General features: G+C 34.4%; 1 protein-coding gene across 1 annotated transcript; it reads right to left on the bottom strand.

The window, feature by feature from the left end:
* Positions 35,179-39,339, bottom strand: LOC109349900 (ferritin-3, chloroplastic-like). The gene is made up of 8 exons (XM_019590955.1): positions 38,908-39,339; positions 37,988-38,071; positions 37,829-37,889; positions 37,126-37,213; positions 36,893-36,954; positions 36,518-36,583; positions 35,771-35,834; positions 35,179-35,408 (listed from the first exon to the last, which is right to left on the bottom strand). Exons 1-8 carry the CDS (start codon positions 39,231-39,233, stop codon positions 35,368-35,370), a joined length of 792 nt encoding a protein of 263 aa, XP_019446500.1. The 5' UTR covers positions 39,234-39,339; the 3' UTR covers positions 35,179-35,367.

Here is a 72,089-nt window from a genome sequence, read left to right as displayed (position 1 = left end):
GCTTGTGTCTGACCGAGCCAAGTTGGGGCCAGGTCTGCTAGGCGGTGCAATATGTCCACGCCAGGCTGCTTAGTGAGCAGCTTCATGTGTGAATAAATGGCCTATGTGGACACCTCATTGTTTGATTATATATATTTTTTGATTATTTTTCTTCTTCATCATTTTTCCTAGAAACGTTTCACAAAGATTTGGAAACGAGGTGATAAAAAACTAGGATCAAAATGCGACAATTTATTTAAAAAATATTGAATTAAGCTGGTTTTGCATGATTTGCATAGGAAAAGTGCCATGAAAAGTGTATGAAAATTAGGTATTTTTGGCACTTATCAATCCACTAAGGAAGGATTTGTATGGAAAGGCTTGAGGTGATGTCCATTAATCTTGAAGCTCTTACCTATGGATTCACTTTTGATTTCTAAAGCACCATAAGCAAACACATTAGTAACAATAAAAGGACCAATCCACCTAGAACGAAGCTTACCACTCATGAGTCAAAGCCTAGAGTTATACAACAACACTTTTTGGCCAACCAAAAATTCATTTCTAGAAATCATGTTATCATGGAACCTTTTGGTCTTCTCCTTGTATAACGTAGAGTTCTCATAGGCTTCTTAGAAGATCTCATCAAGTTCATTAAGTTGGAGCTTTCTTTCTTCACTAGCTTGATCAAGAGCCAAGTTACAAGTTTTCACAGGCTAGTAAGCCCAATGCTCTATATCTAGAGGAAGATGACATGCTTTACCAAAGACAACTCGATAAGGGGACATCCCTACGAGTGCCTTATAAGCAGTCTTATGTGCCCAAAGAACATCCTCAATTTTGTTGCTCTAATCCATTCTCTTAGGTTGCACTAACTTCTCAAAAATCTTTTTTATCTCTCTGTCTGAAATCTCAGCTTGCCCATTACATTGGGGGTGATAAGGTGTGGCAATTCTATGAGAAACCCCATATATTTTGAGCATATCTTGCATGTATCTATTGCAGAAGTGGGTGCCTTGGTCACTAAGAATGGCTCTGGGTATGCCAAACCTGAAAAATGTGAGACCTAAAAAAATCTGTAACAACCTTAGCATCATTAGTCATGGTGGCCTAAGCTTCCACCCACTTTGAAACATAATTAACAGCATGCAAAATATATTAAAATCCAAAAGAAACAAGAAAGAGACCCATGAAATCAATACCCCGAACATCAAACACCTCGCAAAACAACATATGGTGTTAAAGTATCTATTGTCCCCAAGAAAGGGTACCACCTGCTCTCTGACACTGCTCACAACTGCTACAAATCCTCCACGAATCTTTGAAGATGGTGGGCCAATAAAATCCAGAGTCAAGCACATTTCGTGATGTACTTTGGGTACGAAGATGCCACCCACTGCAGAAGCATGTCAAAACTGAAGGACTGACTCAATCTCATGATTTGGAATGCATATTCTAATAACTTAGCCAGTACAAAATCTCCACAAATAGGGATCACCCAAACATAATATTTAGCATCACTCTTAAGTTTGTCATTTTGAGCTCTAGATGCAAGTGGAGGAAAAACATATGTCACCAAATAATTAACAATGTTAGCCAACCAAGGGGTGGAAAAAAGAAATAGAAATATTCAAATGTTGTTCATCAGGAAAGTCATCCCTGATAGACATTATATCAAGAACTCTCTCAATCCTCCTCAAGTAATCAACCACCAAATTTTGTGTTCCACTCCTATCACGAATCTCCAAATCAAAATCTTGGAGCAAGAGCATCAATCTAATCAAATTTGGCTTGGAATGAACTTTCTTCAACAGGAACTTCAAAGCTGCATGGTCAATGAAAACAACAATTCTAGAACCAAGCAAATAAGGTCTAAATTTATCCAAAACAGATACAATAACTAAAAGCTCTTTTTCAATGGTGGTCTAATTTGCTTGTGCAGCATCTAAAGTCTTGGAAGCATAATAAATTACCCTTGGCAGTTTGTCAAATTTTTGAGCAAGGACAGCTCCCAATGCATAATTGGAAGTATCACACATTAGCTCAAAAGGGACTGTCCAATCAGGTACTTGGATAATAGGAGTAGTGGTCAATACTCTCTTGAGGCAATCAAATGCCTCCTTACATTTATCATCAAAATCAAACACCACCTCCTCATGCAACAAATTGGATAATGGAAGGGTCTTCTTGCTAAAATCATTAATGAACCTACAATAGAAACCTGCAGGACAAAGAAAAGAACGAACCTCTCACACGAAAGAGGTGTAAGGAAATTGTGAAATAACATCCATCTTGGCAGGATCTACCCTAATGCCCTTATTAGAGATCACATGCCCTAAAACTATGCCCTTCTCTACTATGAAATGACACCTATCATAATTACTAACAAGGCTAGTGTCAATGTATTTATGCAAGACTCTATCCAGACTATCCAAACAAACATCAAATGAAGATCCATACACAATGAAATCATCAATAAACACCTCTATGCAACTCACTAAAAAGTCACTAAAAATGCTCACCATACACCGTTGGAATGTACTAGGGGCGTTTCATAGGCCAAAGGCATCGTCCTATAGGCAAAAGTGCTAAAAAGGCAAGTGAATGTGGTCTTCTCCTGATCTTCAAGAGCAATATGAATATGAAAGTACCCATAAAAACCATCCAGAAAACAATAGAGAGATTTACCTACTAAGCGTTCAAGCTTCTGATCAATATATGGAAAAGGAAAATGATTCTTTTTTGTTGCTTGATTGAACCTCCTATAATCAATGCAGACTCTCCAATTGTTCTGCACTCTATTAGGAATCAAATCACCCCTCTCATTTCTCACCACTATAATTCATGTCTTCTTTAGAACTACCTAAATTGGGCTCACCCTATGACTATTAGAAATGGGATATATAATCCTAACTTATAGAAGCTTGGTGACCTCTTTCTTCACAATATCAAGGATCACTAGATTGAGTCTCCTTTGCGGCCATCTCACTGATTTAGCTCCATCCTCCAAGAGTATCTTATGCATGTACATGGATGGACTAGTACCAAGTATATCAGCTAAGGTCCAGCCAATGGCCTTCTTGTGCTTCTTAAGCACTTGCAGCAACTTCTCCTCTTGATCTGTATCAAGGGAGGTAGAAAAAAATAACAAGGAGCTTCTCATCATCCTCTAAGTAAGCATACTTGGGGTTATTAGGTAAAGGTTTAAGCTCCAATATATGTGCTTGCAAAACAGACGAAACCAAACTAGTAGACATAGATTTTGTAGCCTACACTTGAACAAGTAAATCAAATTGAAGTATGATTTCTGCAGTAATTGGGTTAGTTCAATTTGATTCTATTGCAATTGGATCATAAAAATATCCAGAACCTCATCAATACAAGAATTACACATTTCAGAATCAGTGCATGTATGACAAGTGTATGAGTCTATCAATGACATAGAATCAAAATCATTAAAAAAATCATAGATATGCTCTTTAGTTAACTCATCAAGCAAATCAATATGAAACACAAAATTATCCTTAGATGGATGCTTCATAGCATCAAAAATATTAAATTGGATCACAATATTACCAAATTCCGTAGAAAGTATTCCAGCATGAACATCTATCTTAGTTCGGGTTGTTCTTAAAAATGACCTACCAAAATAATAGGAATTTTGTTACGACAGGATTTCTCTTCCATATCAATAATTTAAAAATCACCAGTAAAATAAGTTCACCAACGCGAGCCAAGACATCCTCTATCAAACCAGCTAGGTATGCAATACTCCTGTTTTCTAATTGAATCACAATCACGATAGATTACATAGGTCCAAGTGAAAGAGACATAAAAACAGACATATGCATAACATTAATTGAAGCTCCTAGATCTAGCATGGCATTCTCAAATATTTTATTACCTATGATGCAAGGTACAGTAAATGTACCTAGGTCCTTACACTTTTTTGAAATGTGAGGAACATGTGTACATATAAGTTCGGAAACATTTCTGCCCATGCTGATCCTCACATTACATTTCAGCCTCCTTTTATGAGTGTACAACTCCTTTAGAAATTTTACATATATTGGAATCTGCTTTGATGGCATCAAATAAAGGTATGTTTACCTCTACCTTTCTAAATGTGTCCAAGATATCCTTGTCTACCTCTTCCATCTTCTTACCTGGAATGGTTCTTGGGGGAATGAAGGAGGAATGGAAAATGGTTGTTGTGCAACACTTGAAGAAGGTTCACTTGCATGAATTTTTCTACTAGTGTTCTTAGTCTCTTCTAGCATGGGATGTTTAATCTTTGGTGCAACTAGATCATCTTATTTTCCAAGGTCAGGATCTGGTGCAGGTACTTCAATCTTCTTTCCTGACCTTAGGATAATGACACTCACATTCTTCGGTTCACCACAGTCTGGGAAGGCAACTTGTCAGAATTCTGAGATTGCAATGTGTTCAATGAAGTTGCCATATGTGCCATTTGGGTGGTTAAGTTGTGAATGGAGGAATCTTGTCTCTAAATTGAAGCTCTAGTCTCTTGTTGAAATTGCATAATTTGCATTGTCATCTGCCTCACCAATTCTTCCAATGAAGGTTCACTAGCTTCAGGTGGAGGAGCAGGATTACTAATCACTTGCAACTGCCTCTGTTGTTGGATTGGAGGAGGCACATAAGGTCTATTTTGTCCATCATTATTCTAACATGGTGGTCCTGGAGGAGGTTGTGAAGGATCAAACCACCTGAGATTCAGATGATTTCTCCGACTAGGGTTGTATATCTTTGATGAATGGTCATAATTTTGCTGTTGTTGTTGAGGTACGTTATTGTAAATATATGCATCATATTCCTCAGGATGGTCACCATTTTTGGGCTCCAACAGAGAAGGGAAAACATCAACATAATGATCATTTGAGATGCAAATGCCACAAACTCGTGCATGTGGAGGATTATGCTGATTCACAGCTAATTCATTGACCAAGGTTGCAAGGGAATCAAATTTTTTCTCAAGCTTGTCTTGCCTTACTGAATATCTCCCAATATCATGGACACCTCTAACTACTATAGCATCACTACTCCTTGCACTGAACTGTTGAGAGTTGGAAGACATCTTCTCAATCAAACCTCTAGTCTCAAAAGGGGTCATATCTCCAAGTACATTGCCACTAGCAACATCAATGTTACTCCTCTCCATATTGTTCAGACCCTTATAGAAATATTGAAGGAGGAGTTTCTCAGAGATCTAGTAATGTGGGCAGCTCGCATATAGCCTCTTGAATCACTCCCAATAGCCATATATACCTTTTACATGTAGTTGTCTTATTCCTTTACAATGGTCCTGGAGGCAGGGGAGAATTTTTCAAGGAAAATTCTCTTCAGGGCATCCCAACTTGTAATGGATCCAAAAGCCAAGTAATACAACCAATCTTTTGCATGGCCTTCAAAAGAATGAGGGAAGGCCTTCAGACATATGTGATCCTCTTGGACATCACGAGGTTTCATGGTGCAACATACATTGTGGAACTCATATAATGCTTATGAGTCCAGTTTTAAGCACATTTGGCATATCCTCATTGGGATACTAAATACACAAGCTTTCATCGGTGAAATTAGGTACAACAAGCTCCCTGAATGTCCTCTTACGTGGAACTGGAGGTGTATCAACCACATTTTTAGAATGCGCAGAATCAGAGTATGCAACAAAATGCATAGAATCAGAGTATGCAACAGAATGCACAGAAAAAGAATCACTATCATTATCAGATAGATTAACAGTAAGAAAAGACTCACTATCTAAAGTTAGATTCCTAATTTTTCTAATTAACCTACGAAATGTTCAATCACTTTTAGAATTTGCTGGATGCAAAGAGCAGGCATTTTACCTAGTCACGCACTAAATGCAACAATAACAACCACACATTGCAGTAAGGAAAATGCATGTTAAATTTTAGTGACCAATAAAAACTTTGCATCAATAAAATCCTAATATCATAGAAAATATCCACAAAAAGTTTGAAGACAAATTTCAAAGCCTAACTAAGTTAACTAAATAAAACAAACTCAAAAGAGTTTGAAAATAAAACTTGTAAAATAAGAAAGAAATAGTAAAATGGGTCTTTTTTGATTTTCAGGATCGGTTCTACAAACGTAGTGTGTAGAGAATGAATCTTGAATTTTTCTACCCCAAATGTATATATAATTTGTTCAATTCTGATTAACGCTTCAAAAGTTATGCCAAAAACAGAAAATCAATAGAATACTATTCACTACTTGTTTGTATCTCACAACCATCAGCAAGGTGTGTAACTATGATGCATCCAACATTCAATGTGATAAAATAAGTGTGGAAACAAAATGGCTAAACAAGATAGCACACACAGAATCAACGAACAAGCAAAATGGCTAAACAAGATAGCACACATTGAACAGAACACACAGTTGTTGAAAACAATCAGAATGGTTATTCTAAGACACAACACTAAACTAATAACTAAAATAAGAATCTTTGGCAAGAACCAATAATCCCAAACAATGTCGCCAAATTTGATCAATACTGTACTCGATGCAAATAATATAACTATTAAAAATTGTAGTACTAGAAGTGACTCCTAGGTCGCTTACTAAGGATTATCTATCATGCAAAGATTCAAATACTATATACTCACACACACAGGGTTTTTTGTTGTTGAATGGTATGAACATAAAGTAATGTAGAAACACTAAGTAAGTAGTGTAATAAAACGGATAAATCCCTTTGGTTCATTTGTTCACAACTCAATCCTCAGTTTCAAAAGATCAATTTCAGATTCTAACTATTATCTTCCTAATTTGCATAGTTTCAAAACCTAAGCCTTTAACTAAGCAAAATTAGCATAAGCATGGAACATTAAAAAATTTATACAAACTAAGCGTTCATGCAGTAAATCAACTAAGTGAAGATAAACTCACAAAACCTATTTCTAAACAATGGGATTAAGCAAATCACATTCAGAAATAGTATAGAAGAAATCAATATAAAAGAAACCGAAAATGCATTAATAACAAAACCTTAAGAGTTGTGATACATTCCCAAAGAAATTTAGTCTAGAAGTTTATTCTTCCATGAAAATGGAAGCAAAACCGAAATGGAGAAGAAGAGAAAATGAAAGGAAACCCTAGTAGAGCAACAATGAGGGAAAAATAAAATGTAATGTTTCAAAAGTGATGGAATGTAAAAGTGTGAGTGAATGGAATGGAGAATTCGGATTCCCTTCACTAAAAATGAGTAAAACTGAAAATGGGCCCAAAGGTCAAAATAAAGTTACAAATATAAGATATGAAAATGATAATAGATTTAATTAGGCTAAATAATCCCAAATTAACTCATTTAGGAATATTAGTCGAGTAAAGTCTAAAACACTAAACCATGTGAAACAAAGTCAATTAGGCACCAAGAATTATCAATCATGGTAAATTAAGGTTATGAATGTGTACAATATATTGCTCATCAGTCGTCCCTATAAATTTTGAGTCTCAAGCTTTGGTACTCTAGAGGGAAGATATTGGAAAGGCCAAAGGTAAGCTAGAACCTAATTGGGAAAGGCCTTACCGGGTAATAGCTAAGACTAGTATAGGTGCTTACAAGTTGGAAGATCTGGCTGCGAAAGAAGCCCCTTGGACGTGGGCTGCTTCAAACCTTTGTGTATTGTATGCTTAATTGCTACGTCGCCCCTTTCAAGGTTGGATAACCTTTTACAACACCATAAAAATACATATATAGTAACCAATTATTATTTAATTTGTGTCTTTATCACATTTTACAGGAACCTCGTTCACTAAGGCGCGAACCATGTCTCCATTGGTCGGTTGTCTAGTATGCCCCCAAATGTTCCCCTTTTTGTGGCAGTCAGCAAAATCACCCAAGGCGCGGACCATGCCCCCCTTGGCCATTGGTCTAGTACACCCCACCCCCAAATGCAATGACCATGTCATCCTTTAGCATCGGTCAACAAAATCACCCAAGGTGTGGACCATGTCCCCCTTGACCGGTGGTCTAGTACACCCCACAAATACGTGGACTATGTCCCCCTTTGGCGGCAGTTAGCAATATCACCCAAGGCGTGGACCATATCCTCATTGACCAATGGTCTAGTACACCCCCAAATGCAGGGACCATGTCCCCCTTTGGTGGCGGTCAACAACGTCACCCAATGTGCAGACCATCTCGAGGATGAATACCCACCAACAATCTAATTGAAATACAGATCCAAACAAGGTTATCTTGTCAAATTTCAGTTAGTGAAGTCTAGATCCAAGCAAGTTTATGTGACCAAATTCAAGTTAGTGAAGTCTGGATCCGACCATGTTTATCTCATCAAATTCTAGTTAGTGAACTCCGGATCCGACCAAGGTTATCTTACCAAATCCTAGTAAGTGAAGTCTAGATCCGACAAAGGTTATCTTATCAAATTTCAGTTAGTAAAGTCTAGATCTGACCAAGTTTATCATTATTCCAAATTCGGTTAATTAAAATACAGATCTGGTCAATTGTATCATAACATAATGTATAAAAGAGAAAAGGGAATGACAAATAAAGAGATTATTCAGATAAACAAAAAGGACAATGAATTGAAGTGAAGGTTATAAGTCCTACATTTATTATACGACATCAAGGGTTAGATTCCTTAATCTACCCACCATTACCCAGAATCGGCAGCTTAACAATAGGGCCATCCGACTCCTCTAAAAAAAACTCCCTCCCACAACATAATGGCTGACATTCATCCACGACCACTCCTCATCTGGATGTGCCAAGCGAACCTGCCCCACGATATTATGCCAAGCGGTTTGATCGGCTTCCCCAACAAAGGCAGTCATGCCATCTATTTTAGTGGCCTGCGCAACCTTCTCCTCGCTCAAGGCCACATTCTCCTTCTCCAAGGCGTCCACCTGAGCCTTCAAGGTTTTCACCTCCTCGGTGAGCCGGGTAATCTCACCTTAGCTACAAGCAAGAAAATCTTGAGCATCCCGCTCCCTCTCCTCAGACAACTTTAACTTGTTATTAACTGCCAAAACTTGGCATCAGCCTCTTCTACATGAACAGTCAAGGAAGCCTATTCCTTCTCAGTAGCTAGGGCTGCTCAGCGGGCATCATCATGGCGGAGAGACATGCCCAAAAGCTGCTCCCTGGCCGCTATGACTTGAGACTCCAACTCCTTTACCTCTGCAGCATGAGCATCCTTGGGTTTCTAGAGGTCGGTAGAGTGCTACTCTTGAAAGGGCACCAAGGCCTCACCTTCTACTCGGCTCGCCAGCACGCCATCCCCTTCTAAATACTTGACCATTGAAGCCTCTAGCATAGAGGACACCTAGAGTTCTTCGGTAAGGTAATCCCCTCCAATACCTTCTTTTCCCTGGAGGTCACATGTTTTGGTTCACTAGTCGGGGGACGCTAAATGCTGAAAATGATAGGATGCTGGACCGAGAGCCTGATGCTTTTCCATTTCTAGGAGCAGGACAACCATTATGAGGAGGGGCCGGCATAGCTACGCCAACATGAGCCCCTTACATAAATTGGGGGTAGGTAAAACTTCGGTCAAATCAACCATCGGTTCCTCTATCGAAGGAACACGAGCAAGCTAGGAAACCTTACTTAGATCCTCTTGAAGGGGAGGAAAGGGAGGAAGGTCAAACTCCCAATGAGAAGTGGAGTGGGTTCCACTCACATGCCCTAACGACGAGGTCAGAGTAGCCGTCTAAGGATGTTAGTTCGATGGGGTCACATCGGTGCCCTGCCTCGTCACCTTGGCCAACCTCCGATGTTTATGTTGCCTACTGCTCATATCAGCTACAAAAATAAGGAAGTGTTAGCCACATAGCAAATAAACCAACTAGGAATTTATGATCTGATAATCGACCAAATACCTATCAACAATCTATTCAAAGGCTAAATCACCCGCATACATGGTTGAGTAGGGCAGCACCCGACACCCATTCGATCCGTCCCATCATCTCGTTGGCTACATCCAACTCCCAGCCAATGAGACATCCATCACCGAACGAGTACTTCTTGTAAGGCTTCTGATGGTGATCACTACATCCTCTTCGACTAGAGACATGTCTGCCACGACAAATTTCATTTTCCTCATTCCGGTTGGTGATGTGAGCACCCGAAACATCCAAAAAAAGTATTCACAATGCAGGGGAAACCTCTAACTTTGCAGTAAAGAGCAAATGCTCGGATGGATACCCAAGCGTTCAGGTGGAGCTGAGAAAGGGGCACCCGAAGATGATCTAGTACGACCATGCACCAGCCATCGAGGAGATGACCCATCACGACCACGCACCAGTCATCCAACATAGCCACACACATATAGAAGTTGGGGCGATCCCCTTTCTCAGCCAAAAGATCACTACAGATCGCCTCATCTTTCCATGGAGACACTAGGACAATATTATTCATAAGCCGCTCGAGGCCTTGGACATTAGGCTTTTTCTCATATGGGAAAACGTTATATGTGCCCAACACCTCTCGGTCGACCCACTAGTACTGGGAGTCAGGCCTATCAGGTCAGCAGGAATGATGAAGTGGTCGGCCCTAGCAGCATAGGTTAATGCCATTAATGACCTATTACCATAAGAGGCATCAGAACTCGAACAGAACTCCTCGTCCATGACCGGTAGTCACTTCTCAAGTAGAGCTGCTCGGTCGACCAACTTCCCCTACCCTAGCCACTCTTCTTTTCCAATTGGCCAATAGGGTAGGAAGTGAGAAATCGCTCGGCCTTTTCTTAGTGTCCCAACCTCTTCCGAGAAACGAGGTGAACCCTATATACCGACGAAATTGAGAAGACGAAGCGGTGAAGATGGGCGAATGCCTATACAAGACCTCTAGACGATCCAAACTAGACACATGCTCAACATCAAATATCATGCTTGTATGAAAGAAAAGGAAGAGAATATACCTAAAGTAAGGAGGTTGAAAGAAGAAGAGGAAAATGATCGGTTGGAGAGCAATTATGACAACAAGGAGGCTTAAGCAAACAACAAAGTAGACGAAATGAAGAGGAAGTCCCTCCTATTTATAGGAAAGGATGGGGAGGCCTTCCTAGAAGCCCAAATGTCATATCCATCAGACTATTGGCATGGAGCATCCTGGTCGTCAAAAATACACTCATGTGCGATCCAATAGAGGCTCGAGATTCTAAGAAAAAGCAGCCAACAAGACAAAAGGATGACCCACAAGCCTCACACAATAAAGCACCCAACACCAAAGCCGACCCAATGATCAAGACAACTCCCACCAACCATGTTCCAGTCGACCAAAAACCTAAGGATGACCTACCGTTAGTTGACAGATCGCCTGATGCCCCTGAATCTCCCGGTTAGCTTGACATAAATAACCAAAGCCTATATGCATGATCGGTTACCGAGCATCCTAATTGTCTGGGGCAATAGTTCCACTTCGGTTAAGTGGCCCCCACATTTGAAAGCCAACATTCAAGGGCCATCATAAACAACTAAGCCTACTAGCATGCTCGACTACCGAGCATCCTACTAGACTAGGGGCAACTGTTCCACCACGGCCAACAAAACATCCCACGTTGATCGGACTGATATCATTCTTGACTGACCGAGAGTCGGGAACATTCGAACAAAAGGCTTATTCATATGCCTCGCCACTGGCTGGGAACACTAGGCCGATTCTACAACCGCTTCCCCAACATCCCGCCTGACAAGCTGCCAACAATGTATTACCATGTCACCTACAAATCTCATCTAACTGTCTGCAAACACGACTAGGACAATCCTATGATATCACTACCAGACCTACTACAAGCTACAAGTCAACAAAGCAGCCCCCGACAAACCCAAATGGTCGGCCACGCCAACAGTATTCACTAAGGACTATTTCATCCATCCTACCTCTATAAATAGGGGAATCCTCCAAAAGGAAGGATTCATTAATAATTGTTATTACTCTTCCTCTCTAACCTTAGCTATTTATTTCCCACATTAATCTCATACTAACTTGATTGTCATAACATCTTTTTAGGTACCTCCACTGGCGGCTCCAAGCTCAATCTAGACACCTCCAAGAAGACTACTTGCCTAGCCTTTCAGCCCGACCTACTAGACTTTTCCACAAAAGAACAATAATATATCATTTTGTGTACTTATTGTAGGTCATACCACTAAGCCACATAAAAGTTTAATATCCACTCGACATAAAACAATATGTCTAGCCGAAGGTTATGAAGAGAACATCAACTTCAACTTTAAATGATCACACTAGAAACTCATGTTTCTTGTTAAAAGGGATAACAAAACTTTGATTAATTATTTTACAACTCCTATTTTTCCACACAATTCTTATTAGATGAGGCTTAGTTTTATGGTAGCATATCTATTGTCTTATAAGTTGTACCATCGTATGTGTCATCAGAGTATGATTGGTTGAAAAAATATATTTAAGTTAAAAAATTTAAATTAATTATTTTTCTGACGAATCACAACTAATGGCATATGCAGTGACACAACTTATGAAACAATATATGTGAACCCAACTTTTATCACCAAGTATATCTTCCACACTACCCAATTTCTTAAATTTATCTATTAACAAAATTTTCACCACATACTCCTAGGATGTAAATGAATATCTGAACCCATGGGTAAGCAGTCGTGGAGGAACTAGATTATAAAAAAGATGGATTCTAATTGTAAGATATCTAATAAGATATCTAATGATATCATCATTGAATTGAGATCACATCAAAGAGAAAGATATCAAATATGTCGAAATAATACACATAACGGATCGGGTCTGAGTCCGTATTTTTGGACACGCAAGTAATTGAGACCGAGATTTTTAGACGTTCTATTGGATAGGTCTAGTTCTAGACAATGAGGTATCCAGACCCACAGGTATCCGGACTCACTATTCCTTCCTAAATATATACATATATGTCAACATAATTGTAAAATTATATTAGTCATAATTGTAATTTTATATTGTTAATTAATAATTGTATTATTAAATGTGATTGTTATGTTGTTAAACAATGACGTTATATTGTTAAACATTGATATGATGTTATGTTGTTAATTCATATGTGTAATATAATGTTAGCTTGATTAAACACTTCTTAAAAAATCAATTTTATATCATAATATTGAAGTAATCAGTTTGGTTTTATTTTTGTTTGAGTAAAATGAGTTGTATTTAATAATTAATTTAAATTGTGTTTTGTAAGTTTTTCTCTTGTTGGCTTCCTAAATAACATATAATATTGTAAGAAACAAACACATAATTTACCTAAATTACTTGCAATTATTTTTAGTATTTTTGAATTTGTTTGTAACCGTGGATCCGCTATGTCCCAAGGACGCGCAGGTAGCACACCAAACAAGTATCAGCATGAGTCTGGAACGAATCTGAGTCCAAAATTGAAACAACGAGACAGGTTTGGGTAATGTACTACCCTGACTCATTGCCATCCCTACATACTTCTTATTATTGTTCTTCACAATCGGTTCCTCCATAAATGATAGTTATGTACCTCCTCAATCCATCATAAATCACAAAATAAATCCTAGGATAAATCGACTAAGTGACTCAAGTGAGAATATGGATTATGGTGAGTAGAGGTGGAAAAATTATTCATAATCCACAATCCATCTAAATTCATCCAAATTAAATCCATCCATTTCCACCCATTAGAGTTAATGGATTTAAATGGATATAATCCATTGGATATGTCCATTTGGATGGATATCCAATCCATCTAAAATACCAAAATTGAAAAATGATTTTCCTTGCTTTGGAATTTCATTTAATATTTAAGAAAACTAAATTTACACAAATTCATTCATGATTCTGACTCTCGATTTAATATTTTATTAAATTGATGTTAATTATATGACATGTGTGTGTAGTTAATATTAAAATTTTATTCTTAAGTCCATAGCATATATATAAGTATGAGAAAAAAATGTATGCCCTAAGAATGCAAAGTTTTATATACTATCAGTGCATTATCCACCATTTATATTTAATCATAATTGACTATTCAAAAAAAGTAATCCAAATGAATGGTAAATGATGTAGTGATTATGTATAAATCATTACACTCACAGTATATAGATATTACACACTATAAGTATTTTTAAAATTTTGCACACGTAGAACCTTAAAGATCACATGCGTGTAGAATATTGGAAAAAAATTCTATAAAAGTTCAAAAATCATTATTTTATAAAATTGATTTTTAGAAGCGTTTCAAAAATAATTTTATAAGTGTTTTTCTAAAAGGTGATTTTAAAAAATATTTAGTTGAGATAGTAATTTTTAAAATAATGATTTTCTTCAATAATATTTTCAGTTCCAATAATAAAAATCAAATGGAATGGATATTCATCCATCCAAATCCATGAAAATTGAGTCATTGATGAATTGGTTGGATTGGAATTCATTGGATATAGATGGATTGAATAACGTAAAATATAGTTTAAATTGATTTATATGGATTGATAGATGGCTTTCCCTCCATCCATTAGCATCGAAATCCAAATTCATCCATCCATTAGCATCCAAATTCATCCATCCATTAGCATCCAAATCCAAATCCGTCTATCCATTAGCATCCAAATCCAAATTCATCCAAATTCATCCATTTGTCACCCCTAATGGTGAGAAATAAGAACAAATAATATAGATCATTGGATTTAGTTACTTAATCCTAACCATTCATATATAGTTGTAAGGGTTAGATTTATTATTCTCACAATTTTTATATGAGCATTATTCTCACTTTAGTTACTTAATATGTAAGTATTAGACTCTTTAGGATGGACCTCTAACATTAGAACGTGGAATTTTTGTACAGTTTATCTTCCCTTTCAAAATAAAATAAATACGATCACTATGAATATCTCCTCCCAACACTAATTATATTCTCCTCTTACATTAGAAGGTACTCTTTTTTTCTTTTCAATCCCTTTTTGTTTCTCAACATAGTTCAACAAACTCCTCAATGCAAGTACTCAATATTGTCTTTCAAAACTGAGACAAATGGAAGCCTTTCTCTCATCTGATGGCTAAGCTAACAAGTGCTTGGAAGGACGTCTTTTTACAAAGTGCATATTAGGCGATCACAAATGTTTGAGACAACTAAAAAGTTTTGTTAACATCGAAATGTAAGTTCTATAATGTTCCATTCCATTCCAAAAAAATAGGTCACATATGGATAAGAGCGACAATTGTCAACTTGGGACTAGACGAGGTGATCCCATTATGAGCAACCTTGAGTCCATAAAGACACGTCGTTGACTGGACAAGAACGACAAGACAATACATGACCACTTCTGACATCCACCTGCTACGACACTTGCACAGGACTTCCAAGCTATCAGAAAAGCCCAAACCTCTTCCATAAAACGCATGTCACATGCACACTACACTTTCTTCCAAACGACAAGATAAATCTACAATACGGCTACAAAACCTAATACACGCTATAAGTCAATTGGCCACATAATATGGGGAAAGCAACCTCTACTTGTTTGAGGTAGGCCCGACGAAGTCGTTTGTTCAGCGAGACTAACAACATCTATAAGGGAATATTCCACACACCTTTCCACTATAAATAGAGGACCCCCATAGGGAAGTTATGTTCTAGTTCCTGATATTACTCTCTTATTCTTACTCTTGCACTTTGCATTTTCACATCTCTCTCATATACTGACTTGAGAGTTGAAGAACATTTTTAGGTATTTCCTCAAGCGCTCCGAAGTGAACCTCAGGTGATATTAGAAGACTCTTCCCAACTACAGTATGTTTAGTACCTACCTCTCCAAGAGTAAAGAACATTAGCGTCGTCTGTGAATTACCTTCACCATGTCGACCACCAGAAACCAAACACATCCTCTAAGTCATGTGGAAGTACTACTAGCAAATATTCCCCAAAACCGCAACACCTCTTTGCAGAACCCCTATTCACATATATGACCATCAAACCGGGCAAGTTGAACCTAAGACACCATCGTAGGAACAACAAAACCAACCACCCAGCAAATCACTGAGATGCTGGAAAGATAAGAAAAAAATACAACAACAAGTAGATATGATGCAAGATCTCTGTCAATCCAAAATGAAACCCAATTTCAGACAACCTCGATTGGTAGAAGAAGTGCATGGCACCGAGTCTGTTGGAGAATCTCGCCCATCAAACCAACCTCCATCCCACAAGCCAAGAACAATCTCTCAGCCCAAATGCCTATTCTGCTCATACCACTTGGAGCAAAATACCCATTCAAAGTTTCCATCATGACATACCCTCTACCTAGACAACTAACTCGCCCCACCAACATAGATCACTATGATGGCCCCACAAATTCGTCACGAGCCTCCGAGCAAGCATCTTTAAGATAAAATTGGCCAAAGATAATGTCGAAATTATGAAGAACCTCTACTCCAAGGCCCAACAATTTATCAACGAGGAAGAAATCTGCAATGCCCAGCTCACCATCAACTACCAATCAATCAACCCCTTATGGAAGGCCAAAACCCCCCGCCAAATGGAGCCACCAAGAAATTACCTACTCAAACGACCAAAATACACCACCTATACCCCGCTTAATGTTAGCTGTTCCAGAATCTTGTAGGAGGTTATGGCCATCCACCTTGCTCCCCTCCCAAAACCAAATCCAAATGGGAAGACTAGACCATAGCACTGATCCAAGTTCTGTGACTTCCACAAAATGTTTGGCTACATGACCAACGACTGCACTCAACTGTAGGATACAACCGAGGACCTGATCTAGGCAGTGCACCTCCAAGACACCTCTCCACTATAAATAGGGGAATCCCCCGTAGGGAAGTTACATTATATCTCTCATATACTGACTTGAGCATCAGAGAACCTTTTCAGATACCTCCTTAGTCGTTCCAAGGCGAATCTCATGTGACATTAGGAGACTCTTCACCAACTACCATACATTCAGACCCTACCTCTCGAAGAGAACATATAAGTACTATTTTTGGTGAATTAAGTTCTATAATAATTTGTTCACATTTTTAGGGAGCACGATATATTTGTATAGAATATTGACATTATTTCCTTTGTGCAAGTCATGTCTCATACTTAGTAAGGGATCCACATATTTTTTACATACTAATTTTAGTTTCATACGACAAATATGTTATCATTTTTTATTCTTTTTAAATTTGTTGTCTTATAGTTATTATTATATGGCTGATATATAATTGAAATAAGATTGGACCTAATGAGAGCAAAATATGAGACTGTTTAAGATTTATTAAGAAATTAGCCTCAAAAAATATATTGTTCTCAAGCCCCAAAAAGAAAGTGTAACTTATGCTTTCATAATTTCTCTAAGACTTAATATATAATATATACTTATTTTTATTTAGACATTACAAATTTGTTTAGAACCTTCAATTTTGTCTCAACTTTAACATACAAATTTGCATGTAGTTAGATTTGTTTTATAAATTTTGGTCACAAGTATTTTCCTGCATCTAGCCTATAAGATGCACGGACGTCCTTGGGTGGGGCATGAGAATGGAAAGGGATATGGTTGATGAATAAACGAGGTTAAAATAGAGATATATTTTAGAAACCAAAACAATAAATTGAATAAACAATGAATAGAATAATGTTAATTATTTTCTTCTATACATAGTGTTTGGTTCTTAATTTATATTCGAGAGGATTTGGAAGGTATACCTTAGGAAATACTAAGGTCTAGGGAGGAACATTAGAGGATATAAAAGTTTTCAAAGGGTTATGATATAGAAAGAGCAAATATAGAATTTAAGGTTATTTTAGATTTCTCCCCAGTTTTTTATTTTATAAGCCAACACATATTTTAATAGTGTGACATGCTCTCAAGTAATTTCTTTCTTCTAAGGAAATCGGATAAAAGGGTTTTGCTTGGACTAGAAAGTCATACTTGGAGAGAGTTTAACAATCTAATATAGAAGTTTGGTTATGGATATAAGGGTTAAGAGTAGAGTGAAGAGAAAATGTCAAGATAGAGTTTCAAGAATAAAGTGGTAGAAATTGAAGGGCGAGGAAAGAAGGAACTTTCAACAACTGGTTTTGGAGAAAGGGTTTTGTGAGACATGAGGAAGTTGTAACAATATCTAAAATAAGATGACCATATGAATTAGGAAGATAATAAATCAAACATTAGCTGAATGTAGAAGCTTTGGGAAAAGGGGTAAAGAATCATAGTGGTGGTAAAAAATATTGCAATACAAAGTTAAGGTGAAAATGGAATGTCACAAAACATGGTTCTTATGTAAAATAACTGAAAATTGAAATAAAATACAAGAAAACTAAGAAAGGCGCCAAACATCAACTCTAACTTTAATTAATCATACTCACAAATAATGTTTCTTGTGAAAAGAATGACATAAGTTTGTTGATTTATCATTATAATTCAATTTTTTATCGGTAATTGTTAGTATAGTAGTATTTTGTTATGAGTGAGACCTCACCCTCAACCTCATTGATCATAATCATCAAACCACCTTATAACTTCCTTTTTTTGTTGATGGTGGGACTCGAACCCACAACCTCCTGCACTCAATTCTTTTAGTTCCCCCTCTTCATCATCAGACCACCTTATGACTCATCTTCACCTTATATGAGGCTCACTTTAACGACCTAATACATCTTTTATATGAGAATATATGTTGTCCCACAAAAGTGCGTCACTTCATATGTCATAGTTTGTGATTGATTGAAAAATGTATTTAAATTAAAATTTAATAATTAAGTATTTCTCTAACCAATCATAAAAAATAGCACATAAAGTGGTACTATTTGGTACATAAGATGTTGATGGAGGCCCAATTGTAGAAGAGTCCAATAATATTATGGATAGGCTCATGACAATGAAGCAGCAGTCCAATTGGATGAAATATTTTATTTAAAGCAATTATATTTTCAATTTCTATGTTATTAATTTTCTTATGGACTTGGGCTTAGAGCTTAGAAGACTATTGACTTGTTAACCCTAAAATTACTATGTTGTTATTTAGTTGTCACAACAGCATAATAATAGGTATGATGAATTTTGAGTAGAATTTCCTCTTGTTTGTTTCCTTAGCCCTTGATAGTTGTTGCTAAGTCACATTTTTTGTTCCATATTGCTATTATTGATGCTTTCATTCTTGCATTATGCCTCTGAAGTCTACTAATAGGGACATTAATTAGACATTGCTACAGACTTTTGCAGAAAAATTTCAAAAATACAAGGAATAGCAAGATATAAGTCATGAGGTAATCATTGATGCTTTACGTTCCATCACCGAAAAGCTTGTTGAAATCTCTACACTACCACCCTAACCACAAGACCCACCATCCATTCCCTCTTCTTCTCACATCAACAACCCTAATCCCCAATCCCTCTCTAGCTAACAACTACAATCCCTCATTTCCCCATACCATCTCAAAAACCAACCTCATACCCCTCATTCAACATACCGATTCCCCCTTTTTTTTTACCTCACATCACTCAAATACACAACCCCACATTAACCCCCAAATACTGAACCCCACACACTTTAGACCACCCAAACTACAGTTGAGTCCCTTTGGTGGTTTGGAAACTTTGGATTGGTTATTCCAAGCATAATAGTTTTTCGAGTTATACCAGGTTTCACCAGACCAAAGGCTACAACTTATTTTATTTTATATGAAAGGTGAAGCATTAAGCTAGTTTAAATGGGCATTCCTCAATGCTGATTTAGAGATTGGGAGAGTTTCACACGATGCTCAGAGACTCATTTTGGTTCATCCTTCTATGAGAATCATCAAGCAGAATTATTTAAATTGCGCCAAACTACCATAGTTGTAGCTTACCAGAAGCAGTTCGAGAAACTCTACAACAGAATTTGGGGGCTGACACTTGATGTAATCCTTAATTGTTTCATTTCTGATCCAATTCCTGAAACTAGATGTGAGTTGGTTGTACTTAGACCGCATCATATTGCTGAAGCATTAGGTCTAGCTAAACTGATACAGTCCAAAATAAAAGATTCCAAACCTACATTTTCCATACCACGAAGGCCCCAGTACAATCCAACCAACAACTGTTTTCCTAACTCAAACATCACAAACCCGACATACCCAACTCCACCCAAGATACTCTACCAATTCGCCACCTCACTACCGCTCAGATGCAAGAGCGTATAGCACAAGGCCTTTTCTATAATTGTGACTAGCAATACTTTGTTGGACACAAATGTTAACCTAAACTATTTCTCCTTTTACTCGATGAGTGCACTGTTAAGACAAAACAACTTAGTCTAGAACAGTCTCGTAGTGTAGAGGACACAACTTATTCTCAAGAAGAACTCATACACTTCCAACTGTCAGAGCAGGACTTGGAATGACCTCCTTCCCCAAAAAGCTTACGGTTTCAAGGTAATATAACTAGACAAGTGGTCATGGTTTTGGTGGATACTAGAAGTTCACGCAATGTTCTCCAACCCTGTTTAGCCCAACACCTACACCTTCCCAACACCAAAGTTTCCAGTCATGGTAGGCAATGGAGAACATATTTTTTGCATTGGGTTCTGCCTGAATACACCAATAATGTTGCATAACCAATTATTTCATTATCCTTTTTACCTATTAAGGGAGCACATGTCATGCTAGGCATTGAATGGTTGTGGAGTTTGGGTCCATTGACATCTGATTTTTCCATACCATCTATGACCTTTAATGTTGCCACAAACATTATTACTCTACATAGAGACTTAACTAATACTGTAACTCCATCCACATATCCCCAATTGTCTAGGCTAATACACATGGATATTGTAGCATCCTTCCACACTATCACATTCCTACCCTTGAAAACCATAACCTAACCCACTAATGCCATACACTTAACCATAGGACATGAAATACAAACTATACTCTCCAAATATGACAATGTCTTTCAACCCCCAAAAGGGCTACCACCAAAATGAATACATGACCACCACATCTCCCTCCTACCCAACACCACCGCAATATCTATGAAACCCTATAGATATCCTCATTCTCAAAAGGAGGAAATGACATCTATGATACATAATATGTTGAATGAAGGGATCATCACTCCTATCACATGGCTTTTTTCATCTCTAGTTCTTCTAGTCAAGAAGAAGGATAGTACATGGCGCTTTTGTGTTGACTATCGCGCTCTAAACTCAGTTACTCTTCGGGGTAGATTTCCAATCACTACAATAGATGAGCTTCTGGATGAACTTAGAGGTGCATATATTTTCTCTAAGGTTGGTCTATGCTCGGGGTATCATCAGATAAGAGTGCAACCTAAAGATACCCACAAGACTGCTTTCTGCACTTGTGACGACCACTATGAATTCTTAGTTATGTTGTTTGGGCTAACTAATGTACCAACCACCTTCTAGGCAGCAATGAATGATCTCCTAAGACCATATCTGAGACGATTTGTATTATTATGTTTTGATGATATACTTATCTACAGTTCATCATTAGTAGGTCATCAAGTTCATTTGCAAGTGATTTTGGACCCATTAATTTCTAACCGATTTTACGTCAAGTTATCTAAGTGTTCATTTAGGGTTTCTTCGGTTAGTTACTTAGGGCATATCATCTCCCAAGCAGGTGTCTAATCGGATCCTGACAAGATTCAAGCCATGGGTGACTGGCCACATCCCAAATCCCTGACAGCCCTTCGAGGTTTCTTGGGCCTCACAAGATTCTATCATAAATTTGGTCGGATTATGCTACTCTTGCACTCCTCTCACGAATTTACTAAGACAGTAGCAGTTTAAATGGGGTACAGAGGCTCAACAGACGTTTACAAATTTAAAAGAGAAAATGACAATCATCCTAGTTTTATATCTACCTGATTTCACTAAATCATTTGTTGTCGAAACTAATGCATCAATAGTGGCAATTAGTGTTATCTTGTGTCAAGAGGGTCACTATAACACTTTTTTCTTAATGTTAAAACAATTACATACAAGATCATCGTTTACGTTCTTGGTTAATTATATTTTTCTTTTATGAAAATAGCGTATAAACGTTTTTTATAACATATGAAAATAGGGTTCTCTCAGGACTCACCACTTAAAACTGTAATCTATTTGACAGGGAGGAGTAAGTATCCCTGTATAAGATAAACAATTAACAATTAATAAAATTATAACATAAAACAGATCATACAAGCATCAATATGACAATTTAATCATATGTATGAGCATGATGAAATGATGAATACACTCACCGATATGATGAGACTAATCATTCTCTAGATGAATGCATGTAGAACATGTCTCCAAACTAGGCCCCTAACAATACATCAACAACAATGGTACTGACTGATCGAGTCTGATCAGCCATTTGTTGTTCTTAGGAAGCGAACAGAACGAATACAACGCTGTACTCACCATTGGTAACCAAAGGCATATAACTATCGTGCACTCAATAACGACAGAATACCCACCGGTCAGCAAAGATAACCGTTGCATCATCTTGAGCATGATACCTTCAAGGGGGTGTCAGAGGTCGTTGTAGTTACTGCAAAGAGTTTTGTCGGCTCAAGGGAGCAACCTTATTCTTGACAAATCAATCTCCACCCACAATGTCCCCTCCACCAAGTCACACACACAAGGTAGCCCTCTGGGTTCTCAACATAATCTCAGTGTCATATCTTCCCTTAGACTATGTTACAACAGTAAACATAGTGACATGAATATTTTGATTCATACAAAGCATAGCTTTTCGTTCTTTTAGAAAAAAGAAAAATCAGGGGGAAACCTTTTAGGGTAATAACAAAACATTTTTCGTTGAAATTCAATTATGACATTTTCATCAAGGTCAAACTCACTAGTTTACTGATCAAAAGGATTTTCTATTAACTGTAAAAAAATACGTCAATTCCGATAAAATTCAGAAAAACGTTTCCCCTTCATCCTTTGTCAAATCTTTCATAAAAAAAGTCTTCCATTCTTTAAGTTCCATCAAGAATGTCCATATGCTATGCCACGAAAATGCTTGATGACAGTTCAATAGTCAACTCAACAATATTTCACAGTTTAGAGTTCAACATAATATTCAATTAAATTAGTACTTTCATAATCAATTTTCAGTCAAAATAATCATTTATATGAATAGAGATAATCATTCAATTTGATTCAACCACTTCAGTCAAACATATCCATTATAATTTAGAATTAAATTAATTTACAAACAACTAAGTCTCGCTACTCAATTGTTCGCAGCAACAGAAATAGTGTTCCACTATATTTGTATATGACCTAGCTTAGAGATGCACGAATATCGTTGGCATCATTTCTAAGCTCCTATATAAAAACACTTCTCTCCATACCTTCACCCTTTTTGAACTTAATATTTCCTTTGTTGCCGATTGCCCAAATGTCGAGTACCTGATTATATCTTAAACAGTTAACTTCAATATCACTGGATTATTCAGATTATACAGGAAAACACCTTAATGAGGCTCTAGAAATTATAACATACTCAAATATTTCATTTGGATACATTTATGATCTTCGTAAAAAGATTTCAGAGACACAATTGGTTTAAAACTCAGAATTCGACTTATGAGGCTCGGATTAACTTCAGAATAATTTTAGAAAAATATTTAACTTGAGACAAATTTTAAACTTCATAGGACATAATCGAGCTTGACATGTTTGGGCTCAAAAAACTCAGAATTTATAGACCATAAGAAGGAAATGGAGGAGAACGTTTTTGCTTTGAGTTTGTGAGATGGGTGGAATGAAATGAGTGGAGCTTCAGTCCCTATGGGCTATTTATAGATGATGAGGGTTGGATTTAGTGGATTTGGATATTTTTAATTGTGCTCATCATGCAACCAACTCATGGATTAGGTGGCTTGATAAGAACTAAACACATGGCATGGTATTTTTTGTTGAATTCGGTTTGGGCATTTGGTATAATGCATGGATGTGTTTTCTTGTGCTCTAAGACATCTTAATACAATCTTAAACAATGTCTAGGTTAGTAGAGATGATAATTCAAGCACTCAAAGAACTGACAGAAAAGATTACAGGTACTTCCGGACAATCTAGTTGAAAGGTACATTTAAACTAACACTTTCTCTAGCAACTCTTTAACTAAGTTATTTATCATAGTAAACACGAAGATAATAACTTCCTATTCTCAAAACTTAATATTAAAAACCTATTATAAAAATCTAATAGGCCAGGTGGTCACTTAGACTAATTCTATCGCAATTCTAAAATTATACATTAACCCAAAAGTGATTAAACTTCAAAACTTGGACAACTTTGACTATTAAACTAAACTAACTTATTATTTTCATTCTAAATCCAATTCTAATCTTAATTCTATATTAAGACTAATATATATTTATCTACGTAAAGAAACTCTCTAATTAATACTTCTTAACAAAACCCTACACGTAATTACTTGTTATACAAGTAAGTTAGTTCTTATTCTAATAACTCTTATTTTCAAGCCAACTATTAAATATATATCATTCTAATATCAAGAAAATATAATCACATACATAAGCACACATACACATGTATATATATATAGTCCTATGTCTATCTAAGCAAGGTGCTGAAAGGAGGGATGTTACAGTCACCTATTGGCCTCATTGTCATTGTCCTCCACCAGTTAATTCCTCCCTAAACAAGGTTTACTCTTATCCAAAAACTTGTAATGATAATAGTCAGTCTCATACTGACCCTTTCAGAAACTCAACAAACGTTATTTGAGCCCTTTTAGGTCGTCAAGTGTGTTGGACTGGTGGCTTACGAGTTGTCATTACCCCCATCGACAAAGATACACCATGTATTTCATGTATCCTTGTTATGAAGGTTCTATGGGGATCCACATGGTCATTCAATTCTATTTCTAGTAGAGCTACAAGATTTATCTGGGGGCCATGCTCTTCTTTAGATAGAGAAACATAACACGCCGAAAAAGGGTTCAAATGATAGGGTTACAAAGCATTCAGTGGTGAACGAGGAAGAAAGAAAATTCCTTGAAGAGGTTTTGAGTGGACAGAGAATGAAAATAAAAGACTCAAGAGAAAAGAAGTATATAGAATAGTCTTCAGTTGAGAATGGGATCACTAAGTTTGGCAAAACATCCCTTAAGTTGGGCCCTCATGTGCCAACTCGTGTGGAAGGCTTCTAACCGTTGGATAATTTGGTAGACCCTCACCCATCAGGTTCCTTGGTCCCTCTTAATATAGCATTAAAAAGTTAGACCTCGGGTAGTGCACCCACATTTATTCCACATGCAACTTCCCATCTCCCATTCATTCAAACAGGTGCAGTTTCCCACAGGGTCCAACAACTTACACAAGAACCAAGGCTTCAGTCCAAGGGGTAATTAATTCCCCAACGGATTCCAAGGATCCACCTTCTCTTCATGCAAAAACATTTGGCGCCAACTCAAACTGTACCTTTGGATTCTGCCTCACTTCCCCCCTTGGTAATTATTCATTCCCTTATTAATATGGGGTTAGTTGGGGAGTTACAAATGTGCCCATCCAATGTTGATCATGGTTCCAATGGATCTGGATGGTCTTCAAACCATGTGAACAAGGTCCATCTTGAAGGGGTGATCACTGGTGGAAGCCCAGTTATAGAAGAGTCCAAAAACATTATGGATATGTCCATCAAAGTGAAGCAGCAGCCCAATTGGATGAAAGATTTTATTTAAAGAAATTACATTTTCCATTTCTATGTTATTAATTTCCTTAAGAACTTGGGCTTGGAGAAGCCCAATGACTTGTTAACCCTAAAATTACTATGTTGTAATTTAGTTACTACAACAGCAAAATGAAACGCATGATGAATTTTCAGTAGAATTTTTCTATTGTTTTTTTCCTTAATCATTGATAGTTGTTCCTAAGATAAATTTTATGTTCCATATTGCCATTGATAGTTGGTATAGAATATGTCCATTAACATAATTTCTTCACTAATACTCATTGTCATTGTCCTCCACCAGTTGATTCCTCCCTAAACAAGATTTACTCATATCCACAATCCATCATGTAACATTGTATATATCCTAGAAAAAATCAATATACCATTTACTACTTCTAAGGATATGCCATAAATTGCATATTAGAATAAAAATATCTAAGTAATACACCATTTACGACGGACCTATGATACTAGATCACAACATTTCTGTCTGATTTATCTTCACTTCAATATATAAATAAATACGATCATTGTCATTTTATCATTTCTCCTCCAAACACCATTTTTTTTGTTCTTACATTAAAACTTACTCTTATTGTTTTTTTTCAAATATAGTTCGACAAACCCCTCAATAAAGAGTTAGAATCCTCTCCATTATTGTTGATACAAGTACATTACAAACAACATGAAAAAATATAATGATGTAACACTTTTATCCTTTAAATGTAATTATATGATATTTCTATCCTTTATTGCAAGTGTAAAAATAAGAACTTATCTCTCCATTATTAGAGAAGATTTGGTTCGCTTAATGAAAATACTCAATAATATCTCCTAAAATAATACAAGTGGTAACTTTTCCCTCATCTCATGGCTGGGATGATAAGTACATGGATGCACATCTTTTTACCAAGTACATATTAGATGATGGAAAAATGTGTTAACCAAATGAAAATTGTTAACAAAATATACCATGTTTAACATTTTGATGAGTTCCCGTTTTGCATTGGGATGCTTGGGGCAATTTTGAGTTGGAAAACAGAAATATGAGAAACTATTTATGTTTTTTGGATTATGGAAGAGAGGATGACAGATTTATAAGGAAAACAAAAGGTTACTTATTTTTGTTCCAATGGTGATCCAAACTTCTAAAGAAAAACAACAACCAAGGGGTTATGTGATGGCATAAATTTAAGGTTATGAAGGAAAACAAAAACGATGGAATAAAGGGAGATGATAGAGACAATAGATGATGATGATAAGGGATGACACACAACATGAGTGATAAGCCCTTAGAACAACACAAAAGAATGATATCTTGATAAGTTTCAATATAGAAAGCTACAAAGAAATCTACTTGATAAGTTCTTGGATCAATAGGAACCCATAAGAATAACTCTCATATTATGTAACATTATTCATATTCTATTGATTCAAAAAAGTTATGATACATATAAGGGCGATTAGCCTAGACGAGAAGACAACCGCTAGAAATGAAAACACAAGACTTAAAAGCCTTTAATACATTGTCCATCACTAAGTGTCTTTGGATAATGAAGACTCATAATTAAAAACACAAAGCAATTAGGTTAAAAATATAGGGTTCGGACTATGAAGGACTAGAACTATGTATTCAAAATGAAAAACTAAAATTATTCAAAAAGATTATGAAAAAGTTGGTTGACATATGGTCAGACCGTGTATAATTATACCACTATGCACCATTATCCAGACCGACATGGCCAAAATGTATACTTATACATGTTTATGCTTGGCAAATTTGGTTTGTTTCTTCATGTTTTGCACCATTCTTGTCTTCGGGGTCAAACATAAACCTAACATATTCATCCTTAATTTTAACGATCCAAAGTACTATTATGAACCTAGTAAGCCTTAATCAATCACTTATTTATAGCTACAAGCCTTGTCATTCAAATTGTGGGGTGTCCCTCTTAGCTCACATCATATCCACCTTCTTAAAATGAATTTGTCATCGAATTGATCTCTTCCTCAATGATTGGTTAGGTGTGCATTGGTTCATGTGGAATGAGAATATTTTGTGCTGTTATTTTCCTAGTCCTCTTGAGATAAAATTCCAAAATCGGGTTGGATGAATGAGCCTACACTTGAGATGATGTCAACTTGTTTTCCCAACTCCTTCACAAAATAACAAACACTATAAATAAATAAAAACATTAAAGGCTTTAGTATTATGATTTTCTTACATCTCCTTTGCCTTTTTTACTCTCCTTTCAATTTCTTTCACCTCATTTTCTTCCATATATATTTTCCTCTTTTTCTTCTTTTCGCTCTGTTCTATCTTTTTCCTAATCTATTTTGATTATCACATGCAACCTCAAGAGGCAGAGGAATAATAGTTATCATACGTCCATCATGGTTAATATAGAACGTGTTGGGAGGTCTAAGAAATATTGCCTCATTGGAAATATACCACAAGTTACCGAGAAAAATATGACACATCTCTATCGATTTTACCTCACAATAAACAATGTCTTTATAATTATCAATGGTGAAAGCGATGTTAGAACCTCAAATGTTAATCCTCTATATTTTGAGGACTCCAAATAAATTATAAAACACTATTAAATTGTATAAACATTCTAATCTATTTATCTAAGTGTACATAAAATTAGATAAGTATAACGAAATGATTAAATTGACAAATCATTATCTCTAAAGTCTTTTATGTCATCAAGACAATTTAAGAAATTAGTTTTCAAGAGATGTCTCAAAATTGACCTATTTATGTTTAAGACTCATATGTATTCAAGACGTGACAGTATTCAAGACACGCCAGTATTCAAGGCATGTCATCAAGACTTGTCAACACTTAGGAATGCATCATTCCTCTAAAGAGTAACACTCTCATTCACATGCACGTGTGACATATAAACAAATTTCATCAAAATAAAAAATTCAAGGCGTCACTCAGAGAAAAATGACAAGTCAACCTAGTTTAATTAAGATGAAGTAGAAGGCTCATCAAAGCCTCTGAAGACTTTTGTCAATCAAAAAAGCATAAAGGAATTATGCAATGGAAGAATCTCATATGTTCTATAAGCTTTTACTTAAAAAAATTCACTTTGTTGTTGAAAAAGAAAAGTGCTCACTACAAGTATAAAAAAAGCATGATGGTTGCCACTCTTTGAGACTAATACACAGAACAAACATTCTCTCTTTCATGAGAAACCTTCAACAACTATAAAATATTAAATATTCAATTCAAAATGACTATGAAGCATTAATGACAATGTCGAAATATAAGAAAAAAGACAAGCAAAAGAGAAGATTACTCTAATAGATATTAATTTCATGAAGTTCGAGAGAAGTTTCAACTACTAAAGTAACAACTAAATTAAATGTATCATCATTAATAGCCTTAACATTGAAGAAAAAATGTACAACACCGTATAGTTCAAGAAAATAATCTCAAACACATTCAAGCTCTCATTTATTGCAAACATTTTGTCCATCTTATATGAAATAACACTAAGCTGATTTGAAATTTTGTGTTCAATCATTTCATATTAAACCCATCTCTTTCTCTTTAATATATATTCTACCATGTAAATGTAATTAAAAGACTTACAAATTTGTAGATCTTTTTAACATAAAGCAGCGTTTGATATTGAGCCTCAAGATATTAAGTGTACAAACAATACTCATGTTATTCGGCCCATAGGGCTACATGTGGAAACAATATTTGTTGTAATCAGTATGGAATTATAGTGAAATACTAGTGTTGCTAACAAACTAAGCTTAAGCTACAATATTGGGTGTGTCACAGCCCAATTTTAAGTTGGAAAATCAAATGTACCACTACCGATGTTTATAGATCACTTGTGTTCAAAATTGATCAATTATGTTTAAGATTTATCTGAAGTCATCAAATTAGTGAATACATTTTTGTATTTTCTAATTTATTGGTCTATTGATTGAAAATTGTAGCTTTTTGATAGAACTAAAGACACATCAAGGCCCACTCGTGTTAGGCAAAGATCCAACTGGTTATTTGATTATGTTGTGGGAATTTAATTAATGCAATTTGTTTTATAATTGTCAATCTAGGCCTTATATGTTAGCCTAATTTCATTAGTTGAAATACTAAAATATCTAGCTCTTGTATTTAACCTTCTTTCAGCTGATACAGGAGGCTATGAGTGATCAAGAATTATCTTTTTTGCACTTATTCTTCCTTTACTCTTTATTTTTTTTGTTGTTTCCTTCATCTTAGAATTAAAACCCTATCATTTGGTGTTTTCATTCCTGTACCATGCCTCCTAAACCTTCTACCAAGGACATTGATGAATCCTTGTTACAAATCTTTGCTGATAAACTTGAAGAGCAGCAAGAACAACAAGATTCCACACATGAGGCTATTGTAGAGGCTCTAAGCACCATCACTGAAAAATTGGGAAATATTTCTACCTTACCACCACAACCACCAGATCCCCCACAAATATCACCAAACCAACCTGGATCTTCTAATATGTCAAACCCTAACCCAACAGCCCATATACCTCCTATTCCACGTCAACAACCATCTCCTACCCATTTTCCTAACTAAGCATATTCTCTAGTTTCTCCATTCTTCACCCCTACTAACCCTTACATTCGCCCCAATTTCCCATATATGCCCCCATCAACAACCCAACCTAGACCCCCCAAATTACAACTCAACCATTTTGATGGATCTGAACCATTGGACTGGTTATTTCAAGCTAAGCAATTTTTCAAGCTAAGCAATTTTTCAAGCTTTTCCAAGTACCCCCAGATCATCGTCTCCACGTGATTTCATTTTATATGAAAGGGGAAGCCTTAGGCTGATTCAAGTGGGTTTTCCATAACTCTACCTTCACATATTGGGAGAGTTTCACTAGGTGCTTGGAGACACGTTTTGGACCATCTTGCTACGAAAATCATCAAGCAGAGTTATTCAAACTTCGACAAATGAGAACAATGGTTGAATATCAAAGGTAGTTTGAAACCCTCTACAACAGAATATGGGGTTTATCCTCAGAGGTAATTCTAAATTGTTTTATTTCTGGGCTAATCACAGAGACTAGGCAAGAGCTGGCCATACTCCATCCCTCTAATATTGCTAAAGCTTTGGGACTTGCTAAACTTGTTGAATCATAGCTGAAAGACTAAAAAAGCCCACAACAAAAACCTTTTCGATACCCAACAACCACTACCCAACCTAACCACTACATCACACCCCAACCCAATACACTTCCTAACCCACCCTCCACAACACCATCGAACTCGCCATCATTACCTGTTCGTCGTCTCACTATGCCCCAAATGCAAGAGAGACGTGCCCAATGTCTTTGTTATAATTGCGACGAAAAGTTTCATAATGGCCATAAATGTCAACATAAACGTTTTCTTTTAGCCAACTGATGACACTCAAATATCCTTTTTGGAAGTTGTCGAGGACGATCTAACACCTAAAGATGAGCTTATTCACTTTCAGTTATCTGAACAAGCCCTTGAGGAAAAAGCCTAACACGTTGTGATTTCAGGGATCCATCACAGGCCATCCAATCACAATATTGGTGGACATTGGAAGTTCCCACAATGTCATTCAGCCTCGATTGGCAACCTATCTGCAACTGGAGATTGATCCAACTCCAACATTTTCAGTTATGGTGGGAAATGGTGCTCACATATACTGTACTGGACTGTGTTCTAATACTCCTATCGGGATAAAGAACCAGATGTTTCACATACCACTTTATCTACGGGCAATTAAGGGAGCCGATGTAATTCTCGACATCGAATGGTTACGCACTTTAGGGCCAGTCACTTCTAACTTTGCAATTCCATCAATGACTTTTAAAGTGGGAAATGACACCATAACCCTCCAAGGAGACAATGCCAACACTATTTCGCCATCCTCCCTTCATCAACTAAACCGTTTCATAAGCATTGATTCTATCGCTTCTTTACACACAATAACCTTCCTACCCCTCCTACCCACCACAAACTTACCCCAACAACAAAACCAAGAAATCAATCCAAAAATCCAGACTCTTCTTCAGAAATATGAGGAATTTTTCCAAACCCCACATAGCCTACCCCTGGACAGACCTCATGACCACTCTATTCCTTTACTATCCAATTCTGCACCAATTTCTATTAAACTTTACCGCTACCCTCATTCACAGAAAGACACTATGGCCACAATGATTAATGAAATGCTTCAAGATGGAATTATCACACCAAGCAATAGTCATTTTCATCCCCAATTCTGTTAGTCAAAAAGAAGGATGGGACTTGACGCTTTTGCGTCGATTATTGGTCTCTAAATGCAATCACAATCCGTGATCGCTTTCCCATACCAACCATTGATGAATTGTTGGATGAATTAGGTGGAGCTACAATCTTTTCAAAGATTGATCTCCGGTCTGGCTATCACCAAATTAAAGTGCAAGAACAAGATACTCACAAAACTGCATTCAGGACATTTGATGGGCATTACGAGTTTTTGGTTATATCATTTAGGCTAACTAACACTCTAGCCACTTTTCAAGCAGCGATGAACAACCTACTGCAGCCTCATTTGAGAAGGTTTGTTTTGGTGTTCCTCGACGATATTATGATTTACAGTTCTAATTTGCATGATCACTTAGTGCACTTGGACATCATATTGGACATATTAGTTACTAATCAGTTTTATGCTAAGTTATCCAAATGTCAGTTTGGTGTTTCTACGGTTGGTTACTTAGTTCATATCACTTTAGCAAGGGTGGTTACCCCAAACCCTGATAAAATACATGCAATGATTGAATGGCCTAAGCCATGTTCCCTCACAAAACTCAAGGGATTTTTGGGCCTCACTAGTTTCTATCGGAAGTTTGTAAAGCACTACGCCACACTCGCTGCTCCCCTCACCGATTTGTTAAAATTACAGACATATACATGGACTATAAGGCACAAGTCACCTTTAATGAATTAAAAACAACTATGTCTACCACCCCTGTCCTACAACTACCCAACTTCTCCAAGCCATTTTTTGTGGAAATAGACGCCTCAGCCGTCGCCATTGGTGATATCCTCTCACAAGACGGTCATTCGGTAGCCTTCTTTAGCAAAAAATTGACACCTCAGATGCAACACTCTTCGGCATATGTCCGCGAGATGTTTGAAGTGGACAAAATCTATAAAGAAATGGCATTAGTAACTCATTGGTCGAAAATTGCAAATCTACATAGATCAACAAAGCTTGAAACATTTAATGACTCAAGGTTTCTACACACCGGAATAGAAAAAGTGGGCAACAAAACTAATAGGTTTTGACTATGAAATTAAATAAGGACTGGTACCTCTAATTGTGTCGCTGATGACTTATCCAGATGCCATAGTGAGGAGTCTGCCACATGTTACTCCATGTCCTCTTCATTCCCAACAATTCTGGAACAGATCCGCGCTTATTACAGTACCTCATGTGGTCAACAATTTCTCAATAAATTAGAATCAGAGGCAAAATGTAGTTCAAAGTTTCATATATCACAAGGACTCGTATTTTTTCAAAACCGAATTTTTATACCTGATTCTCTGGATCTGAGAGTAACTTTGTTGAAAGAGTTCCATGAGTCACCATTTGCTGGTCATTCTGGGTGGAAATCAACCTTGGCTTGACTTACTGCCTCTTGTCACGGTGCTACCAACTCGGTTCACGGATGACACCCTAGCAAGGCGTTTTCTAAATTATATTTGCAGGCTCCATGGTGTTCCAAAAAGCATAATCTCGGACCGTGATCCCTTGTTCCTCAGCGGGTTCTAGAAGGAGCTCTTTAAGCTTCTAGGCACTTCATTATGCTACAACACTGCCTATCACCCACAGTCGGACAGTTAAACCGAAGTTGTGAACCGCAGACTCCAAACATACCTTCGATGTTTCACAGGGACTCAACCGAACCGCTGGTTTTCTCACCTTCCTTTGGCTGAGTATTGGTATAATACAAACCGCCACTCAACTCTCCAATTTTCACCATTTGAAGCACTATACGGTAGAACACCTCCGACACTACGTGACTACCTTCCGGGATCAACCAATAACACTCAGATCCGTGATATCCTACAGACAAGAACCGAGATGTTAGTGACACTCAAACAACACCTTCTTCATGCACAACAACGTATGAAAGCACAAGCCAATTCGAGTAGAAAAGATGTTACCTTTGAAGTTGGAGATTGGGTTCTCCTATGCCTCCAAGCTTATCAGCAACAAACACTGGCACGCCGCCGGTCTTAGAAACTGTCATAGTGTTTTTACTGACCGTACAAGGATGTTAAGCAAGTATGACTGGTTGCTTATGAACTAGAACTTCCACCTTCGGCTTGCATCCACCCAGTGTTTCATGTCTCATTTTTAAGACGTTTTTTTGGTGAACCAAAAGAAAGGAAAAAATGGAAGAATGAAGGTGAGTTGGCTAGAGAAAGTGAAGAGAAGAAAATAATCATTGGAAGTGGAGAGAGAAATCGTGGGGATAAACTCTTTTTGAATGAATTGGTTGATGGGAGAGAGGAGTTTGGAGAATCTGATCGGGAAATGGTGAATGGCATTAAAGTGGACAATAATGCTTTGTCCACTAACTTAATAGCTTCTCTTCGTGGAACTTGCTGGGTTCAAAACCATCCATTGGATTTGGGAGTTATACCTCAGCCATTGGATATAATGCACTCTTCTGACCCCTCTTTAATGCAAACTGTGTCTCGAGGAGTGATTAAAGGGACAGTACAGTCTACGTAGCAGACTCCATCTGCACCGTCCACACAAACCTCCATTTTGGCGCCAACTCCAATCTCACCGTCCATTCCATCCAATTGTCCCCCATCACGGAAATACAATTGTTGTCCATCAGCCTCACGTGACTTAGCTTGTACTTCTTCATCACACCTTGAGGACAAGATGTCTCTCCAAGGGTTGGGCAATGATAGGGCTGAAGACACATCAAGGCCTACTCGTGTTAAGCAGAGGCCCAACTAGTTATCTGATTATGTTGTGGGAATTTAATTAATACAATTTGTTTTATAATTGTCAATCTAGGCCTTATATGTTAGCCCAATTTCAGTAGTTGAAACCAAAAATATCTAGCTCTTGTATTTAACCTTGCCCTGGTTGATACAGGAGGCTATGAATGATCAAGAATTATCTTTTTCTGCACTTACTCCTTTTTTTTTTTTTTTGTTGTTGTTGTTTCTTTCATCTTAGAATTAAAACCCTATCACTTTTCCTGTTGGTTCCTTTTGGCAACTTCCTTTAACCCATATGTATAACGGTAAAATTAAGGTCTACGGAGGTGAAGCACCCTTCAATTTAATTAAGTGTGAAAACGTCCCTATGGGGTCATTTTCCCTTCTCTCTAGTTCTCTGCAGCATATTCATTTCATTGAATGAAAATTTGTAAACCATCACACAGTACCATTTGCACCTAAATAGGTGACTTCATTTTTATTTGTAACAAAATAAGTGCATGCTACAAACAGTTGTGATTACATAACATTGGCTTCTACCCTTCTACATGACACGTGCTGCTATAATAGATACAGTTATGATTATTCACTATTACATAAACATAAAACAACACAACTTCAGAAAGGACCAATTATAGAAAGAAGCCTACCCAAGATCATGCAGTATCTTACTAATGATCATGAAGAAGTCTTTGATCAAAGTGCCACACACCTGCAAGTAACAAGTCAGTTATTCTTCTATTAGAACCCAAGATTATCTTGTTTTACTTTTGGATCTCTTCCCCCCCTTCCTTTCATTTCCTTTGGTTAGGAGGGAGAGTTAGTATAGAGTTATGGGTATGTTAATGCCAGAGACACATGCTCGATCCCAAGATGTATATCACTCCATTGGTCAGAAGATATAAACTTAATTTAATTTAATTAATGGTTTACTTTTACGACCAATAAAAAACAAGTAGTATATAGAATATGACAAACTTTGGGACATCAAATATGACTTCGTTCATGCCAATGATAAATTAACAACAAATTAATAATGCTAACTGAAATAATAGGATATATGTCCTTAGTTACCATGGCCCTTTCCAACCATTCTCAGTTGAGTCACATACTCTGCTATCTTCTTAATTGCTTCAACCTGTAAAGTGGAAAATAAGCTGTTACAAAGACTAGTTTACTCTATGTAACTATACCAATGTTTTCTTATAGTCAAAGTTTTTGACGGGCGAATTGTGCAGCTATTAGGATTTGAACCAGATGCTCACACTTTATGTCTCTGGGCTCTACCAAATCAGTTGACTCAATGTAAAATGTAATCCTCCTTGACCCTTCCACCAAGATTATTTTCAGAATAATGATATATGACCATTTTGACTGATAGCTTTAACAAAATGCCACTTTTTGTAGTATTGAAAAGTTTAGATACTGGAATAAGCAATTATTTTATGAGAAATACCATAATATTAATGGTATCTTCGAAGTATGACAACCTACAAACTATGGTTTTAAGTTGAAGTCAGTGACCATAATTGCAGCTGATAAAATTAAGTTTTTTTAGTAGTCTCCACAATTGCAATAATATGGTTTTAATATTCTTCTTCTCAACCGCAATTAGAACCACATCTTCGGATAAGTACAATAGATGAAAAATAACTACTACCATGACTACAATAAAAGTATAAAACCCATGCCACATCTTCATTCATTTTTTTATAATAAACTTAATTGCCTTTTCCTTACTTAAGGCTCAATAGTCTCAAATCTCAATGAACCCCCTCTATACTGAAGGTTCAAATAAACAAAACTTAACCGGAGTTTTACCTGATCTTGCAAAAATTCGCTTGCAATGTAGTCTGCCATTTGAGGATCATTGTTACGTTCTGCCACCTATTTTCACAAAGAAAATACATTATATTAATAGGATAATGGCTAAGCAATAAGCAGAGATTTTAGACTGATTAGCCATTTAGCCTAGAGAACTAAAGGTAGACTAATGCATTGTTTCATTAGGATCCGTTTGCGAGTTGGGTTTTGGAGAGGAAGAGATGGAAAATAAAAACTTCAGAATCATGAAATGCACTTGTAAGATGACTTTGAAGTCATCTCTATCCCTTCATTCTCCTTCAAAACACAGCTTGCAAATGAACCCTAAGAAAACAATTCTTCATTCAAAAACTAAAAGGCAAGAGGCATTACACTGTGAAGATTCAGAAGTTTCTCATTTACCAACTTCTCCATAGATAAAGCCAATTCCATGGCTGAATCAAGCCCAAAAAATGAAGGAAAATAAAAAAAGCAAAGTTAGCAAAGATAATGTTCTGAAATGCACAAGACAGCCTTACTACTTTGTGAATCAGAAATCAAAAAAGAACATGGCAAAAAATAAAATTAAAAAATATAAGATTAAGCCACGAAAACATAAAGCTCACCGTACAATGCATCCCCCTTTTCTACATGTTCAAATTCTGATGCTGGACTTGTGATAGGGTGCAGTATCACTCGACCACCACGAGTGTTCTAAACAAATCATAGTCACGCAAGTCATTACATCAATGATAATAGATAGTATCAAGGTCATTACATCAATCATAGTAGATAGTATCAAGGTCTACTCTCCATAAAGCTTTAAGTGATTAATTTAAGTCAATGTTTGCAGCGGACGACCACCACATTTTCTGACAATTGTAAAGGTAACCACAAACATGACTAGAACTTTGAGCTATTATAGTAAAGGCTCTTGATCGGTTTCAAAATATAATATCAATAGGTTAGGCCTTAGCATATGAGAAGAGCACAATCCAAAAGACTAATCTATTAGGTGGAGAGTCTCATGGCTTAAGTGTCAAATTGAGTTTGTTATACTATTCAATAAGGAACTCTTAACATTGATGTCCCTTTTAAGGGTCGACGTCTATGGTGGCTTTCACTCTATCCACACTGAATCGATGGCAAACCTTTCTCTTTTTGGTGGCTTTATTCAAATATACCTTAGGTAATAGAATGATAACAAATGTTCAAGGTTATTAGGTGAAAAAAATACATGATTGGACCTGTTAGAATTGTCTTATATGTTGAGCTGTTAAAAGTGCTGGTGGGTAGAAGAAAACATCAAAGGTTTTAGCAGCCAAAAACCTGATATTTCATAAACTTTTCAGCATGCTCCCTTTCTTCTTCACTTGATTCCTTAAAGAACCTGCAGTTTTTCCACAAAATTGCACACTTAACAAAACCCCACTATTCAAATGGAAGAAACAACAAGAATAATAATATATAGGTTTTTGTGCTAGGTACTTGGCATGTCCCTTGAGAGCTATGTTGTCTCTGTCAAAGTATGCAAACAAGGAATGGTACACATAGGAAATGTTGTATTCCACACTGTATTGAGAGACAAAAAAGAAACTCTTAGCAAAAGAAAAGAGTCTATAAATTCCTAAAAAATAAATGAAAATAATAAAATGAAGTAAGATATTAAGGTATTGCGTGCATGGATTCTAAAACAAATGGCAACAAAAATTTGGATCTTTATAATAAAAACCGAAACTAGATCACTCATGCAAAAACAAATTGGATCTCTATGAACAAAATATGTTGTCTCAAATCCTATCTCATTGTCATATGCTAATAAAAACACATAATATCAATTAAAAAATTTAAATCTTTATTATTATTGCTGTTATGAGACAGAATGAGGGGCAGCAGTTGGATCTACATATGCACAACCAAATATAAAACTCCATCTTCTCACATTGACGCACAATGATAATAATTAAAAGCACATGTTTTGTTTTTTGGTTTTTGAGGTAGAAAAAGAAAAAAGAACAAACAGAAAACTAGAATTTAGTATGGGCAGTGCCCATTGTATCAGACAGAAGCAGCAATTTTGATTGCGTGGGAGGATTTGCAAAAATCTGAAGCCTCTCATTCATGCTAGAACCAAATTTAGAATTAGAAGCATGTTTGGTTTATCTTATTTGGAAACTATTTTAAATATGACGAAAGGGCACCCTTACTTGGTGGGATGTATGCCATCTTAGTTTCGCAAATGAATTGTTTCTAGGATTTGAACAAATGACCTCATGTTCACTAAATAATAAACTTAGTACTGCGCCAAGGTTACCCCGAGTTTTTTAAATATTAAACTAATAATTGATCTAAAGTATAAACTCTAAAACACTGAATAAAGAAAAGATTAGAATTATGGAATTTCTTACTTGATCTGCTCGTTAATTAAAGCTTCAGACTCATCAGTATAATTTTGACGAGCTAAGGAAACATTGGGTGTAAATGGAACAGCAAGAACATCTTTCTTAACCTCTTCAAATGGTTCAAATATCACACCAGTGAATGGTGCTGACACATTTGAAGCACTTACCCTCATCAAGTTATCTCTTCCCCCAGCCTTTGAAAGGGTCAGTGAAGAAGAACAAGGAGAATTAGAGAGAACAAAGCTCATAGAAGAAATGAACTTGTTTGGAACATCACCAACAATGGGCGAGAGAGAAGAAAAAGCTGAAATTTTTGAAGAAGCAAGTGCCATATCTGGAGAAGAAGTGAGAATGAAAATAAGAAATGAAGAAGTTTATCAATAGATTCTAAGTTATGCAGAAACAGAACAGAATTATGTTATAGATGTTTTATGGTTCCATCACCTTTATTTATGGGATAACATATTTTCTAGTAAACAGAAAATGGTGGCTAGGGGCATTTCGGGAATTAAAAGTAGATCATATTTAAGTGCACGTGGAAAGGTCTGGTGCTGTCACGAGTCGTGGCGTATGGATGGCTCGTGCCCTATCTAGACTGAATGAAAATGAAATCTGTAAAAATGTCCGGTCCACGTAGCAATCGCAAGGGTAGAAATGTTCCATCACGTGTCTCTTCCTTTAATAATACTTCTGGTCTTTTATTTTATTTTTATACTAGTAGTAAACTTACCAATAAGTCTTCAGGCTGTGTGTAAAGTTTTATTACATTTTCATGATAACCAAAAGATTAATATTTTGATTTTTGTTAGCAATATTTGTTAGGAGAGACAATTATACATTCAAAAAGATATGAGTTTTTTATTTATAGAGTGAAAAAATATTTTTGATATTACAAAAAAAAAAAATACTAATAATAAACTCATGCATTTGCACAAATGGCTCCATGTTGACATTGAAAAATACATTAAATATTTATAATGAAAGAATTGGGTAAGTTTTTACTTAAATAGAGACATGCATTAATTTAATAATAGAATATAAACAGTAAAATTATATGATTTGAAGAAAAAAGTCATGTAAATCTAAATGATTATAATACAAAAGAATAAAATAATATTCTGAATTAATAATTTGAAGATAAATTTTAACGATATAAACAATATTGTTGATGGTGAGGGCTTAAAATAACAAATAATATATCAAAAAGTTTGCACCAAATACCAATATAAACAAAATAATAACAAAAATTATTATATAAAGCAACTTAGTCTTAGCACTACACAAAAACTATTTTATTGAATAATTAAAATTTTATTATAAATGATTAACATAAATATTAGATTTAAATAATGAAGAAATGGAAAAAAAAAATAAAGAATGAGGTGCTCCTTAAAAAATGGAAAGTATTTCAAAGTTAACCGAAACAAAATTATAGTATTTTAGTTTATAGTCAATATGTTTATTCTTCCTTAAATAATCAAAATTATTTTAAGTTTAAACCAAATATAATTATAGCTTTTAAATTCATAATCAATCAAATTATCATTATTACTACTAGTTTGTCGACCAAAACTCCGTGTTTGTCTATCCACATTTTTCTGATAAATTAAAATGCAGTTTTATAGACAAAGTTTCTATAAATTTCTCAATTTGTGCCTCTAATAATGATTAATGTGTTATTAGATATTTTTTTCGTATGAGTCAAAATTATTCTTCTTGGGGTGATGAAGAAAAAAAAATAGAAGTAGGAGAGCATGTGGAATTGTAGTGATACATTGATGAAAAAAATAAAAGAACATGTGAATGTTTCTTGTAGTTATTATTGGAATGTTACAAAAGGGTAAAATAGGAATATGAGAATTATGTCATTGTAGTTACTAAATGGAATTGAGTGAAATTATACGGATTCAATTACATGAATGTCCTTTAGACATATTTTACATTTATATAATAATTAAAACAAAGTTGAAATATAGAAATTACGTTTGTTCAATTATTTAAATAGTCTTTAAACATGTTTTGCTTTTATATAATAGTAAATAAGAAGATGCAGAGACTCAGATTTTTTAAGGACAAAAATATCCATTTGTGATATAGGTGCCATAATTTCAAGATGTGTTTACTTATAATATTGGTCAACCCATTGAATTAATAATAAGATCATATCAAATAACATGTAAGTGAAAAGAATAAAATAATTATGAAAATGCTTAAACATTTACTAAATATGTAACTGAAAATAAAGTAAAAATATGTGAATTTAATCATAAAAAAACATATGTGAAACTATTTATGTTTTATTTAAAATACTACTTATTGGTTATTAGAGAAGATAAGATTAGGGACAATTGTTTACAAAGTGAGTCAAAATAGAAGGAACAGAAATTCATACATACTCAAAAGGCTAATGGAACGTGGAAATTTTTTGTAACATGTCTTTACTATCTACATATAAATATAGATATAAATTGAAGGGGGTTGTGGTTACTATTAAAATATTTATTCCCTTTGACACTTGGATTTAATATGGGAAAATTTGTCATTACATGATTTGTCAATAAAATAAATCAACCAAAAATTGTATATAGTATATTACAGAAAATGATATAACACTTTACTTTTGTGATTAGTTGTGTTAGCGATAATTTAGTCATTGCCTACAAATTGGATAAAATAAAATAATTCTACTAAGAATGTGAATAATACAAATTTGTTTAAACTAAGTTCTCTGCCATTTCTTTTCTTCACATGGATACATTTTTTGAAATATCTCATCCCACATCTCTCCTTAAACTCTTCTTTCTAAATCTAAGTGATCATTCACAACCTTCATCTCATATTCACTCTCAAACTCAAAAGAAAATGGTAAGAACTGAGCAAATAAAAACTTTTTTTTTTGTTTTTTGGGGTCTAATGTTTTATAGGATTTCAAAATGTTTCAATTTTTATCTTTGGTTTCTTATATTGAAATTTTGTAAGTTTTATTATTTCCTCTGATTCTATTTCATTTTTTTTCTTTACTATCCTTCCTCACAAAGCCGCTTATGGTATTGTAAACTCTATTTGAAACTGGAAAAATGGTAAGAACTAAACAAATTTTTATCTTTGGTTTCTTTTATTGCAATTTTGTGAGCTCTATTGTTTTCCTTAATTCTATTTCATTTTGTTTCTTCAATGTCCTTCCTCATAAAGACGCCTATGGTATCTTAAACTCTATAAAACGAAAAAATGGTAAGTACTTAACAAATAATCATTTTTTCTGCTTTTCGGTGCCTAGTTTGTAATATGGTTTCAAATAGTTTGTATTTTTATTTTTGGTTTCTTATATTGAAATTTTATCTTTTAATTTTTATCTTTGATGAAGAATGCTTAATATTTTGAATGTTGATTATTTATATGTATTTTATTTTATTAGTATTCTTGAATCATTTACCAAAGGAAAATGATGGAGATTAAATCTAGGCTCTTATAAATATCAACTTTGGATTCATTTTTTTTTGTCATTACATAAACAAAAGAAAACATGTGAAGAAATTGTGAGAATCAATTATATATTATCATTAATGATTTTTTATTATTTTGATATAGTTACAAATTTCATATCCTCTGCATTAATTGTTTGTAAACATTAGCTTAGTGATGTCAAATTCTGAATAACTTTTCTACCTCAATATATGGATATTAACATTCAATTTGACCATAGATTTAAATGCTATGATTATTTTTCGTTTATTAAAATAATTTTGATTATTTAAGGAGAGACAAACACATTGATTATAAACTTAAATGCTATAATTATGGTTTGGTTAAATTTTGAAATGATTTTGATTTTTTAAGCAACAACGTATTCTTTATTTTATTATTTTTCTTCAGTTATTTGGATCTTAAATCTATGATAATCATGTATACTATTTCTTGATATAAAATGGTCCAAAATACCATTTTCAAAGCTTCTTTGATTCCCTTCGTGCTATTGTTCTCTAGCGATATGGTTGTAATTTTAACCAAATCCAGTTACCTATTTCAAACGTTCGTTCTTTTCTATGACTGTCCATGTAGCTTTTCATTCTCTATTTTGCTTGGAATAGGTTTTTTTTAAGGGATTGTAACAATTCTTTTCTTTCTTGTAGGATGTCATCTATGTTATTGGTGGAAGCTCGACCAGGATGGTAGTCCACTAACATCGGTGGAGGCTGTCCATATAGTGCTAAAAATGGTGACATCTCTATGGTTGAGTGCTTATTTGTGTTGTACCAAAATTCAGCAAAGTGTAGAAGACGAAACCATCTTGTTGGTTGTGCCGAAGTGAAACAGCGGAGGTACCCTTCTAGACAACGATTTACCACTTCGGTTTGCCCATCGGACTCTATATGGTAAGTTGAACTGAAACACAGTCTCGTTCCTTGTAATTTAAAAAATTCTTTCCAAAAAGTACTTATAAATAGGGGATCACGGTCGGACACAATAGAACAAGGTGTCCCATGTAGGCGAAATATTTGTACTGTGAATCTAGATGCTAGTTGAGTCGCAGTAAAGTGTGTCGGTATTGCTAAGAAGTGTGCGAACTTCATTAAGCGATCCACCACGACCCAGATAACAGTATGACCACCTGATGGAGGTAAGTGTGTAATGAAGTCCATCAAAATATCTTCCCAAACCTATTAGGGGGTTGATAATGGTTGTAGTAAACCTTGTTTTTGGGTTGGAAGATATTTATTTTGTTGACATACCAAGCATTGTTTAATAAAGTTTTCTATGTCTTTGTACATACCAGGCCAGTAGGAAGAGGCTGCCAATCAAGCCAAGCTTGGTTTTAAACTTGAATGTCCAACTGTTGGTGTTGAGTGAAACTCATGTATAAGGGAAGCTCGTAAACCGTGTGCACCTGGTAGGAATAATCTCTCTTGATAATAAAGTAAGGAATGAGCAACATGGAAAGAATCATTTTTTTATTTGCCTCTAATATCTCTTTCGCTAGTTTTGTTCCTTTTGAGATGTAAAGAATGCTGAGAGTTGTTCTAAAAGTTGTGGGACCGGAGATGATATACTGGCCAACAATTTATACTCTATGGAGAAACACCTGGATAATGCATCTGTTGCCCTATTTTCCTTTCCAGATTAGTAAAAAATCTCATACTCAAATCCTTGTAATTTTGTAGCCCATTTTTGTTATTCTAGGGTTTGGAATGTCTGAGTCATAAGATGTTTCAAACTTTGTTGATCAGTAAAAATACGGAAGTAGTGTCCAATAAGATATTATCTCCATTTTTTTCCTGATTCAGTAATTGCATACATTTCTCTCACATAGGTTGAAGCAGCTTGCATCCTCGGTAACATTTTTTGCTAAAGAATGCAATTGGATGTCCTTCTGGTGATAATATGACATCAATAGCAATTGCTGACGCATATGTTTCCACATCAAAAACTTTAGAGAAATTTGGTAAGGCCAAGACAGGAGCAGAAGACATGATTTTTTTTTTCATTTCTTTAAAAGCTAATTCTGCACTTGTAAACATTGTAAAGTTACCACTCTTTAGTAAATCAGTCAGGGGAGAGGCATGAGTGGCGTATTGTTTGATGAATCTGCGATAAAATTCCGTGAGGCCCAAAAAACTGCAGAGGGCTGTGATCGATCATGGTGTGGCCCAGTCCATTATTGCTTTTATTTTTTATGGATCTAGTTCCACACCCTTACCAGACAGAATATGACCTAAATAGTCCACACAAGTAACTCCAAACTGACACTTTGATTTTTTGCAAAAAACTGTGAGGATGCTAATAGGTTTAAAATCAACTTAAAATGGGGAAAATGATCCTTAAAAGATGGGCTATAAATCAGAATGTGATCAAAGAAAACCAGAACAAATTTGTGTAAAAAAGGTCTGAGTAAATCAATCATTGCTGCTTGAAAAGTGGATGGGCTGTTTCTTAGGCCAAATGGCATTACCAAGAATTCATAATGATTGTCTGTTATGCAGAATGCTGTTTTGTGGGTATCTTGTGGGTCCACACGGATTTGGTGGTACATTGATCGCAAATCAATCTTAGAAAAAATAGTTGCACCAGCTAGTTCATCCAGAAATTCATCAATTGTAGGAATCGGAAAACGATTCTTAAGTGTAATTGCATTAAGGTTGCGATAGTCAACACAAAATCTCCAAGACCCATCTTTTTTTCTTACTAATAACACTGATGAAGAAAATGGGCTAGTGCTAGGAATAACAATCCCTGCTTGTAACATCTCTGCTAATAGTGTGGCTATAGCTTCTTTTTGTGAGTGTGAGTAACAGTAGGATTTTACATTGACAAGTGATGTATTAGGCATGAGGATAATTTTATGGTCGTGAGGTCTAGGTGGTGGTAGGCATGTGGGAGTACTCAACACTATAGAGAATTCTTCTAACAAGGAATGGATATCTGGGTGTTGCTTTATAAGGTTAGATATGGTCATATGTTTTGGAGTGGGGTTATGTGTTTGTGGGGTTTGTGGGAATACTATAATGTAAAATATATCTGCAATTCCATCTGTGTTGGTTAAGCGACATAGTTGGTGAAAAGAAGCTAAAGTTGGGGTTATGGAATTTTGGCCAGTGAGAGTGATAGGTTTGTGGTCATGAGTGAATGTTATAGATGGTACTGAAAAATCATAAGTTACTGGACTCAATGTACTTAACCAATCTATTCCCAAAACTACATTTTCCCCTTGTATAGGAAGTAAGTAGAATGGAATGAAAGGTTTGTTATTGTAAGTGTAGAGGTGTATATTTACACAACCCCGTACAATATATTCGCTCGCCATTCCCTACCATAACTGGGAACTTTGGTGTTGGTGAAATAGGTAATTGTAATAATTGTGCAACACGTGGCTACATTACATTATGTGAACTGCCTGTATCAACTAAGAATGTCACCATCTGGCCATAAATTGTACCTTGGAATTTCAGAGTTTTAGGGGATGGATTGCCTTGTAGTGCTTGATCTGATAGGTGAAAGTGAATTACCTCGGATTGGTCTATGTTGTTAGGCACCCAATCGGTCTCCACCGGTACTGTAGACTCAAGTGGTTGAAAATTGTCAGTTGGGTCATCCATTAGCATAAGTAAGAATTGTTTTTGTTGACAAGGATGTCTTGTGACATATTTCTCATCACAATTGTAGCATAGTCCCCGAGCTCTTATTTCTTGCACTTGAGCTGCAGTAAGACGCTTGATGGGTAATGTGTTTGTACCCTTGATGATTGTATTAGTAGTCTCTACTGTTTGTGTCTGTGAAACAGCCCCATTTGGGCGTGGTGGGCGCCAACTAGAAGCCTTAGATGCTGCAATTTTGCTCTCTACTAATTTTGCCAGCCTTATTGCATGAGTCACAGTAAAATGTTGTTGTATAGCTAATTCCCTTGCAATTTATGGATTCAAGCCAGATAAAAAAACAATTTAATGTCATCTCTAGTGTTAAACCCACAACATGATTAGAGAGCCTTTTGAATATGGTTTGATATTTAGCAACAGTACTAGTTTGCCTTAATTTAAACAACTCAGCTTGTGGATTTTCAAATGTCGAATGGCCAAAACGAATTAGTAGGGCTTTTGTGAATCCTTCTCAACTAGTAAGATGGTTAGTATTAAACATCCATTTATACCAACTTAATGCGTTGCCTTTCATCGAGAATGCCACTAATTCCACACATTGAAATGGGGTCACTTGGTATAAATTGAAATATTGCTCCGCTTGAAAAAGTCAATCTTATGGTTCTGAACCATCAAAAGGCTATAAATGTAGTTTCGGAGGTCTAATGTTACCTGGTGGTGGGAAATACCCAGCTCCATATGTAGGAGGGTGTGGGGGTCGTGGTTGAGACCCATCAGGAGGTGGTTGTGGTTGAAACTGTGGATTAGCAGTGTTTAATTGAGCTACTTTCTTCACTAACCCGGTTAGCACACTTTCCATCATCTCTTGTCTATCACACATGGAAGAGAGTTTTTCCAACACAGCTACGTTGGAATTATCATCCATGTTGGATTGCGTGGAAAAAGAAGGTGAGTGTTGTGGTTTAGGAGGCATGGAGAACAAGAGTGAAAGAACCAATGTTAGGGTGTGACCCTAGCAAAGAATAATATTAGAATTCTAAGAAGCTAAAGTATGAAAATAAAGAGATAACAATTTTATTCATGCCCTTGAATGCGGGTCTACATTGCTTAAATAATAGTCTAAATCAATCAATCTATAGATTCATAATTCTAATCTTAATCTATTTATTTGAAAAGTAATTCTAAAAGGTAAATATAATATTTTCCTAATCTATTTATTTGAAAAGTAAATTTAAAATATAAATATAATATTATCCTAGTTTCATAAGATAGTTTTTAAATTTAGGAGAAAGTTTTATATCTCTTTTAGGCCTTATAGTAATATCTTCCTTAGTAAGTATAGGTCCAGACGATGCAACAATTTCACTCCAACAAAAGCGGATACCACTTTGTTTAGAAAAGCAAGTGGATATGATTTCATCCTTATGAAAGTATATGTTGATTACATAATCATTAAAGTTAGTTATGAAGATCTGTCAGAAGACTATTCAAAATTTGGTGCAAATGGAGTTCAAGATAAGCATGAGGGAAGAAATCAAATTCTTCCTGAACTACTAGTAAAGCAATCACCCGAAAGAATGTACATCCATTAGCCAAAATATACAGAGGAACTCCTAAAGATGTTTAAGATGAATGACATTGGAATAAAAAAAAATGTAACAGAAGAAGAAGTTTTGAATTGTGTTTACCAACTTTCCGTGGTTTTAAAAACTATAGAGAAGATTAAAACGAATTAAACAACAACTTAATCATTTACTCATCTTTTTTGCAACAAATATATTTTTTAAACAATTAACTATTCTTTTTTATAAAACTTAGATAAAAATATGTTTATGCAAAATATATGATATCATAGTGTGAAACTCCCCAAGTCAAAAGCATATATAAAAAACTTGAACGTAGGAGTTAATGGATAGAAAATATTAAAGAGATTTTATATTAGCTAAATCAATATCATAGGCTATGTGAAGTTTCTTGACAACACCAACTTCCACAGTTCCACTATAATCAAACACATATTACAACAAGTAATCAACGGTCGTTGGTTCAAGTGATACATGTTTGATTCCTCTTAAGCAAGGTCTCGGGTTCGAGTCTTATGGATGAAAAAAATGTTCGTTGGGAGAGTTAGCCCCATATACCTGTGGATGTTCCCGGGACAAGATTACCTCCAGTGTGAGGATACCTGTTGGAAACCAAAAATATTACAACAAGTATTACTTGAAACCTTGTATCTCTAGGCTTAGTGGCGGATCTTGATCTAAACTTTAGGAGGAACAATAATATTTAATTACTATTTACAACTAAAACTAATTTAGTAATGAAAAATATAAAACACACACATAACTGAACTAGAGTAAAAAATTCAAATATTTCATTTTATATAAATCGTATGTTGTATTCAAGAAATTCATTTCTTATCTTACTATGTAATTTTGTTTATAGGTCTTCATTGCTGGAAAATATATTTATATAGTAGCTGAATCACAATAGTCAAGATAAAACAAATAACTTAATAAAATACTATATGACTAACAATGATTTAGAAATTTTCAAAAATGTATGACGACTAATGACTCCAAGAAAAAATGTTCAAATTGACCTTTTAAACTAATCTTTTGTTGCTCATTAAAATTCATAAGATAAAAATTTTGGACAAAAAAATACATATATTATCAACATTAAATGACATATAAGCATCCTTAGAATATATATTACGAATACATACATAATCTTTTTATCTAGTGTAAATCATTACGCACTAAAATCAAGCATATTACTATAAGCAATATCATCATCTATATGTTAAGAGTTTGATTCATCACGTATAATATTTAGAATAACTACACAAGTTACACAATATTTATTTATCAAACTACAAATTAGAAAAATATTTAAATTTCAAAGAGTTTTTGCATAAAGACATCATTTGGGTGTAGGTGAAGGGAATATATTTCTTATTCCAAAAAAGGTGTCACTCTATGTATCATCTTTTATTATTTAGAAGTTTAATATTTAATTATTTTTCTGGTCAACCACAATAAATGACACTTAAAGTAACACACTTTGTAGCACAACAAATATATTTCATAAGACAAAAGGTAAAAAAAAAACATTTCAAAAAATTAAAGGGACAGTTGCCCCACCTGCCCCTTAAATCATAGGTAACAATAATTTTGTATTTAAAGAGATTTATGAATTTCAAGTCTTTCAACTGTACTCACAAACCGAAATAAATATAAAATTTAAAGATGGCAAATTAAATAGAAAATAATTTAACACTAATGTTCAACTTAACACTTAAATGAAATAATGAACATAAGATTCAAAGTAAATGAGAACTTTTAATGCAATTCATATTGTTCTCTCATTTTCTCTAATATTTTATCTTCGTTCTTTATTGTTAAGACTATATTTATAGATATACCAAAATTAACGTACTCATTACTATAGCTGTTGAAACTCTATTATAAATTCTTTTTTGAAATTAATATTCATCCAGACTCATATTTTTTTAAACTTGACTTTCTCTTTAACCTTCTACAAAGCCTTCATAGTTGTTCAAAATTGAGAATTTAATACTTTATGCTTCTTGAATAAGTCTAATTGGGGAGAGAATAGACGTTGTGTGTGTTGGAAATATATTTGTATATTTCTATATTTATGCCCAAGATCCAATTTGTTGTTTAAATACAATTAAAAGTAATTGCATTTGTTTTTATCATATTTGTTATTTATTTAAAATAGATTATATGATAAAGTCCTTGATTAAAAATTAGAGACTTGTTATTATAATAGAGATTATAATAAATGAGAAACATGTCTTTTATAAATTTTTGGTCTAAATTGTTCTTGATCATAGAGTCATTGAGAATAGGACATTAATGATTCGGACAGATTAATATATGTGTAATAGTATTTATTGGATAAATATTAATAGATCTCATTTATTAAATTGCACATATAGATGATGCATATGTAGATATGATCATTGAACTGACTCAACTGAGAATTCCTAATGGTTAAGATTACCTTAAATTGTCAAAAGGAAATTCTAAAGAAGAAATGAAATAGTTTCCTTTGACCTGAGATTAACATAGTAATTAACATGTTATTTATCATACTTTGATTTCGGACACATAATGTCTCAGGACGTTATTTGAATGAACATTGAGTATGATTAAATGCTTGTAGAATTAATGATTAATCAAGATGGAATATATCAACTCTTGGTAATGAGTTTGAGCTCTATAATAAAATAAGACATTGGCTAAGGTATAACAATGAATAAAGAAATGAGTTTCTTTGAGTCATCATGGCAACTTGTTAAAGTTTGACAATTGTACCATACTTTAAAGTTAGCCCAGAGCTGTAAAGATGGAAGGAAATATTTTAATTAATCTTCTAGTGGTTCTTGAAAGTAAAATATATATTACTTCATGCTATCTGGTCGTTAAGGAGTGTTGCTAGACGCCAACCTTGATTAGTAAACTAATTTAGTTAATTTACTACCAGCTTAGTATTGAACCTACGGGGTCACACACTAACGAGTGTTCTAATCTTTGCTATATAATTATATTATTTGATAATTAAATTGGAGAATTTAATTTGATCAAATAAATAATTTATGGAATATTATTTTAATTCTATGCTAGCACTAAGAATTAAATAATAAATAAAATAAATTCTAAAATTAATTATTTGTAGCTGAAAATTAAAAGATGAGTTATTATGTTGTTTTATGAAACAATAGATGGTAAATGGTTTGCAACTTTTCAAACCAAATAGGTACCATTTAAAGAGTTGTAATCTTTTTACAAAAAATATTTCAAAAGATGAAGAGGTACCTTTTGGAAGTGCAAAAGTAAGAGGGAAAATTTTTTTCCCTCACGGCACTATGCATATATATATATATATATATCAGTGGATACATAGAAAAATGGTAATAAAGAAAAAGGCAAGATATACTGCACAATGGACTTAAGAGAGAGAGAAAAAATAAAAAAGGTTCTATTATTTCTTCATTGTGTGTACAATCTTTTTCTCCTTTCATTTGCTACACTTACATACAAAAGGAGTTTTGTGAGTAAGAAATTCTTAGTTTTAGAGTGTCATTTTTCTGCTCCATTGGTTCAAAGAGTTGATAGCAAAGGTTGGTCTCGGTGTGGATACACGCGTAGAGTCTTCATAATTTTGAAGAACAACTTTAAAAATTCAGCAACTACAACCGCGTACGAACTTTATATACAGTTTTTTAGTTATATATAATTTTAGACACAAATAGATTCATGTCTATTCCGCTGCATGTGGTATGAACACTATTAAAACTTCTTTCAATTGGTATAAGAGCCACATCTTTTGTGTTTAATTTTTATATATGTTTTTTTTGTGACATGACTGTTAGTATATTTAATATACATATATATATGAAAGAGAGAGTTATCTCTGTGTCTGCATAGAAGAGATTGCTCTCTGTTATTTTAATATTGTCTAGTATTGCTTTTAATAACATGGCTGTTATATTATATTTAATATAAATGATAGAGAGAGTAGTCTCCCTGTTATATGTAGTAAAGATGAAATTAGAGTGTCACTAATTGAATATATATAATAATATATAATATGACAGTATGATATGCTAGTATGTTATGAAAGAGAATGTGTATATAATATGATATGAAAGTTTCATATAACATTTGTGTAAATGCCATTACAATCTCTTTGTATGAATACAATGTATATTTGGATATAATTATATTAGTTTGGTCTCACTCTGCTATATTGGCACTGCACGTGTAAATGTTAGTCTGAACAATAATAAACAAAAGAGATTACAATAAGCATTGTGTTGTACTTTCTTTATTATTAGTATGTAACGTGTTTGTGTTTTATTTTTATTTTATTTTTTGGGGCTGCTATGTGTTCGGATATTTTTATATGATACATGGGTGCATATATATATATATATATGAAAGAAAATAGTTTGTGTGCATATATACTTTCTGCTTTCAAAATAAATTTACATTGTGCACATGTAATTGATAGAAAAGGAGAAAGAGACATTACTTATTGATATTTTCAAAAGTACTGAAATTTTATTTTCTTGTGCACACGCTAAGCATTATTAATATGTTATAATGTGTTAAAAGTGATGTTGATTTAAAATTTAATGATAAGGAACGACCTGAACACCAGGAGACTTGTAAATTAAATCAATTGTAACATGTGATGTTTATTTAGAATTTAATAACAAAGAATGACCTGATAACCAGGGGACTTTGTAAAATTAAATTGTTTTAAAATATATGTACTAATAGGAACGACCTGATTAATAGGGGACTATTTGTATGAATGTTTTTATTTTATTTTATCAAATTGTATGTGATACATTTGAATACTTTAAAATATGTATGAGAAACGACTTGACAACCAAGGGGCCCATTCATATTTTTTTAGAAAGAAATTATTTATGTCATTTAGAAGGAATGATGATTTCTTTGATTCTTATAATTTTGTCTCTCATATTTACAGTAAATATATTTATTGGTTTTAGATTTTAAAAAATGTCTACTATATCATTGTATTCTTGAAATCATCGAACTGGTTGGAGCCAATTATGATGATTGGTACCGTAACCTGAGAATAGTTCTCATGCATGAAAAGCTCCTTAACACCATTGATGGACCCACTATTGTTGCTCCATCGGACCCGTACAACACTGAAGCAACCAAAGTGTATGAGAAATACAAGGAAGATTGTTTGAAAGCTAAATGTATTATCTTGGCATCTATGAGTTATGAACTTCAGAGGCAACACCAGGATATGGATCCAACTGCTATCATTGAGCATCTTAAGAAGATGTATGGTGGTCAAAGCAGGACTGTCAAGTAGGACTGCGAGGTACCAGTTATCCAAAAGATTGTTTAGGTCCTCAATGCCTGCAAAGGATCAAGTTGGACCTCATGTATTGAAGATGATTGATCTTATTGAACAACTTGAGAAGTTAGAATGCAAAATTGGGAAAGAACTTTCTCAAGATTTGATTCTTCAATCACTTCCTGATTCATTTTCACAATTTATTGTTAATTTCAATATGAATAAAATGAATTGTGATCTGCATGAGATGCTTAATATGTTGATTGATTATCAAAATCAAATTGCCTCTTAACATAAAACTGGAACTGTCATGGTGGTCGGTAACTTCTCTAAAAGGAAGGGCAAGAAAAATTTCAAACCAAAGAAAAAGCTTGCTCCTAGGGGTGGTGTGACCAAACCTAACAAGAGAGGTAGAACTGACCAAAGCAATATTGAGTGTTTCTTCTGCAAGGAGAAAGGTCACTGGAAAAGAAACTGCAAGAAGTATCTTGATTCTCTGAAACATGAGAAGCAAGGTGAGACTTTAATGAAAAATGTTTTCATGTTTTCTTTATCTGTAACTGATTCTTCAATATGGGTATTAGACACTGGCAGTAGTTTTAACATCTGCAATACGTTGCAGGGACTACAAATCATTAGATGGTTGAAGAAAGGAGAAGTTAGTCTCCAAGTTGGGAATGGAGAAACTGTTGCTGCTTTAGCTGTAGGATCAGTTTCTTTAAAAATGCAAACTGGAAAAGTTCTAGTATTAGATTGTTGTTATTATGTTCCGAAATTTGTTTCAAATATAATTTCAATTTCAATGTTGGACAAACGAGGATTTCGTATTATTTTAAATAATAACATTTGCTCTATTTATCATAATGATGATTTATATGCGAATGGGTATCTCCAACATGACATTTATGTCTTATCAAATGTGAACTTCAATCCAATTATGCATGTTTCTAAGAGGAAAAGAGATAATATATTGAATAAAACATATCTTTGGCATTGTAGGCTTGGTCATATTGGAGAGAAAAGAATTAACAAGTTACACAAGGAAGGTTACCTTGATCAGTATGATTATGAATCATATACAACTTGTGAATCTTGTCTTAAAGGAAAAATGACTAAATCTCCATTTTTGGGAAATGGAGAGAGAGCTTCTGAATTACTAGGACTAATACATACAGATGTATGTGGCCCTATGAAAATTCAAGCCAAAGGAGGATACTCTTATTTTATTACTTTCACTGATGATATGTCTAGATATGGTTTCATATATCTCATGAGACATAAATCTGAATCATTTGAAATGTTCAAAAGATTTCATGTTGAGGTAGAAAAACAAACTGGTAAGAGTATCAAAGTGATTAGATCAGATAGAGGAGGAGAATACCTAAATGGTGATTTCCTTGATTATCTAAAAGAGAATGGGATTATCTCTCAATGGACACCTCCAGGAACACCCCAACATAATAGTGTGTCAGAAAGAAGAAATAGAACCTTATTGGATATGACAAGGTCTATGATGGGGTTCACAGATCTTCCAATAAATTTATGGGGATATGCGTTAGAAACAGCTGCATATTTGCTAAATAGAGTTCCCTCAAAAACAATCTCTACAACACCATATGAGATATGGAAAGGACGGAAACCAAGCCTTAAATATATCAAGGTATGGGGATGCCCTACTTATGTTAAGAAATTGCAAACAGATAAACTTGAAGCAAGGTCTGATAAATGTAGATTCATTGGATATCCTAAAGAAACGATTGGATATTATTTCTACCACTCATCTGAGCATAAAGTGTTTATAGCTAGAAGAGGAACCTTTCTTGAAAGGGAATTTCTTGTAGATGGTAGTCATAGTAAAGAAATAGAGCTTGATATATTAAACCTAATGGTTCAAGATGTTACATCAAATGAGGTTGATCATAATGAAGTTGGAACATTCGCTTTAATCAAACAATTCAAAAGTTCAATTTTGTTAGATGTGAAGAAGAACCTTGTGTCTACAAGAAAGTTAGTATGAGCACAATTATTTTCCTATTGTTATATGTAGATGACATATTACTTATTGGAAATGATGTACCAGCATTACAAGGTACGAAGAGTTGGTTATCTAAACAATTATCCATGAAGGATTTAGGAGAAGCAACCTTTATTCTAAGAATAAAGATTTATAGATAGATCTAAAAGGTTGCTTGGACTCTCCCAATTTGTGTATATTGATACCATCTTAAAGAGGTATAACATGGAAAACTCCAAAAGGGTTTATTTTCCAATAGGAACCGGGGTTTCTCTTAGTAGAGAAGATTGTGCAAAGTCTCTTGAAGAGAGAGAATGCATGAATAGAGTATCATATGCTTGTGTAGTGGGAGCTATCATGTACACCATGACTTGCACACGTTCTGATATTGCTTATGCATTAGGTGTAATTAGTCGATATCAAACAAACCCTAGTGAGGAATATTCGAAAGTGGTGAAGACTATTCTTAAATATTTAAGAAAAACTAAAGATCAATTTCTCATTTATGGAGATTTTGAACTGAAATTAAAAGGGGTACACTGATGCAAGTTTTGCATCAGATAAAGATGATAGCAAGTCTATTTATGGTTACGTGTTCACCTTTAATGGTGGTGCAGTGAGTTGGAAAAGTTCCGAGCAAGATATAGTAGCAGATTCAACAAATACTACAACGATCCATTTATGGATTAAAACAAGCTTCTAGAAGTTGGAACATTCGCTTTAATCAAACAATTGAAAAGTTCAATTTTGTTAGATGTGAAGAAGAACCTTGTGTCTACAAGAAAGTTAGTGGGAGCACAATTATTTTCCTATTGTTATATGTAGATGACATATTACTTATTGGAAATGATGTACCAGCATTACAAGGCACGAAGATTTGGTTATCTAAGCAATTCTCCATGAAAGATTTAGGAGAAGCAACCTATATTCTAGGAATAAAGATTTATAGAGATAGATCTAAAAGGTTGCTTGGACTCTCCCAATCTGTGTATATTGATACCATCTTAAAGAGGTATAACATGGAAAACTCCAAAAGGGGCTATTTGCCAATAGGAACCGGGGTTTCTCTTAGTAGAGAAGATTGTGCAAAGTCTCTTGAAGAGAGAGAACACATGAATTGAGTACCATATGCTAGTGCAGTGGGAGCTATCATGTACACCACGATTTGCACACGTCCTGATATTGCTTATGCATTAAGTGTAATTAGTCGATATCAAGCAAATCCTGGTGAGGAACATTGGAAAGTTGTGAAGACTATTCTTCAATACTTAAGAAAGACTAAAGATCAATTTCTCATTTATGGAGATTTTGAACTTAAATTAAAGGGGTACACTGATGCAAGTTTTGCATCAGATAAAGATGATAGCAAGTCTATTTCTGGTTACGTGTTCACTTTTAATGGTGGTGCAGTGAGTTGGAAAAGTTCCAAGCAAGCTACAGTAGCAGATTCAACAACTGAAGCAGAATATATAGCAGCAAGTGAAGCTGCAAAAGAGGCTGTTTGGATGAAGAAATTCATATCTGAACTTGGTGTGGTTCCCTCAATAGAAGAACCAGTTCCATTATTGTGTGATAACAATGGAGCTATTGCACAAGCAAAGGAGCCGAGATCACATCAAAAGTCTAAACATATTTTGCGAAGGTATCATCTCATTAGAGAAATTATTGAACGTGGTGATGTCAAGATTTTGAAGGTAGATGGAAAGGATAATGTTGCAGATCCATTCACCAAGGCACTTGGGTTAAAGGAGTTTGACAAACACAAGTGGGAAATGGGAATGAGATACATGACTAATTGGCTCTAGTGCAAGTGGGAGATTGTTGGAAATACATTTGTATATTTCTATATTTATGCCCAAGATCCAATTTGTTGTTTAAATACAATTAAAAGTAATTGCATTTGTTTTTTATCATATTTGTTATTTATTTAAAATAGATTATATGATAAAGTCCTTGATTAAAAATTAGAGACTTGTTATTATAATAGAGATTATAATAAATGAGAAACATGTCTTTTATAAATTTTTGGTCTAAATTGTTCTTGATCATAGAGTCATTGAGAATAGGACATCAATGACTCGGATAGATTAATATGTGTGTAATAGTATTTATTGGATAAATATTAATAGATCTCATTTATTAAATTGCACATATAGATGATGCATATGTAGATATGATCATTGAACTGACTCAACTGAGAATTCCTAATGGTTAAGATTACCTTAAATTGTCAAAAGGAAATTCTAAAGAAGAAATGAAATAGTTTCCTTTGACCTGAGATTAACATAGTAATTAACATGTTATTTATCATACTTTGATTTCGGACACATAATGTCTCAGGACGTTATTTGAATGAACATTGAGTATGATTAAATGCTTGTAGAATTAATGATTAATCAAGACGGAATCCATCAACTCTTGGTAATGAGTTTGAGCTCTATAATAAAATAAGACCTTGGCCAAGGTATTACAATGAATAAAGAAATGAGTTTCTTTGAGTCATCATGGCAACTTGTTAAAGTTTGACAATTGTACCATACTTTAAAGTTAGCCCAGAGCTGTAAAGATGGAAGGAAATATTTTAATTAATCTTCTAGTGGTTCTTGAAAGTAAAATATATATTACTTCATGCTATCTGGTCGTTAAGGAGTGTTGCTAGACGCCAACCTTGATTAGTAAACTAATTTAGTTAATTTACTACCAGCTTAGTATTGAACCTACGGGGTCACACACTAACGAGTGTTCTAATCTTTGCTATATAATTATATTATTTGATAATTAAATTGGAGAATTTAATTTGATCAAATAAATAATTTATGGAATATTATTTTAATTCTATGCTAGCACTAAGAATTAAATAATAAATAAAATAAATTCTAAAATTAATTATTTGTAGCTGGAAATTAAAAGATGAGTTATTATGTTGTTTTATGAAACAATAGGTGGTAAATGGTTTGCAACTTTTCAAACCAAATAGGTACCATTTAAAGAGTTGTAATCTTTTCATAAAAAATATTTCAAAAGATGAAAAGATACCTTTTGGAAGTGCAAAAGTAAGAGGGAAATTTTTTTTCCCTCAGGGCTGTGCATATATATATATATATATATATATATATATATATATATATATGTATCAGTGGATACATAGAAAAATGGTAATAAAGAAAAAGGCAAGATATACTGCACAGTGGACTTAAGAGAGAGAGAAAAAATAAAAAAGGTTCTATTATTTCTTCATTGTGTGTACAATCTTTTTCTCCTTTCATTTGCTACACTTACATACAAAAGGAGTTTTGTGAGTAAGAAATTCTTAGTTTTAGAGTGTCATTTTTCTGCTCCATTGGTTCAAAGAGTTGATAGCAAAGGTTGGTCTCGGTGTGGATACACGCGTAGAGTCTTCATAATTTTGAAGAACAACTTTAAAGATTCAGCAACTACAACCGGGTACGGACTTTATATACAGTTTTTTAGTTATATATAATTTTAGACACAAATAGATTTATGTTTATTCCGCTGCATGTGTTATGAACACTATTAAAACTTCTTTCAGTGTGTAGCAATCCCAAAAGTGATGACCAATCTTAAGCACTTGTAGCATAAACTTTCATTTTACAAAAGTAAAGTATATTTTGCTTTATGCCAAAGCAGATTGATCAATTAAGTATTGTCTAATCAGTAATTCTTTTTTGATTTATTAGTTCTTGGATTCAACATGTCTTCAGCTTTGTGGAAGATGTTTCACTTCAACTTGGCTGACTTTTGAATAATTTTTAATTGAAGACTTGCATTCTTTTTTTCTGAAATGTTGATGTATCACATAAAATATGTGAATGTCGATAGAGACATTCCAATTCAATGGTCTGCAAATCTTGAAGTCCCAACAAGTCTTGGACACAAACATATCTTGAACATAAATGAAACAATTATAAGAGAACTTTGAACAATTCATAGTACTTGTCCAATTTCCTCCATATTTAAAGTAGGAAAATTATAATGTTCAGTAAATTCAATACAAACACAGTTAATTTATTTGGAATCATCCAAACATAGATGTGTTTGATTTTCTTTATGATTGGTGAACTACCAATCTTAGAATCTTGAATCTCATGATTCTCACATATAAAACAAAATAAGGATACAAAATCATATATGAATATATGTTTCTCAGATCTATTCCTTTTGCATGCCTTTAGAGAGAGTTTTTGGTACGATGACCTTCCTCAACCAAATCCTACATTCCTTTTGGGACGTTCGTTTTCTCTTTAATGTAGAGAGGTAAAAACTATTTGTGATTTGGTAAAAATTATATATAACATTCAAAGTAAATTATAAAATATACAGACTCCTACTGACCTAAGGTATCCTAAGGAACAACACCAATATGAGCGACATGCTCATGAAAGATTTAGGTTCCAAACCCTTAGTCACTGGTTGCATAAGACGTTTGACTGCCTTCTAATGATGCATTCCAGAATTACTTAGATATCTTCCCAAAACAACCACGACAAATGCTATATCGGGATATTTGCAAACTTGAGTATACATTAGACTTCGTATTGTAGATGCATAAGAAATCCTTTACCCCTCATATCTTTCAAGGTCATTTTTGGGGCACTATTCGTGACTAAACTTGTCTCCCTTAGCTATATGGGTATCCCCTAATTATTGTCTTTCATGCCAAATCTATCTAGGACTTTATCAATATAGCTTTATTGTGCTAACCTTAGGATACATTAAGAACAATCTCTTAGTATCTGAATACCTAACACAAAAAGAAGTTTCCACGAGATATTTCATTTTGGAATTATTCATTACAAATCTCTTGGTCTCATGCAATAGTCCTATATCACTGCTAGCAAGCAATATATCATTGACATATAATACCGAGAATACAAATTTACTCTCATTGAACTTACGGTACACACAATCATGAACTTTATTTGCCTCAAAACCATATGAGGTAATAACATGGTGAAACTTGTGATTCCATTGACGAGAAGCTTGTTCAAGGCCATAAATGGAATTCTTTAATTTGCAATCTTAACATCCATATAGATCATTTCTTTAATGTCACCATTTAAAAATGCAATCTTAAAATCCATCTGATTAGCTCTAAATCAAAATGAGCTACTATTGTCAATATTATTCTAAAAGAATCCTTCAAAGATACTGAAGATGATATTTCTTTATAATCAATGTCTTCTTCTAAGTGCAGCCTTTAGCAACTAGACGAGCTTTATATATGTCAATAATACCCTTCGAATCCCTCTTGGTTTTAAATATTCATTTGCAACCAATAGGTTTCGCACCTTCAAGTAATTCGACAAAATCCCAAACGTTATTATCATGCATAGACTTCATCTCACTCTTCATAACCTCAATCCATTTCTAAGAGTTAGAACTTTTCTTGGCTTGACGAAACTTCAATAGATCATCCTCTATTAATCTGATGTCTTCCTCATGTTCTTGAAGAAATATAATATAATCACCAAAAATTGCACTTCTCCTCTCTCTAGAGGATCTTCTTAATGACACGTCTACTTCTTGAGGTTGCTGAATTTGCTTTGTAGGTACTTGAGGGAGAACCTCATTGTTTTCTTGTTCTGGAATATTGTTAGGAACAATATTTTGAACATTATCTTCTATTAACAAAGTTTTTCCTTGAATGGTAATAGGCAAAAGAACTTTTTCACCATTAGTGACAAGTTCTTTGTCAAAAACAATATTCATTATGTTCTCTTCATTTCCAAAATTAACTTCCGCAAGAAATTTTGCATTTCTCGTCTCAAAGAAAAGTCTTGAGCTGAGATCATAAAGTTTATAGCCCCAAGGGCGTTTAGTGTAGCCAAAAAAATAGCAACTAACTATTTTTTAGTCTAGTTTTCTTTCATGTGGCATATAAGGCTATGCCTCAGCTTGACAACCCCAAATGTGCAAGTGTTTTAAGCTTGATCTATTACTAGTCCAAAGCTCATATCAGGTTTTGTTAACTACTTTACTTAGCACACTATTAAGGATGTAAATTGTGATCTTTAAAGCTTCCCCCATAGAGACTTTGGTAAGGAAGAAAGACTAATCATTCTTCTCACTATATTCTTAAGAGTTCGGTTTCGTTGCCTAGCAACACCATTCATGCTAGGTTTTCCTAACATGGTATATTACAGACAAATTCCATATTCTCTAAGGAAAAGTGCAAATGATCATGGACGTTGTTATCCTGATCCATCATATCCGCCATAATATTCACCATTATAGTCAGATTTGACAGTCTTAATTTTCTTTCCAAGTTGAAGTTCAACTTCAGCCTTAAAAGACTTGAAAACATCCAAGGATTGAGACTTCTAATGTATAAGCTATAGGTAACTATACCTAGTGTAATCATCTATAAATGTAATAAAATATCCAAGGATTAGGACTTCTCAACTTCCTTTTCTTTGTCTACAAACATCTAAGGATTGGGACTTTTCAACTTCCTTTTGTTTGTTTGTTTTCCCTTTATGCACTCAACACAAACTTTAAAGTCTGATAAATCTAAAATGTCAAGAATTTCATGTGACACAAGTTTATGTATTCTTTGTATAGATATATGTCCTAAATGTTTGTGGCATAAGGTGTTTGAATTCTCTTTTAATTTCGTTTTGTACCACATGAATTTGTTTGCAGTATTTAATTATTAGAACTAAAAACATCTAGGATATACATATTATCAATTAAAGAACTAGAATCAACAATATTTGAATTTTGATAGAGACTAACTTTATTATTTCAAAAAAAAAAACCAAAATTTGTCTAAGTTGGAAATACTAATTAAATTCCACCTAAAAGACGGTACAACAAAATTCTCAAATAAATCCTAACCAAAACCAGTTCCAAATGCAATATAAACATTCTAATAGTCTGAATTGCAATCTTTTTGTCATTGTCGACAAAGATGAATCTTTCATCATCACTTGGTTGTCAGCTCCACATGCAACCATGTATAGTTATTCTTATGTGAGTAGTTGCCCCAGATTCCATCCAGGAAGTATCATTGGGTACAATAGCTAAATTAGTTTCAGAACAAACTAGAGTACGAAATTTACCCTTCTTAACACATCATATGGCATATTTAGGAACTCCTTCTTCATGTGTCCTTGCTTCTTACAGAAGTAGCAGGTAAATTCCTCATCGCTCTTCAGTTTTTTTACTGAGAAGACCCTTTCGCAGCATTCTTATTGTTCTTTATTTTCTTATTTTGAGGGGTATTAGTCAAGTAAGCATTTTTAGTCTTATCTCTCTGCAACTTCTCTTCCTCTTTGACATAGTGAGATATAAGCTCATTAAGGGACCATTTTTCCTTTTGAGTGTTATAGCTCACTTTGAATTGCCCAAAGTATGCAGGAAGTATAAAATCCCCAAATTAAAATTATGGTTCATACAAAATTTGGAAAGACTCTTTATGGAGAATCATAAAATTTACATTCAGAACCTACACTCTAATATCACTTGTTAGATTTTCCTTATGATTGGTGAACTACCAATCCTAGGATGTTGAATCTCATAATTCTCACAAATAAAATAAAACAATGATACAAAGTCATACATTAATTCATGTTTCTCATATCTATTCCTTTTGTATGCCCTTGGAGAGAGTTTTTGGTATGATGGTCTCCCTCCACCAAATCCTGAATTCCTTTTGGGACTTTCGTTTTCTCTCTGATGAGGAGAGGTGAAAACTATTCAAGATATGGTGTCTTGAGGAGCATAATCATTCCTTATGAGTTAACTTATAGGGTTCTCATTATCCCTTATAGTTCAACTATTTGGTTATTCACTCATTAAGTTCATATATGTTATCTGTTTTAGAAGTCTTATGAGTTGTCAGAAATTAGATCATTTGTTTTGTAAGCCAAAAATAAATAGACGATATAATTGTATTAAATATATAATGTTCACCTTAATTAAAAATATGAATTTCTAACGAGATGATTACCCTTTAGAATGTGATTCAGGCAATTGAGGTCTTAATAGACATCAAGCCAATAAAGACATAAACACATCCAAAAACATCTTGAACAATGAGGATCATGATAAAAATGATGATTAAAATATGCATAGAGGTATGAGTAGACCACTTTTATATCTCACTACATCCAAACTAGATATTATGTTTAGTGTGTGCTCATGTGCTCGACTTTAATATGATCTAGGAGATCACACATGATTGTTATAGAGAGGTAAGTTAATCAAAAGTAACACAAGAATGAGTATTGGATTGTCTTTACCAACTTTATATGAAAATTAAGTCTTGGCATAATAAAAATAATTTTAATCACTAGGTAAAAATTGAGACGACTGACTTGTCTTGTAATCAGTAAAAGAATTTTCGTACGATTATTTCGTCATACTAAGATTGATTGTAAAGATATTTGAGAAAATTTCTTGAAATCACAAAGCAAACTTTTTCAGGTTAGAAAACAATTATTATATGAACTTGAAATAAAGGAGTTAAGAGATTAAAGAGTCCACTCAAGTTTTTACATTAGTTAACTTAATATCGTAGGTTATGTTTAGTTTCTTGGCAGCACTAATATTCCATTATAATCGAACATGGATTACAAAATTAAGTATTTTTTACACGTCTAGCTTTTTCAAGCTCAACAACTCAAGTAATGTTTGCATACTTATTCTCTCTAGGCTCAACATTAAACAATAATTATTGATTTTAAAGAGAGTTTACAAATTTTTAAAATTTTCAATCATACTCACAAAGTGTAGTAAAGATGAAAGATAAAGACTGTAAATTTAATAAAAAATAATTGAACATAAACGTCCAATTTCGCTCAATTTTATTTAATACACGATGAACATAATTTTATTCAAAGTCGAAGTTATTATAGATGAGACATTCAATGTTGTCGTTACTATAGCCATTGAAGATTTTTGTGGAAATTCTTCTTGAAATTAACATGTGTTGATATATGTTTTCTCTTTAGCTTGACCTTCTCTTGTACTTATGTATCAACATTAATGTTTTATAGCGTTCTGAATTGAGCATTTAATGTTTCCGGATCGTTGAAGTTTTATGATTGAAGAGAGAATCACTACAAAAAAATTGTATTTAGTGGAGGTTTTTTATATGATTAGTAGAGATTTTTAACTTTCACAATATAACTAGTACAGTTATGACTGCTGGAAGCATTTTGCTAAGTTTTTAGAAAACTTCTGGTATCTATACATTTATAGCGGTTTATTTGTGGAGGTTTTTCACTTCCGCTATTTATGAAGATTTTTAACCTTCACTATTTGAGGAGGTTTTTGTAATGTTTACAATTGAGGTTTTAAACCTCTATTATTTGAGAAGGTTAATTGTGGAGATTTTTAACCTCTACAAAATAACATAAAGAGACATGCTGGAAGAGGTAATTATTATATGTTTATATAGGATTTCAATCTCAATTTTTTTTCATAATTTTCACAACTTTAATTTCATTAATTTATAATTATTATTTAAATATAAAATACTGAATGTCGCGCCCTGATTTTCGGTTACGCGACCTCTAAAAGTTGCCAATATATTTTATCGTTAAAAATGTAGAAAAATATTTGAAGCACAATCACATTGGGTTTTCGGAATATGATATCCAGGTTTGGGAGTCGATTATGGATCGAGGAAGAAATTAGAATCTCGTCCGCACGTTAGTTTATTAAAAATTAGATTGTATAAAACAAAATATTTATTTCTTATTTTTAAATATGACAAGGTTACTTGCTCCTATGTATCCCTAAATAATTTAGGAAATCAAGACTACGTAGTTCTAAAATTTTAAAATGATTTGTTGGTAAAAATAATTAACTCCTTAAAAAGGGTGAAGCAACAAAAACTAATGTCTACACCGCATCCCATCTTAAAAAGGTTTGAAAATAATTATAAAATATTTTTTGGTTTTTTATTATTAATTTAGGAATTAATCGAATGAAAAGAAGCAACGTAACACCACCGTTCAAGGATGATATGAGGACAAGAAGCGTTACCATGACCTACCTCCATCCTTTGACTAATCCCAAAAAGATTATAATTTTTTATGAACAACAACAACAACAACAACAATAATAATAATAATAATAATAATAATAATAATAATAATAATAATAATAATAATAATAATAATAATAATAATAATAATAATGTGTATAAGTATTTTATCTAATAAACAAATTTTACATTAATAGTCATTTTTTTATATTAGCAAAAAGATTCACATTTTATATAACAATTTTTAAATAACTACAGAAAAAGAAAATAAATAGATAAATTAACAAAAATTAATTAGTTGTTGGAAGATTATAAAAAGTCTATTTATTGTTACCTATATTAAGGAATTGTTATTATTATTATTATTAATGCATAATAATTTATTAATTCATCTTCCAAAAAATTACAAAATATTTATTTATTTACTATCCAAAAAATAAAATTTTGTTCATTAAATAAAATTATTATTATTTAAAATAAATAAATAAATTGGGTTGAAACAAGGTAAAGATGAGAGAATTTAAAACATGTGTCAGTTTTAATTCGGGGTGGACGGGAGCCGAGATGATGCCCTACTTTTCGCTCACCTATATTGGCTGAAACAAGTTCGCTACAGGAACTACGCCACATGGCGGTTGCTGGATGGATGGGGAAGCATGAACATAGAGATGACTCTACACACGGCCGTATGGGAATACGCCAAGAGGGAATGCGTGACTTGTTACAGACGTGGACACACAACTTGCATGCAACTGCTTGCATGTCGTAGTGACACTGAATCGAAGACAAGTGCATCCCGTGGAAATTAAGCATGGATGTACATGAACTTAGACTATGGGGTTGGGCGGCTAGATCATGTGTGGCGCGTCTATGGGGAGAGACATGGATGTGCCTGCGTGTCTCAATCAGACGTGACGACGCTGTGGTCAACCACAAGGTCTGCACATCGAATAGTGGTGGATTCAGACAAACGTTGCTAACGTCATGACCAGCTATACTGGATCGTTTCTCACTCAGACTTCTCTCTTTTCTTTTCTATATTTTTGCGTAGTGTGTTCTTCTCTCTTTTGTGTTTTCTCTTAACTTTTTTTGGGAACCCTGAAGAGAAGAAGCCTAATCCTATTTATAAACAAAAAATTTAACCTAACCTCTTCTCCTAAAAAAACAAAACATTTTTTTATGAAACCACCCACTCCCCCTTTTTATGGGATATCCAAACCTCTTACCAAGTCAGATCTGACTTGGTAAATTTTTTATTACTTTTTATCTTTTTATTGAATAAAATTTATTTTAATTTGGTTTATGTATTTATTTATTTTTAAATATCTGAATCAAATCATAAAAAATAAATAAAAATATTTTTGAATATGTCTAAATTATATTAAATTATATTTCGAAAACCTAAAATAAAAATTATTTTATTGTTTGTTTGGAATTTAAATGGGATATTTAGAATATCTCCTTTATTTTTTTTATAAATTCGAATTTAATTATAAAAATTAATAAAAAAATGTAATTATATTTTATTTATTTTTATAATATAAATTCTAAAAATAAAAATTAATAATAAATTTTTTTTATTAATTTTGCAATTTTAGGAAAAGAAGAAATGGGTTTCTACAAGCCCATCATTCATTTAATTATTTTTCAAAATCTAAATATTTATTTTTTTGTGAAAATTATTTTGAAAAATGGGGTTGAGGCTTTTTTTGGTCCGGGCAAAAATGGGTATTTACAGTTGCCCCTCATTACCAGTTGCTTATCTAATAGCAAGCAAATCGAGGTTTAAGATATACCATGATAAATAATTATTAAAGAATTGAATGCTAATTTTGATGAGGTTCAGAAGAGGCCTGACTAACTAAATCTCAATGCTCGAAAATATCAATATTTCTTTTATGAGTTGAGTATCTTCAATATGATATGAGTTTACTCTTGAATGGTATGATAAAGATGGATGTAAACCAAAGATGTAGGTCGATGTACTGCTAGAATTTGGATGACATTGGGTTAAAAGACCAAGAACGTAGGTCGCTGTACTACCGGAACTTCGGGTGAAACCAAAGACACAGGTCGATATATTGTTGGAATCTGGATGACACTAGGTTAAGGACCAAGACCGCAGGTCGGTGTATTACCAGAACTTGGGGGGAAAGAGTGAAACAAAAGATGCTTGTCAGTGTACTGCTAGAATTTGAATGACAATAGGTTAAGACTAAGAATGCGTGTCAGTGTACTGCTGGAACTTAGGGTGAAAACAGTGAAACCAAAGACGCAGGTCGGTGTACTGCCGAAATTTGGATGACTCTAGGATAAGGACCAAGAATGCAGGTCGGTGTACTATCGGAACTTGAAATGAAAAAGGTGAAACCAAAGATGCAGGTCGGTGTACTCTCAGAATTTGGATACACTAGGTTAAGGACCAAGAACACAGGTCGGTGTACTGCTAGAACTTGGAATGAAAAGGGTGAAACCAAAGATGCAGGTTGGTGTACTGTCAGAATTTGGATACACTAGGTTAAGGACCAAGAACGCAGGTCGGTGTACTACTGGAACTTAGAATGAAAAGGTATATGAATATGGAATGCCAAGTTTTTGTTGTTTCATTTTTGTATAAATACAAATGACTATTATTGATGCATGCTATGAAATGCTCATGTTTGATAATTCTATTATGTTTCAACACGGATTGCATTTTAATTGGTATTCATCGTTATTGCTTTGTCGCATCCTCAACATTTGGTTGTAGATTGTTGTTTGCAGGGAACGATGTTGTTTGTTCATGCTAGAAGACGATGATTAACTTTGTCTTTCAGTGGAAAAGTGATTTTCTCTTTTTCGAATATTAATCAGGCCCACAAGTTTAAAACTCTTGAGACAATACAAGTTTAATGAAAACAAGTTATACAAACGAAAAGGCTTTAATTCATATGTGACTAAAGAAATATAACCATGGTAGGATTTTTTTGTGTGATGGGTGGAGTGGTGGGAGTTGGTTTTAAATAACAAAACATGTTAGATCACCACTATACAATCATTGACCAAACATGTTTTTAAGAGACTTTTCCTTTTTTTTCTTTTGTCCCTAAGTTTTGTTTAGACCGCCCTTTCGGGTTTTCGATCTAACGGGATTCACTCATTTTTTTAAGAGAGCTTATGTACTGATCATGCTATGCCTAGATTTTTTTTTCAGAAAAATTATTTTGAATTATTTTTGCAGTTATTTGGTACCCTTGGTTTGTATTTCAAACAGATCAAGTCTCAACAAGAACTTTTTAGGCTTGTAACGTGGTCTGGTTAGAGGGTTACCAGAAAGAAAATGATATAAGGCTCAAATGATGTGTTTCTCACCCCCAACTTTTTCCATATTCTCCATAATCTTATTTAACATCTCCTATATTTAAATCATGGACACGATTTCCATTCCTTCTAGAAAAGGAAGGTTTTATAACCATTCTAGTTTGAGATTTTCTTTGATTTTTCCTAACTTTTTCCTAAGGTTTATTGAAAGTCTTAGCGGGCTCTTTTTGTAATCCACTCGATATCTTTTTGATCTTTTGAGGATTTCTTGGAAAACTACCATTTCCCCGGTTTATCAATGTTTGTCGAAAGTGTTGTATTTTTTTAATAAACTTTTTTCCTATTGTCTCGGCTCAAAAGGGTGACTAGGGATATCTTCATTGGTGTTTGGAATAACAAAGAAGCCTTCTGTCATCAACTTGACCTGTCTGAGATTACACACCGTATGGGATTTATTTACATCATCCTCTTAAGAGAGTGCACAAAAGTATGCAAAAATGTGTAATCAATGGACAAACTTCTTTTTTTTGTTTTTTGTTTTTTTTTTTGTTTTCTTTTTGTTTTTTAATGGTCTCTCAAACATAATATTTCTTCACGGTATCTGAATTCACAGAAAGAGGTAAATCGTATTCGTCCATAGTAGTCAATATCAATGCTCCTCTAGAGAATGCCTTTTTCACCATAAATGGTCCTTCATAATTGGGGTCCATTTCCCCCTATGGTCCTTCTAGATTGGTAGTATATTCTTAAGCACCAGATCCCCCTCTTGAAAGTGGTGTGGCCAAACTTTCTTAGCATAAGCTCTCATGAGTCTTCTCTGGTACAACTGACCATAACATATAGTAGCTAACCTTTTCTCTTTATCATGTGCAGTTGGTCTTATCGTGCCTGGACCCATTCTGATTCTTCCAATCCTGATTCTGCAATGATTCTGAGTGATGGAATTTCTACTTCAATAGGGAGCACTGCCTCCATCCCAGATACTAGCGAGGATGGGGTTGCCCTAGTTGATGTACGTACCGAGGTGCGGTACCCATGTAGAGCAAAAGGTAACATTTCATGCCAAGCCTTGTATGTCACCACCATTTTTTGAACAATCTTCTTAATATTATTGTTTGCTACTTCTACTACTCCATTCATCTTTGGGCGATAAGGCGAGGATATGTGATGCTTGATTTTGAACTCACTATACATCTTAGTCCTCATCTTATTGTTTAATTTGGTGGCATTGTCTGTGATGATCTTGTTGGGTAACCCATATCTACACACCAACTCCTTCTTGATAAATCGTAGTACCACTGTCTTGGTCACATTGGCATATGAACACGCCTCAACCCACTTTGTGAAGTAGTCAATGGCCACGAGGATGAGCGATGTCCATTAGAAGCCTTTGGTTCTATTGGTCCTATCACATCCATTCCCCACATGGAGAAAGGCCAGGGTATTGAAAGGACATTTAGAGGATTTGGTGGAACATTGATGTTGTTTGCATAAATTTGACACTTATGGCATTTCCTGACATAAGTGCAACAGTCTGTCTCCATTGTCATCCAGAAGTAACCTGCCCTTAAGATCTTTCTAGCCATATCATGTTTGTTTGCATGAGTCTTAAACAAGCCTCCGTGCACGTCTTTGAGTATTACTTCAGCTTCTTTCTCTTCTAGGCATATGAGGAGTATCATGTCATCATTCATTTTGTAAAGAGTATGGCCATCTAGAAAAAAACTCATGGCCAATCTTCTCAAGGTTCTATTGTTAGTCTCAGAGGGCCCAATGGGATACTCCTTTTTCTATATATAGACCTTGATGTCATGATACCACGACTTCCCATCTTGTTCTACTTCTATTGCACAACAATGGATTGGTTGATCTCTACTTTCTATTTTGATGAGAGGTTGGTCCTTCCCACTTATATGGAACATTGTAGATAATGTAGATACAGCATCAGCTAGTCTATTATCCTCTCTCGGGATGTGGTCGAAGTCGATTTATTCAAAGTGATCAACCATCTTATGGATATACTCCTTGTAAGGTACTAGCTTTTTGTCACGGGTCTCCCATTCTTATTTCAACTGATGAATGAATAAAGTTGAATCCCCAAAGACCTCTAAATTTTGACCTTTTTTTCCAATGTTGCCTGCAAACCTAGGGCACATGCCTCATATTCAGCTATATTGTTGGTGCAATCAAAGTATAACTTGGCAGTAATAGGAGTGAAGTTGCCTTCTTGAGATACAATCACGACTCATATGTCATGTCCAAGTGCATTGGAGGCCCCATCAAACACTAACGTCCATACACCATCTTTTCTTAGTTCTCCTAAGGACAGACTCATGATACCTTCATCTAGGAACTCTTGGTTCATTGGTTTGGTCTTCTTTATGGGTTGACTGGAAAGATAATCATCAAGGCTACCTTTTATTGTTTTCCGTGTCACATACATTATATCATATTCTGACAATAAGACCTTCCACCGAGCGATAAATATATGCTTCACCAGATCCATTTTTGAAATCAGCCAAGTCATGTGACTCAACATGTACTGCCTCCAGCGACGAGATGCCCATGCTAAAGCATAACAAGTGCATTCTAGCAATGAGTATCTTGTCTCGCACTCAGTGAACTTCTTGCTTAGATAGTATATGTCTTGCTCTTTTCTGTCTGATTCATCATGTTGGACTAAGATACATCCCATAGAGTCATCTAGCACTATTAGGTACATTAGAAGAGGTCGACTAGGTACTGGAGACATCAATATTGGGGGCTTGGTCAAATTTTGATTTATAATTTCACAGGCTTTCTGGCAATCGTCATTCCATGTAACTGTCTGACTCTTCCTTAATAGCTTGAAGATTGGTTCACATGTAGCTATTAGCTGAGAGATGAACCTGGATATGTAGTTCATATGCCCCAAGAAACCTTTGAGTTCCTTCTCGGTTTGGGGTGCTGGCATTTCCATAATTGCTTTAAATTTCTCAGGATCTACTTCAATTCCTTTCTAGCTGACAATGAAACCAAGGACTCGTCTTGATTTAACCTCGAAGCTACATTTTGTGGGATTTAGCTTGAGGCTTTACTTTCTGAGTCATTCAAATAACTTCCTTAGATTCTCCACATGCTCCTCCTCTGATTTGGACTTGCATATGATGTCATATACATAGATCTCCACCTCCTTATGCATCATGTCGTGGAAAAGAGCTACTATGGCTTTTTGGTATGTGGCCATAGCATTATTTAAACCAAAAGGCGTGACTAGATAGAAAAAGGTTCCCCATAGGATGATGAAAGTAGTTTTATCCACATTTTCAGAGGTCATCTTGATTTGATGATAACCAAAATACCCATCCATGAAGGAGAAAAGGGCATGGTCTGCAGTGCTGTCAACCAAGACACATATATGAGGTACCAGGAAATCATCCTTAAGGCTAGCTTTGTTCAAATCTCGATAGTCAGCATAGATCCTGAGTTTGCCTCCCTTCTTTGGTACAGCTAAAACATTAGCCACCCATCCTGGATATGTAGAAAATGTCACAAACCCAACGTCTAACCATTTATCCACCTCCTCTTTCACTCTTAACGAAATTTCTAGTTTTATCCTTTTTAGCTTCTGTTTAACCAGACGTGAATCTGGATTCAATGGCAGCTTGTGTTCCACTATGTTTCTGTCCAGACCAGGCATATCGATGTACGGCCATGCAAAAACATCTTTGAACTCGTATAAAATCGGAATCATCTTCTTGCGCTCTTCTTCTTTCATCAATGTACCTACCTTTACTTCCTTATTGTCGTCCTTTGTCCCCAAATTTACTAGCTCAGTGGGCTCTTCGTGAGTCTTAATCTCTTTGGGCTCTTGCTCAACCATTCTCAATAACTCATGTGATGCCTCTAATTCTTC

The sequence above is a fragment of the Lupinus angustifolius genome, chromosome LG01 (genome assembly GCF_001865875.1).
Source record: "Lupinus angustifolius cultivar Tanjil chromosome LG01, LupAngTanjil_v1.0, whole genome shotgun sequence".
Taxonomy (NCBI): domain Eukaryota; kingdom Viridiplantae; phylum Streptophyta; class Magnoliopsida; order Fabales; family Fabaceae; genus Lupinus; species Lupinus angustifolius.
The sequence above is the reverse complement of the archived record's forward strand: the minus strand, read 5'-3'. Positions and strand labels throughout refer to the sequence as shown.

What these genes read in the sequence shown, in the direction of transcription:
- LOC109349900 (XM_019590955.1), bottom strand. Translation starts at nt 39,233, where the DNA reads ATGGCACTTGCTTCTTCAAAAATTTCAGCTTTTTCTTCTCTCTCGCCC. An exon ending in AACTTCTGAATCTTCACAGT is followed by an intron (nt 36,584 to 36,892) that starts GTAATGCCTCTT and finishes TTGTGAAAATAG; the next exon opens with GTGGCAGAACGTAACAATGA. An exon ending in GCGAATTTTTGCAAGATCAG is followed by an intron (nt 35,835 to 36,517) that starts GTAAAACTCCGG and finishes TCCACTTTACAG; the next exon opens with GTTGAAGCAATTAAGAAGAT.